General features: G+C 38.4%; 6 protein-coding genes and 3 pseudogenes across 6 annotated transcripts; 4 read left to right on the forward strand and 5 right to left on the reverse strand.

Annotated features, from left to right (window-relative positions):
- The window catches only part of LOC137724707 (G-type lectin S-receptor-like serine/threonine-protein kinase SD1-1), a 10,183-nt pseudogene extending 9,064 nt beyond the window's left edge, over window positions 1-1,119 (reverse strand).
- A 5,834-nt stretch (window positions 1,120-6,953) lies between these two features.
- Window positions 6,954-7,634, forward strand: LOC137724708 (pentatricopeptide repeat-containing protein At4g25270, chloroplastic-like). Its single transcript, XM_068463427.1, has one exon. It carries the CDS (start codon window positions 6,954-6,956, stop codon window positions 7,632-7,634), a length of 681 nt encoding a protein of 226 aa, XP_068319528.1.
- Window positions 7,635-17,479: 9,845 nt separating this feature from the next.
- LOC137724709 (G-type lectin S-receptor-like serine/threonine-protein kinase SD1-1) lies at window positions 17,480-19,892 on the reverse strand (annotated as a pseudogene).
- Window positions 19,893-23,762: 3,870 nt separating this feature from the next.
- Window positions 23,763-24,724, forward strand: LOC137724710 (putative pentatricopeptide repeat-containing protein At3g23330). Its single transcript, XM_068463428.1, has 2 exons — window positions 23,763-24,113; window positions 24,218-24,724. The coding sequence occupies exons 1-2, from the start codon at window positions 23,763-23,765 to the stop codon at window positions 24,722-24,724; spliced, it is 858 nt and encodes a 285-aa protein (XP_068319529.1).
- Window positions 24,725-24,813: 89 nt separating this feature from the next.
- LOC137726471 (G-type lectin S-receptor-like serine/threonine-protein kinase SD1-1) lies at window positions 24,814-26,769 on the reverse strand. Its single transcript, XM_068465407.1, has 4 exons — window positions 26,475-26,769; window positions 26,160-26,397; window positions 25,916-26,066; window positions 24,814-25,739 (listed from the first exon to the last, which is right to left on the reverse strand). Exons 1-4 carry the CDS (start codon window positions 26,620-26,622, stop codon window positions 25,443-25,445), a joined length of 834 nt encoding a protein of 277 aa, XP_068321508.1. The 5' UTR covers window positions 26,623-26,769; the 3' UTR covers window positions 24,814-25,442.
- A 9,498-nt stretch (window positions 26,770-36,267) lies between these two features.
- LOC137727063 (receptor-like protein EIX2) lies at window positions 36,268-44,383 on the forward strand. The gene is made up of 2 exons (XM_068466002.1): window positions 36,268-37,418; window positions 42,495-44,383. Exons 1-2 carry the CDS (start codon window positions 36,332-36,334, stop codon window positions 44,333-44,335), a joined length of 2,928 nt encoding a protein of 975 aa, XP_068322103.1. The 5' UTR covers window positions 36,268-36,331; the 3' UTR covers window positions 44,336-44,383.
- Window positions 44,384-54,387: 10,004 nt separating this feature from the next.
- Window positions 54,388-55,155, reverse strand: LOC137724711 (uncharacterized). The gene has a single exon (XM_068463429.1). The coding sequence runs from the start codon at window positions 55,153-55,155 to the stop codon at window positions 54,388-54,390; it is 768 nt and encodes a 255-aa protein (XP_068319530.1).
- A 1,008-nt stretch (window positions 55,156-56,163) lies between these two features.
- Window positions 56,164-60,167, reverse strand: LOC137724418 (G-type lectin S-receptor-like serine/threonine-protein kinase At4g27290). The gene is made up of 7 exons (XM_068463160.1): window positions 58,850-60,167; window positions 58,603-58,734; window positions 57,795-57,949; window positions 57,506-57,716; window positions 57,191-57,428; window positions 56,947-57,097; window positions 56,164-56,770 (listed from the first exon to the last, which is right to left on the reverse strand). Exons 1-7 carry the CDS (start codon window positions 60,144-60,146, stop codon window positions 56,474-56,476), a joined length of 2,481 nt encoding a protein of 826 aa, XP_068319261.1. The 5' UTR covers window positions 60,147-60,167; the 3' UTR covers window positions 56,164-56,473.
- A 10,714-nt stretch (window positions 60,168-70,881) lies between these two features.
- Window positions 70,882-71,498, forward strand: part of LOC137724416 (pentatricopeptide repeat-containing protein At3g57430, chloroplastic-like) — a 2,190-nt pseudogene continuing 1,573 nt past the window's right edge.

A 71,498-nucleotide genomic window follows, 5' to 3' on the forward strand; every position in this document is an offset into this window, starting at 1 on the left:
TAATGATATACACCCAAACTCTCCAAGTCTAAGGCCCAAGGTCCATGGCTTTGGCCCAATTCAATTCAAACTATAAGTGAGTGAACTCACTTATAAAGAGTTGTTGTAAATGGTGTATGGGCGATGTGGGACTGGCAGTCCCACATAACACAGGTAACACAGGTTTCCATCAATACCCCACATTTTCTATTCAAACTCTAGCAATACCCCACATTTGAATTGAAAATAAGATACTAGCTACATTAGTAATGTACTTCCAGAGAACTTAGATATGATACGCATCGGGATAGGTGTCTTTTGGACTTGAACCTTCTCTAGTGAGTACTTATCGGTTTTACCTAATGAAGCAGTGAATTTACTATCTTGAACTGATCATTCTTAGTAGTAAAATCGAAACAATAAGTATCACACATATCACATCTGAACACACGTCAATTCATACGGTTGAGTTCATTTTGGTCCTGAACATATCCTGATTTCATGAGACCTTTAGAGAATTGTAGCCATACCAATTCTCAAAGATGCGACCCCACATCAATCTCATATAGGTAATACTAATAAAGAATATCCTGTTCTATTCATCTTAATCATAAGATATTAGCATTATTAAGAATAGTTATTCACCCTTTTCGTCTAACAGGCAACACATTGTTTTCCATCATAAGAATGAGTAAAGATTGTGTGTATCTTACTTTGAGTTTCCCTCAACTAGTTTGCCTATTGAACCTAGACCATGGGATCTCCAATTAGCTAGGTTAGGTTTCCGTCAAGTTATAACTCATTGAGTTGGCTTTAAACCCATTCCCCTCGATGTAAATGCCACTTGATCCTTGGATAGGCCTTTTGTCAAAGGATCGGCAATATTCTCCTTAGATTTAATATAATCAATGGAAATAGTTCCATTCTTGAGTAGTTGTCTAATGTTTTATGTCGTCGCCTTATATGTCTCGACTTCCCATTATATTCAGCGTTTTTGGCTCGACCTTGTGCAGCCATGCTGTCACAATGTATACATATTGCAGTCACAGGCTTGGGCCATAATGGAATATCTTCCAGAAAATGTTTAAGCCATTCAGCTTCATCAGCAGCTGTATCTAAGGCTATAAACTCTGATTCCATTGTCGAACGTGCTATACATGTTTGCTTGGATGATTTCCATGACACAGCTGCTCCACCAAGTGTAAATACATATCCACTTGTGGATTTACTGTCTGTGCTCCCTGAAATCTAATTTGCATCACTATATCCTTCTAATACTGGGGGATATTGAGTGTAATGCAAACCATAGTTTATTGTATGCTTTAAGTATCTTAATACCCTTATTAAAGCATTCCAATGATCTCTTCCAGGATTACTTGAATACCTACTTAGTCGGCTTATTGAATAAGCAAGATCAGGTCTTGTACAATTCATAATGTACATCAAGCAACCTATAACTTGGGTATACTCCAATTGAGATACGCTCTCTACTTCGTTTTTAGTAAGTTTATGAATGGGATCAAAAGGAGTTACTGCAGGTTTACAATCATAATGTCCAAACCTTTTTAGAACTTTTTCCACATAATGTGATTGAGTTAAGACATATCCATCTGAATTCCTTAGAATTCGAACTCCAAGAATCACATAAGCTAATCCCATATCTTTCATGTCAAAACTAGAATTTAGCATTTTCTTTGTGGAGTTAATCACATCTTTGTTTGTTCCCATTATAAGCATGTCATCAACATATAGACATACAATAACACAAGCATTTTTCGTTTTCTTAACATAAATGCATTTATCACTTTCATTGATTACAAATCCATTCGTAATCAATATTATGATCGAATTTTTCATGCCATTGCTTAGGCGCTTGTTTGAGTCCATATAATGACTTAATCAACTTGCAAACTTTCTTTTCTTGACCTTTGACAATGAAACCTTCAGGTTGATCCATATATATTTCTTCGTCTAATTCACCATTTAGAAATGCAGTCTTGACATCCATTTGATGTATCTCAAGATTGTACACAGACGCTATAGCTATTAATAACCTTATAGATGTTATTCTAGCTACTGGTGAATAAGTGTCAAAGTAGTCAAGTCCTTCTTTTTGACGATACCCTTTGGCAACTAAACGAGCCTTATACTTGTCTATGGTACCATCCGGTCTCAATTTCCTCTTGAAAATCCATTTGTGTCCTATTGGTTTATTTCCAGGAGGCAAATTAACCAATTCCCATGTATTATTTTGCATGATGGATTCTATTTCACTTTGAATAGCTTCTTTCCAATAAGGTGCTTCAGACGATTCTAATGCAGCCTTATAAGTTTGAGGCTCATCTTCGGTTACAAAAGTGAGGAAATCAGGACCAAAATCCTTTGCAATTTTTGCTCTTTTACTCTTTCGTGGTTCCAAATCTTGGCTTTGAACTCTCGAAGTTGAAGCATGATTATCGTCATCATTTCTTGTAGTAACCTCATGTACTCTTTTGTTCAAAACATATGACCTATCTTTATAAGGAAAAATTTCCTCAAAAAACTCAACTTCTGCAGATTCAAGTATAGTATTTATATGAATGTCTGCAATTTCAGATTATGAACCAAAAATCTATATGCCGAACTATTATTGGCATGACCAATAAATATACAGTTTTGTTAGATGATAACCAAAACTCTGCCACAAGAAGTTATCCGGGTTAGTTTTGTTTCCATCTTGCACCACAAGATTTCCAGAATCCAAGAGCTGCGATACTGGATTCCCCGCGATTCTTAAAGAATTCGATAACCACACAATGCTGTTTGAGCTATTGAGAAGGAGGACCAGAACTCCTTGCTCGGTCAGCTTCAGAAGTCCCGAAGAATCACCAAGTGGTGTTTCTCTGTTGGCTACCCACACAACCGCATCAGTAGAAAGAGTGTACCATATTCCCAAGTACCGACTTTTCGATTTACCATGTAATAACCCGTCACAGGATTTACAGAACAAAAAATTTATTTTTGTATTTTCACTAAGTTTGAGGATATTTTCCTTTAAAAAATGGTTTTTGGGTCGTGCCGGCCCAACTCTCCTAGTCTAAACCCCTAACCCTTTGTCATTTAGGCTTTTGGGCCATTTAGAACTCGGGCCTTAGGTCATCTCCAACCGAGGGCTGGCCAGAAGGCTCGTTTTAGCCCTCTAGCCCTCCAAGATATTAATATTTTAATGAACAGTACAGGGCCATATTGGCCTCTGTCTCCAACCGAGGGCCAGATGGCTCGTTTTAGCCCTGTCACAAAAAACCATCTTCAACCGAGGGTCATAGGGCCAAACATAATTTATTATTTAAAAACTACAACTTAAATGTTGTTTAAATTTCATGTTGTTAAATGTTTTTTTTTATGTTGTATAATTTTTATGTTGGTTAATGTTATTTAATGTTGTTTCATGTTACTTTATTTAATTAAATGTTGTATAATGGCTTAGGAAGTTATAGGAAAAAAATAGAATTAAAAAAAATATGAAACAAATTTTGTGAAATATAAGTTATAGGAAAAAAAGGAATTTAAAAAAAATATGAAAATTTTTTTGTAAAATAAAATAGGAAAAAAACAGAATTAAAAAAAATATGAAAAATAAAAGTTATAGGGAAAATTTCGTAAATAATAATAAAATTGTAAAAAAAAAAAATTCAAATCATTCCTGTTGGTTTTAACCGACAGGATTTCCATTTTTTCTGGCCAACCCTTTGGCCCTTTCAAATTCCATGGGGCCTTCTCAAATTCCATGAGCCATTTGGCCTAACCCTCTGTTGGAGACGGTTTTCAGACTATTTTCAGCCCTCTAGCCCTCTGGACCATTCGGTTGGAGATGGCCTTAGGCCCATGACCCCCCAAAGCCCGAACCCATTTAATTATTTATTTTTCTGGAGCCCAAAGACTCTTGGGCTAGGCTTTCAAGCCCAAACCTAGTATAACCAAGCCCTAAAACCCATTTTAAATTAGAAACCCTTAACCCATTACCCCATTATCCTAAGCCCAACCTACCTAAACCTAAACCTAAACCAAGTTCAAACCCTAAGCCCCAAACCCGGTTGGATCCTTCCAAGGATATTCCTGGAATATTATCTGGAAGAGAATATTCCCTTGTTGATTATTACGAAATTTACCTAAGACCCTTCTTAGGGTAATTCGATGTCCTGAATCCGTTTTCAACGTCCGTTTTCCCAAATTCAATTGTTATAATAGAGTTTTATTAATTGGATCCTTTATGTGCTTAGGGGCAATTATTTGTGAAGATTTCGTGTTCGCTAGTTTGCGTGGTTCTTCGGCAGCTAAGTATCTGTGAGTGGACCCCTTCTAAAAATGCATGTTTTAATAGTAGAAATGCATACATGAAAAGCATGATTTAATGATTACGTTTTACGAAACGTTTTATGAGATAACATGCTTATTGAGGCTAGTTTGAATTATTACTATTTTTCCTATAACCCGTGTTCTTTATAGAATATCTAATGGATGGCAATATAATATTTAGAACACGTTTAGAACACTTCTTTATAGTATAGATGATGAATGACTTTATACTATGAAGTTGTTTTTCAAATAAATGTATGTTCAATGGTTTTGTACTTACCTAGTAGACCCTATTCCGCTACGGGGCGAGGGATAGATTCCGTCCCGAGCAACGGTTACGGTGTTGGCATAGGGTCTGAAGATGGTTTTACTCTGGCTATTAGCACAGGGATGGGGAATTGGCATGGGGCCTGTGGTGATTTTCCTCTGGCAATTAGCACAGAGACGGGGAGCTGGCATGGGGCCTGGAGGAATATTGGACATTCACTAGTGATTACGATGTATATGCGATATGTTTTGAGACATTGCACGGCATGCTAGGTTTCAGAAAACCTATTTTTATCATGATATATGTGTTTTCGTAAAACCTGGGGATTAGTATGTTGATAACTGTTTTATTTTATATATATATATATATATATATATATATATATATATATATCAACTTGGTACACTCATATTTGTTTTGCACCCCCTTCAGGACTTAGAATCGAGGCATACAATCCCAGCGTCAAGGCATTTCCGTATTGGCATCGATCTTCTCGGTGTAGGATCCATCCTTTGTTTCATTCAATTTTATATTATTTCTTTTAGTGTTTTAGTTAGTTGTATGCTCTAAACACGTTCCTTAAATGCATATTTATTATTCTTTTATATTTATAAGTCTTATCTATCCCTTGTTTTTAGTATTTGCACTCAATAAATGGTTTTCGTCATCCTCGGATGTCGACCAACACGTGTCTATCCTAGTATTCGGAGAATATCGAGATCAGAGCGTGTCATACTAGGGCTGAAGAATCCCAGTTCATAGCTTCCACCTACTGAAACCAGAGTTTCGCCATCTCTTATATATCGACTCGGAGTGATTGTGCCCAGTACAATTGCAGCTGAGATTCTTAGAAGGGAGAATAAGAAGAAAAAGCACATAAAAAAGCTTCTCAAGGCTTTGCATGATTGCATGGTTGTTCTGAGATTGTACACTTTGTCCAAAGAAATTAATACAAAAATTATGCAGAGAAGATGAACCATTGACCCAAAGAAAAATCAAAGTAAATCAAAAGACTTGGGTTTCTTAATTAACCCAACTTTGGTTTGGAGAGAAAGTCATGGTCTATTGACAATTCAGACCCAACTAAGTTGACAGCTGATAATAACAGTGATCACTTGTCCAATGGTAGATTGCCAAAGAAATTCATATGACAAATGCCTCTCTACCAGCTGTCATGAAACAATAATTCACTTACTTAGCGGAAATTATAGAATGAATCGACCTAAAATCATATGACTATTAAATTTTTAGTCGTCGAATTTTAAAAGAGATAAACAGAAGCATAACTTTCATCTTCAAAAGAAGCAAAATGCCCATCAAGCATGTGAAATCTTATATGGAATTCAAGCATTAGCTAATAAAACCTACCTCAAATACGAAGGCAAGTATTAGCGAGAAAATCAAATCATTGGGTGAAGGGAACCAACTTTTTGTACCAAGTTTATTCATTAAATGTGTCTGTATCTGAATAAAAAAATGCGTCTGCATTTGAGAAAATAAATAAATAATATATTTGTGCACATGTCAAAAGTAAATGACCATCCATAGGGTTATGCAAATCATTATTTGATTGCATTTTGTTTTCAGTTTATCTGATGAGGTTACATATTTAAATCTCAAAGAGAAACGTGTTCAAATCTTTAAAAAGGAATGCTGGCAATCTTTGTATTTGAATTTTCATTCTGCATTATTCACTCTCTTTTTATCTTGCAATATTGCACAACGATTTTTTAACTCACTTTTTAATTCTCATGCTAGCATTATATAACATTATCTAAAAAAATATGAGATTGTATAGATTTTATGAAGAGTCCCACTTTTATAAGTATCTTTGGCATTTCTCATATGCTAAAACTCAACAAACTCTAAGATTGTTTAGTCATTTAGCAATTATTCAATAAATAAACGAACAATAATATTTATTTAATTTTAACAACGTAAACGAAAAGGCAAACTATTTTTTATTTGGCTATTACAAAGTCTTTCAAAAAAAGGAAAAGAACAAACAAATCAATATAAAATGCAATCGGGTGAAATGTCGTTCCATGCCTGAAATAAAACTAATAAACACACGGAGCGTGTCGTTTCATGCCTAGAGTCATTGTCGCTTATTACCTGTCCTGGCGTGGAGAAACGGTACTTCTCAACTGCTTTTCAAAAGCACTTAAAACTCGAAGCTTGTCCCTGCATATTACAAGATGCAAAAGCCATTTAAACAATATATGACATGCTTTCAAAACTACCCACCAACGTCCCGCCTCACCTGAGCCTGAGCCTTAGGCTCTTGAAAATCTAATGTAATTCCGGCGATTTGCAATGTGCACGCCGCCTGTTCGATCAAATTCCCGAACCAGACCTGCGTGCGTGGACCATGCTCATATCAGGCTACACGCGATATGGGTTCCTCAAGGAATCCATAAATCTTTACGCTTCGCTCAGAGCTCGGCCAGTTGTGCCCGATAATCTTCTGCTTTTGTCAGTTGCTAAGGTTTGTGCTGCTCTTGGTGATATTAGAAATGCTAAAGAGCTTCACGATGATGCAATTGGATTTGGGTTTCATTTGGATGTCTCTTTGGGCAATGCAATGGTTGCTATGTTTGGAAAATGTAAATATGTTGATGGGGCGAGACTGGTTTTCGATGCCATGGCGGTGAAAGATGTGGTGTCTTGGACCTCTTTGTGTTCTTGTTATGTTAACTGTGGGATGCCTAGACAAGGTTTGGAGGTATTTCGCGAGATGGGGTTGAATAGAGTGAGACCCAATGTAGTAACAGTTTCTTCAATCCTACCTGCTTGCTCGGAGTTGAAAGATTTGAATTTGGGAAGAGTGATTCATGGGTTTGTGGTCAGACATGGAATGGAAGAGAATGTTTTCGTTAGCAGCGCCCTTGTAAATATCTATGCTAGTTGTCTGAGCATTACACAAGCTCAGTTGGTATATGATATGATGTCTAAACGAGATGTCGTGTCCTTGAATGCACCTCTAACTGCGTATTTTTCAAACAGAGATAGCAAAAAGGGTGTAACTTTTACTGGCTATATCTATGGGTGAGCAATTGTGAACACGAAAGATTCCTTGAAACAAGAAACAAGAATAACGTGTACAAAAATAATATTTTTGTGTTTATGATTTTGGGGTTACGATCTCTCTCAAATTTGGTCCTCTGATTCTATCTCCGTAAGATGTAGATTTGTTGATCCAAGGGCCGTCGGGGCTTGATCTAAGGATGAACAGTTGATGAACGGATGAACACTTTCTTCAAGGGCCGTCGGGGCTTGATCTTGAATAATGGTTGTGTGGATTTCTTCAAGGGCTTTTGGGCTTGATCTTGAAGGTTGATGGATGAGCGGATCTTCAAGGGCTTTTGGGCTTAATCTTGAAGAACGATTGGATGTGTGGATTTGTTGAGGTTGTTGATCCAAAGGGCCGTTGGGGCTTGATCTTAAGATGAACGATGAACACTTTCTTCAAGGGCCGTCGGGGCTTGATCTTGAATAATGGTTGTGTGGATTTCTTCAAGGGCTTTTGGGCTTGATCTTGAAGGTTGATGGATGAGCGGATCTTCAAGGGCTTTTGGGCTTAATCTTGAAGAACGATTGGATGTGTGGATTTGTTTGTGCTGTTGATCCAAGGGGCCGTTGGGGCTTGATCTTAGGATGAACAGTTGATGAACGGATGAACACTTTCTTCAAGGGGCCGTCGGGGCTTGATCTTGAGTTGGTGGGAGTTCTTCAAGGGCCGTTGGGGCTTGATCTTGAAGGAGGATTTGACGAAGAACGAAGAGTGTTTTCTTGATCCTTCGGAATTCTTGGGAATTTGGATGCTTGAGAGCTTTGGAGTTTCAAAGCTTCAAGGATTTGGGGAATTCTCTTCCAATTTGGGAGTAGAGAAATGTATTTGTGAATTCCTTGATGCTTGATACCTTGATGGAGAAGCCTATTTATAGGCTTTGAGAATGAATCACCACCACAAAATATTTTTTTCCTTTCCAAGCACCATTGCCTAATTTTCCCACTTAATGCAATATTGAAATTGAAGTGGTGTAACTTATGGCCTAATTTCCCACTTAATATCATTTTAAACTTGAAGTGGTCTAACTTATGGCCTAATTTCCCACTTAATACCATTTTAAACTTGAAGTGGTCTAACTTATGGCCTAATTTCCCACTTAACACCATTTTAAACTTGAAATGTGTATGCTTTGTCATTGCCCAACATGAGAAAAACTTGCTTTGATCCGTAATGGATTGAAGTGTGCTTGCCTTGTCATTGCCCAACATGAGAAGAAAAACTTGTTTTGATCCTCAATGGATTGAAATGTACTTGCCTTGTCATTGCCCAAAATGAGAAGAAAAACTTGTTTAATCCTTCAAGGGTATTTCTTCCTATTTTGTTGAGTCACACGCCATGTGTACAATTTGTACAACACGTGGCGTATGCCATGTATGCCTTGACACGTCAAAACTTTAATGCATTGGTGAACATTTGTTTTACTGAAATTTCGATGTCTACAAATGCCCCCACTTCAAGGCGCGTCGTAGACATGTGCTTGTCACGTGTAGAAGATGCGTTTTGAAGTCCCTTAATGTAGATGTCAACCCAAGGGCCGTCGAGGCTTGATCTTGAATTGGGCTGGAAATTTCTTCAAGGGCCATTGAGGCTTGATCTTGAGTTCGACTGGAAGATTTTCTAGTTTCCTCCAATCGTTGATTTTCCACAGGCTTAGTCTTGAACTAAGCTGGAGGATTCTTTTGGTCTCCCCCGAAGGTCTGAACTTACTCCTTTTATCTGGAGTTGAATTTGATTCAAGGGTGGTGAACACTTGATTTTGAATCGGACTTGTGATTTCTTCAAGGGCCATTGAGGCTTGATCTTGAACTGGGCTGGAGGATTCTTCTGGTCTCCTCCGCTCGTTGATTTTCCTTTGTGCTACTCTTGAACTGGGCAGCAGGATTCTTTTGGTCTCCCCCGAAGGTCTGAGCTTTACTCCTTTTTTCTGTTTCTTTGTTCAATCTCTCCAATTCGTATTGAAGAGGGTTAGAGGATAGCTCAGCATATGCAGTTGTTGTTTGTCTCCACATGCTTTAATGTATCATTTTCACTTGCCTTACTTGCTCCCCTTTGCAGAAGTGGTATTTCCTTATGCAGGTTTAGCATCTTCTCTTGTAGTATTTGTCCTCTGATGCAGGAGTTGAATGCAAACCTTGCATTTGAATGGACCCTCACTTCTTGGTGGCAGCGCAAGTTTGAGTGGAGGTTCCGACATATTGCTTTCTCTGTCCTTGCCTTGGCAGGTGAGAACAAGGGCAAAGGAAAAGACAGGGAAAAAGCATGATATGAGATACCTTTGCTTTCGCCCTTGATGATATGAGATACTTTTGCTTTTGAAGAAGCAGCGAATGAATCAGCACATATATTTGTTGTGCTTGTCTCCACATGCTTCGATTTACCGTTTCCTCCTGCCTCATATGTATTCCAGGCATCTGGTATCTTCTTTGGGGAAGAAGAAAAAAATTGAGTATTTCGAGAGGCTTTGCTGGGAGTGCGCCCTCAGAGGTGAGGAAGAGTTGGGCATTTTTTTTTTTCAGGTCTGCCTTGCCATAAAAGATGAAGGTCGACATATATAGGGATTTCCCAATAGCAAATAGTGGTTATGTTCTTTTACCCTTGTCGACAAACGTCTCTTCGATTTTTTAACAAGCGTCTCTTCGATTTCTGAGCGAGCGCCTCTTCGAAAAAGTAGTCACGGGTGCGGCTCTGTCACCACGCTTGTTGGCAAAGGCGCGTAGTTGGGATGATAACATTCACGTGTTTTCAACTTTGTCAGAGATCTTTTGACAAAGTTGAACGCGTTATCTGAAAAGCCGCGAAAGCGTCGCCGAACTTCACGCAGGAAAATCCGATTTTTTGAATCGGTGGTCGTGTCGCCTTGGCTTTTTATAGAGGTATCGATCACCTCCAACATGCACACTTTGAAGATCGCCCGTTTGTGAAAATCGTCTTCGGCCCTTTTTGATTTTACTCCATCCACCTTTCTCTTTTAACCTTTTGACAATGGCTAACCCGTCTAACATTTGCTTAGATTTGAGTCTCAGCAGTGATCTGAGTGCGCCGCGTCAGGTAAATGTATGGTGCCCTTCTTTCTTATCTTCTAATGGCCCTTTGACAGGTGAATATTCTGTGATGAAGGACGCAACAACAGCTATGATAGTAGCTAGAAACTTCCTCACTCCAAAAGATAGTAGGCTGCTTTCAGAACGGTCCGATGAGTTGGCCGTTCAAGAGTCCCTAACTCTTAGTGTTCAGTGCGCAGACTCTGTGTCCAACATGGGCCAACGCCTACTTGCTCGATCCCGCCAAGTGGAATCATTGATGGCAGAGGTGGAAACTCTTAAGCAAGAGATCAAACAGCTTAAGCACGAGAATAAAAGTTTACATGTGCTTGCAAATAACTATTCAACGGGCATGAAGAAGAAGCTTGATGAGCTGCAAGAATCCAGTGGTCGAATTCAAAGTGACCGTCAAATGCTTGCTGCTTTCTTCCAGAGGCACCTTTTTCCTGGCTCATCTAGCGTTCCACCGAGTATTGAGGCCTCTTCTTTGATGCCTCCCGCTTCTGTAGTTTTCCCAAGTAGTGGGGCTTCACGTGAACAACCTTTACGAAAGCTCCATCTCTTTTTTTTTTTTTTTTTGTACGCACTTGTAATTTCTCGGAGATCAATGAACATGCTTTATTTTATTTAGTGTATTGTGCTAAATACAGATAAAACATATACATCACCAAGATGTGTTATTTCCCTTTTTTTTTTTTTTTTTTTTTTTTGATGATTTTGCCGTACACAGTTTATGCTCTTGCGGGCCAGGAGCTTTTGGTGTGTTTGCTTTAGGGGTAGTAGCGCTTCAAAAATCTGCCGTTGATGGGGCCGATCTTCAACCCGTCTTCTGCCATGATTAAGTAGGCGCCATTGGTGTAGATCTCTTGTATTACGTAGGGTCCATCCCACTTTGATGTGAACTTGCTTTTTGTCTTATGAGTTGTGATGATAAGCCTACGCAATGCCAGCACGAGATCTCCGGCTTAAAAAGACCTTGGGCGGACTTTCTTGTTGAATGCCTTGGATAACCGTGCTTGGTAGCATTCCAAGTGTTGTTGAGCTTCGAGCCTTCTCTCATCAAGCGCTTCCAACTCCTGAAGGCGCAACTTTGCATTTTCTTCATCAGTCAAGCCTTCTTGTATAGCCATCCTTAGTGAGGGAATTTGACTTTCGAGCGGTAGAACAGCTTCTACGCCATATACGAGAGAATAAGGTGTAGCTTGGGTAGGAGTCCTATGTGTAGTCCTATATGCCCAAAGTGCTTCACTTATTCTTTCATGCCAATCTCTCTTTGTTCGGCCGATTACCTTTTTCAGGAGGTTGCACATCGTCTTGTTGAATGCTTCCGCGAGGCCGTTGGCCGGAGCATGATACATGGAAGACTTGTGCTGCTTGAACTTGTATTTGTCGCAAAGCTCGTCCACGAGTCGGTTGGAGAACTGCTTTCCGTTGTCAGTGATAATGTAGCGAGGCACCCCATATCGGTGGATGATATGCTCCTTGATGAAACGAACAACAGTTTCCTTTTTTACTTCCCTTAAAGGGATGGCTTCAGCCCACTTGGAGAAGTAATCTGTTGCAGCTAGGATGTAAGTTTCCCCTGCAGATGACTTTGGCGTAATTGGTCCTACAACGTCCAATCCCCATGCGTCGAACGGCCATGAAGCAACTGTAGGGTGTAATGGTTTAGGCGGTTGATGTATGAAGTTGGCGTGGAATTGGCAGGCTTGGCACCTTTTGGCGTGTTCCAGGCAGTCCTTCACCATACTCGGCCAGTAGTAACCCATTATTTTAAGCCGGAAATGTAGCTTTGGTCCAGACTGATGTGCCCCACACACACCTGAATGTGCTTCTTCCATGGCTAGATTAACTTCTTCCTCACCTAGGCATCTCAGGAGCACTCCTTCAAGAGAGCGTCGATAGAGTGTTCCTTTGTAGTAAAGGAAGCGAGGTGCTCGTCGACGTATTTCGGAACGGTGTCTGAGATCATCTGGAAGCTTTCCGTGCTCTAAGTAGTCGATCAGCGGCTGTCTCCACTCTTCAGCATCGACTGGAAGTACTGAGATGACATTTGTATCATCTAGTGACATTTCATTAACGAGCAGAATCACCCATCTTTGGCAAACTGGCACGTCTGCAACTTCATCTTTTCCTAGTGTCATACTCGAGGCTAGATTGGCGAGAGCGTCTGCCATTTGATTTTCCTTTCTTGGCACATGTTCTAGTGTCACAGCTTCGAACTTTTGTAGCAGTTGGGTCGCTAGCCGGAAGTATGGGACGAGATCATCTTTCCTCACCTCATATTCAGTTAAGAGTTGATTGATTATGAGCTTGGAATCGCCATATACCTCAAGAGCTGTGATTTCCATGTTGATCGCCATTTGGAGCCCGATGATCAATGCTTGGTACTCAGCAACATTGTTGGAGCATAGTTCATTCAGTTGGAAGGAGTAAGGTAGTATCTGCCTTTGTGGTGACATGAATACTACTCCTGCCCCCGCTCCGTCTGCTTGTACGGATCCGTCGAAGAACATCGTCCATGTTGGGAAGATGTTGATGTAGAACACCTCCTCGTCAGGCAAGTAGTGTTTGGTGCTATTTGCAGTTTCAGCTCGTGCAGGCAAGGAGCGTTTGGTGCCGTTTGCAGTTTCAGCTCGTGCAGGCAATGAGCGTTTTGGTGCCGTTTGCAGTTTCAGCTCGTACAGGCAAGGAGCGTTTGGTGCCGTTTGCAGTTTCAGCTCGTGCAGGCAAGGAGCGTTTTGGTGCCGTTTGCAGTTTCAGCTCGTGCACGCAATGAGCGTTTGGTGTCACCTTTTAGGCTCGTGCGAACGAGGAGCTTGTGGTGTCGTTTGCAGTTTCAACTCGTGCAGACAAGGAGCTTTTGGTGCCGTTTGCAGTTTCAACTCGTGCAGACAAGGAGCTTGTGGACAAGATGGTTGCTGCTTGTCCAATTTCTTCGAAGCGATCTTCGAAAGGCATTCCTCACAATCTTCATAGCAAGGAGCCTTGATTGAGAAATTGAATAAGTCTTCGATGAAGAAGAGATCGCGCATGAACGATCTTTGTGTTGAAATTTTCTTATCTTCAACATTTTCACATTGCTTTGGAGGTTGGCGAAAGCTGCTTTCCCTCCTTTCTGATTGGTGCACTTGTGGAGAAGACATATGTTTCTCGTGCAGTTTCTTCGGAGTGACATGAGTCCATCCTTCAATTTCACTTGACTTGGAGCATACCCCCAACAGTCGAGGTGAAGACTTTGAGTCGAAAGAGCCAGAAGTGACATTTTTCTTAGGGATTTCATCTTCAGTGCCGTCCTCTTGGGTTTGTTGGCATGAAGATTTGCCAGTGTGGACGATGATGCGCCTCCTTACTTTCAGTGGTCCTTTTGTGTCGACCTCTAGGATTGCTTGACACTTCATCCTTGAAGGAATCAAGCTTCGAACGTCGCTTTTTTCTGCTAACCCATCGAACTTTTCTTCCTTTGGTGTTGTCTTCCTCTTTCCAAAAGGCTTCTCATTATCTTCAAATCTTTCTGAAGCTGATCGTCGCAGAGGAGAGATAGCTGTGTTGCTTTGTTTCTTAGGCTTTAACAACCTTTCAAAAACAGAGCTTTGGGATGTTGGCGCGTTAAGCCTCTTGAAGACAGAGGTTCGGCCTTGACTACCAATGCGATTAAGCACTGAAATTCTGGAGCTTGAATGGCTCATCCTATCGAAGACCGACGTCCGAGGGGCGGGTTTAGGCTCTTTTTGGTCTTGTTCAATGCTCACGCTGATGTATTGAGCGCTAGCTTTCTTCACTTTGCTTGAAATCTTCACGGGTGCATTTGGTGTGAAGCCAAGTCCAGCTTTGTTGTTGTCAACTCCGTAATCATGCTCCTTCAACTTCTTTTGAGTCTCGGTGAGGTCACGATCTTTGTCATTGACGGTGTTTGAAACCTTCTTTCCAAGATTTGAAGAGGAAGCAAAGTCATGCCTAGCCTTTGACATGAGTTCGTAGGCATTTGGGTTAAAGCCTTCTTCGGTCTTCTTAGTTGGAAGAGAGCTTGGTTTCATTTTGACGCCATGCTGTGCCTCCAGACGGTTGATGAGTCCGGCGGTTTGCAAGTTTTTCTCCTCTGCAGTCCGTGTGAGCTTTGCGATTGCTTCATTCATCTGAGCTAGCTGCTCCTCGATTGAAGTTACTCCAGTGGTCATGACTTGCATGGTTGTACTGCCGCTCGAATCAGCGTCGGATAGTAGGGACTCTGAGTATTTCCTCGGGCTTTCCCCTCTTGATGCCCTTAGCGAGGCTAGGGTGATCACAGGCTCGTGCCTCAGGTGCTCTTGTTCCTTTGACAGAGTTAATGCAAGGGCGGAAGCCGCGGCAAAAAGAGCTCTTGCCTTACTTCGGGTTATGGTGCCCGAAATATCACCACTTGCGGCGATGATGTTCTTGTTCTTTGCTTTGATTGCAGGAACATCTTGATCATTTCTTGATGCCATTTGCGTTTTTCGATGATTTGAGGATAGAGATGAGAGGTAGAGATGTCCCACTGGGCGTGCCAAATTTGTGAACACGAAAGATTCCTTGAAACAAGAAACAAGAATAACATGTACAAAAATAATATTTTTGTGTTTATGATTTTGGGGTTACGATCTCTCTCAAATTTGGTCCTCTGATTCTATCTCCGTAAGATGTAGATTTGTTGATCCAAGGGCCGTCGGGGCTTGATCTAAGGATGAACAGTTGATGAACGGATGAACACTTTCTTCAAGGGCCGTCGGGGCTTGATCTTGAATAATGGTTGTGTGGATTTCTTCAAGGGCTTTTGGGCTTGATCTTGAAGGTTGATGGATGAGCGGATCTTCAAGGGCTTTTGGGCTTAATCTTGAAGAACGATTGGATGTGTGGATTTGTTGAGGTTGTTGATCCAAAGGGCCGTTGGGGCTTGATCTTAGGATGAACGATGAACACTTTCTTCAAGGGCCGTCGGGGCTTGATCTTGAATAATGGTTGTGTGGATTTCTTCAAGGGCTTTTGGGCTTGATCTTGAAGGTTGATGGATGAGCGGATCTTCAAGGGCTTTTGGGCTTAATCTTGAAGAACGATTGGATGTGTGGATTTGTTTGTGTTGTTGATCCAAGGGGCCGTTGGGGCTTGATCTTAGGATGAACAGTTGATGAACGGATGAACACTTTCTTCAAGGGGCCGTCGGGGCTTGATCTTGAGTTGGTGGGAGTTCTTCAAGGGCCGTTGGGGCTTGATCTTGAAGGAGGATTTGACGAAGAACGAAGAGTGCTTTCTTGATCCTTCGGAATTCTTGGGAATTTGGATGCTTGAGAGCTTTGGAGTTTCAAAGCTTCAAGGATTTGGGGAATTCTCTTCCAATTTGGGAGTAGAGAAATGTATTTGTGAATTCCTTGATGCTTGATACCTTGATGGAGAAGCCTATTTATAGGCTTTGAGAATGAATCACCACCACAAAATATTTTTTTCCTTTCCAAGCACCATTGCCTAATTTTCCCACTTAATGCAATATTGAAATTGAAGTGGTGTAACTTATGGCCTAATTTCCCACTTAATATCATTTTAAACTTGAAGTGGTCTAACTTATGGCCTAATTTCCCACTTAATACCATTTTAAACTTGAAGTGGTCTAACTTATGGCCTAATTTCCCACTTAACACCATTTTAAACTTGAAATGTGTATGCTTTGTCATTGCCCAACATGAGAAAAACTTGCTTTGATCCGTAATGGATTGAAGTGTGCTTGCCTTGTCATTGCCCAACATGAGAAGAAAAACTTGTTTTGATCCTCAATGGATTGAAATGTACTTGCCTTGTCATTGCCCAAAATGAGAAGAAAAACTTGTTTAATCCTTCAAGGGTATTTCTTCCTATTTTGTTGAGTCCACGCCATGTGTACAATTTGTACAACACGTGGCGTATGCCATGTATGCCTTGACACGTCAAAACTTTAATGCATTGGTGAACATTTGTTTTACTGAAATTTCGATGTCTACAGCAATATCTTAAAGCCAATTGTAAGGGTTTAAGTAGAAATACTAATGATATTTCCACGATTATTAAATGGCACCCTTCAGATCAGAGTTATGTTAAGCTAAATTTTGACGGCTCAATGGCTGGGGACAAGGCTGCAGCGGGATTTGTCTTGAGGAATCATATTGGGCAGCTCATCGGCGGTGGAGCTTTTAATATTGATGGTGCCACTATTTCTAAAGTGGAGGATAGGGCTCTCAAAGAGGGCCTTCTTTATGCTCAGAGGAAGGGCTATACAAAGATTATGGTAGGAGACTCTAAGTTGGTCATTCAGTCAGTGTTGGACCGGGGTGCAAAGCCGTGGAATTTGGTTCCTATTATTGAAGATATCAAGTGGATGACAACCAAATTTGCTTGCATTGATTGGAAACATATTTTTAGAAAGGCAAACTTTGTGGTGAATGTCTTCGCTCACCAAGGCCTTCTTATTACTGATTGTCATTTTTGGGATTACCTCGTATTCCTTCATTTGCTCTTCATGCTCTTCAGTTTGATTTTGTAGGGAACGGTTGTCCTCGGGGGTTTTTCCTTTACTATATTTTTTTCTTGCTTTCGAAAAAAAAAAAAAAAAAAAAGTGTAGCTTTAATTTGTAGGATGAAAAGGGTAGATGTTAAATTGGATGGTGCTTCATGGAATGCTTTTATTGGTGGGTGCTTGAATAATGGGCAGACCGAACAGGCGTTGACAATGCTCGAATAGACAGTAGAGAGAAACTTCAGTACGGCTGCCTCACTTTAGTGCGATGCTTGTGTTTGCGGGAAGATGGTCACGTGGTCCAAATGCCTGCACTGAAGATTTTCTACCAATAGAGGATTTCCAAAGAAACTTAAATGACAAACACCTATCTCGAACCAGGCTTAGAGTGTCAATTCAGGCGACTTGATCAAATACCCAAACGAGACCTAAATGCAGGATCTACTTTCCTTCTCAATAAATTTTATATTATCATGAAATAATAAAATAAAATCAATAAATAGTAAACACAACTTTAGCTATAACTTAAATTTTCTTCAACCACCTAACAACCCCAAGTCCTTTCTTTATTCTGATTTAGGAACTGATAAACTTGTAATCATAAATATTTTTCTTGCAGAGTTACAATCGCAGGTCTCATTGTTTCCCAGCCAAGGCTTTAAGTTTCACGTCAACCTTCCAAACACGTTTTGTGATGGTAGATTGAAGGACTAACAAGCACTGCAATGATGATCTACCGAGGTTCTATCAACGTAGTGCTGAAAGTATTCTCGGAACATAGAAGCGTCCTGGATGGTGATTCAGGGACGCTTCGTTCAGTGTAGAAACCAGGCTGCTTTGGAGTCGGCAAGGCAACATCACTGCTCAACATCAGAACCACAGATGACATTCTTGGTCTATCCTCAGGTACTCTTTGCACACATAACATCCCCACATGAAGACACCTTATCACTTCAGATATGTTGCATGAATCACAAAATGTCTTATCGATCAGTTCTAGTGGTTTATCTTGAATCCATCGTATCCATGCCTTAAAACAAATTGAAACATGTATGATATGTTAGTGGGCTAATATGTAAAAGGGGCTTTGCTGCAGACCATCTACTGTTAAATGCATGTCATTAGAAGACGTGCTTCGAAGAGCACCGTCTAATTCGCTGTTCTTTTTAAAGTAAAATATCATCACCTCGTTGGTTAAACTTACATGTCCAAGAAGGTTGTGGTCGTGATCTGGATGACGAAATCCCCTGTTCTTATTCCTACTCAACATCTCGAGCAGTATGACTCCAAAGCTAAACACATTAGATTTCATCAAAAAAATTCCATCTGCTGCATATTCCGGAGACATATAACCACTGCCAAATCAATATGTAGTGACCAGTGAGAAAGAATTTCAAAAGCCGAACAACGAAAATTATAAACCATAAAACAAGTCTAAGCATGCTTACTAGGCTCCAACCACTCTATTTGTGTTGGCCTGACTTTGTTCACCGTCGAATGTTTTAGCCAGGCCGAAGTCTGAAATCTTGGGGTTCATATTATCATCTAGCAAAATATTGCTAGGTTTCAAATCTCGATGTATAATCCTTAATCTAGAATCTTGGTGAAGATAAAGAAGCCCTCGGGCAACTCCACCGATAATGTGGAAGCACTTAGGCCAGTCGAGCAATTTTTGTCCCGCCTGGTCTGAAAAAACTTTAAGCCTGTTATTTCAATGGCACATTGAATCCTAGGTAAATAAGGTTGAAAATGAAGGATCATACCAAAAATATAAAAGTCCAAGCTTTTGCTAGGCATGAATTCATATATTAGAATTTTTTTCATCTTTTTGAATGCAACAACCAAGAAGCTTAACAAGATTGCGATGCTGAAGTCTAGCTATGAGTATAACTTCAGTTCTGAACTCTCTCATTCCTTGTCCGGAATTCTTTGAAAGCCTCTTTACTGCAATTTCTTTTCCTTCTATCAGTGTACCCTGTGGACCACCATTTCGAAAAGACTTAAAAAAATTTATAGCAATATAGCTAATTTTCGTTGCGTGAATTCATGTTTACCTTGTATACGGGTCCAAAGCCACCTTCTCCTAGCTTGTTGCAGCTTGAAAAGTTGTTAGTGGCTTTAGCTATGATGGTCAAGTCGAACAGTGGTAACTCCATCTCTTCCCTGTCTTCTCCAACGTATTCTTGTCTGCAATCCTTTCTTCTGAGTCCTGAAATAGTGGAAGATTCTTCAGCATGTATAAAATGATGTGAACTGTTAGCTACACTATCGAAATTATCTATTCTACATACTGCTGCCACCAAATCTGTGTTGGGCTGAGGTAATTACTAAAAGTTAGGAGGGTAATATTGTCCGTTGGTTTGGACAAGTGTGGGCTTTGGAAGTGTATTTGCTAATAGTTTTTGTAACGTGCTAGAATGGATGTCAGAATTGTGCTAAAGTGGAAATGTATACATTATTATTGAAGAGATACGAACATAACCCTAATTTTAATGAATTTATATGTTTTCCTCTACTTTTCAGTGTTTTTAGGTGAATAGAGCTGAACATGGAAAAGTTTTTGCGACTTTTAGACATGTTGGACCTCTCAAGGTTGATGTGGTAATTAATTTATGGAGTTATATGTGCAGTGGTCAAATTGTTTTTTTGTATGTCGAATTTAATTTACTGGTTATGCCATAACTTATTACTGTTCATTTTTACTCCAAGTAGGATTTTTTCAAAGACAAGCTGCAAAAAGATTTGCTTGGCCACTTTGATCAATTAAAGTGATTAGGAATTAGGACCTTGGTTATATCCAACAGTTTACTGCCTAAATACAGAATTCATATAGAAAATGCAATCTAGAAAATTCATTCAGGTATAGTGTATAACTTGAAATGCAATATAGAAGGGTAAATCGAGTGATTCCTTCCTTGTTTGAAGTATTGACAGATGCTATTGAGTAACTGTTCACAAAAGAATTAATACAAAGTACTTTAAAAAGAGAGAACCATGTTATATTAAGAGTAGTGTAAACTAAAATCACCAGGGAAATGTATACGTTGCTGAATTTGATTATGAAATTGGTTACGTACTGTGTTTCGGGTAGATAATGCAAATACTAAAATGAATGGATAGTTAATTTGTGCTAAAAAACTATAGGATACACAAATGTTTTTGCCCAAATTAACGCCTTTTTTATACCAGATTAAGAATATAGCTTATCTCTTAATACACAAATGTTGATAATAGCTTTTGTAACGCGCTAGAATGGATGTCAAAATTGTGCTAAAGTGGAAATATATACATTATTATTGAAGAGATACGAACATAACCCTAATTTGTGCTATAATGGATGTCAAATCTGCAAAATGGTTTTTCATGACAGTCTATGTGTGATAAAGATATTGTGTGCAAAGTAATACACATGGAGTGTATGTGGGAATGTGCGAGTGAGTAAGTGGATGCAGTGTGGTTTATCATGGCGGTGTATGTGTGTATGTGTGAATGTGTGTGTGTGCATATGACACAGTATGCGCGGGTGTGCGTGTGACTGTGTGTGTGAATGTTGTGCATTGTGTCTAATCAGTTTGTGTGTGTATGCAGTGTGTGTGAGTGCAGTGTGTGTGAATATTTGATTAGCTCGCAAAGTTTGTTTGTTCCTGTGAATTTTGATTGTACTAAGCATGTCAAATTGCTAATGGATTTGCTGTGTTTGTAAATTTCAGAAATTTGGATAGTTGGAGGGGACAATTGGGCCGTTGGCTTTTTGAGGTATATTCAGTTACAATAATTTTGTTGTTGTATTGTTGAATTTTTATTACTAGAGAAATGTGATTTTGTTACCCTTATTTTTGGTTTTTCTCCTCTGTGAATTAGAGAATTGGGCCTCAAATTTTGGGGCATTCTCTAATTTTTGTGATATTTGTTGTGAATTTTGGTGCATGCTCTAATTTTTGTGATGTGAGATCCATGTAAGCGCCTCTAAACATTAATCATTTGTTTTGTTGATAGTCTCACGCCAAGACCTTATCCTAAATTAGGCATCACAACATCTAGAATTCTTTAATTCATTTATGAGAGCATTTTCGTACTATTGTGATGTCGTTATTGTTTAATACACTGTTTAATTCGAATTTTGATACAAGTTTTCATTAGAATTTAGAACCTTTGTTATGATCAATAATGTATTGTTTTTTGAGACGAAATGATGTATTGTTTTGGTCTAAGATATATTGTTATGATCATTAGAATTTCGTACACACCTATGATTTAAATACCACTGAATATTTAATATGCATTTGCAATTATTTCGTATACACTGCTTAATTCCTTTTGAGCTGGGTTGCCTGCCCCTCATTATCATTTCCAGTTCCACATGATTCGGTGTTTTCTAAATTAGTTTTGATTTTGGTTTTTTTCTTAGATCAATGTTATGTCGCACACTCATAAGGCCACCCATTCGAAAATTGATCAATTTCTCCAATTAAATTTCAATAAGGGTATCTGATTAGGATAGTTTTAAATGAGATGAGATTAGTGTGGGGTTTTATGAGAGCAAAATACAGGAATATTTTTTGTGTTTTGAGAAAATTGGAGCAATGGTTTACTGGTTTTGATTTTGGTTTATGAGGTTTACTTAGATCAATGTTATGTCACACTCACAAGCCCACGCATTTATGTTGTGTGTACATCAGTGAATGGTTTACTGGTGCAATACTATTTTAAATTTGATACTGCGTCTGGAAACCATCAATTCTATGTTGTGGACTGGGGAGGGTCAAATATCTTCAAGGTTGTTGGATTTCTGATTATTCTTAAGATTTAGAGCTGAGAGTAGTTGTTAAATTTATTAGCTTGAGTCATGAGTTATGCTGAAAGATAATGATTTAGATCTGAGATTGTACGCTTTGTCCAAAGTAATTAATACAAAAATTATGCAGAGAAGATGGACCATTGGCCCAAAGAAAATCAAAGTAAATCAAAAGACTTGGGTTTCTTAATTAACCCAACTTCGGTTTGGAGAGAAAGTTATGGTCTTTTGACAATTCAGACCCAACTAAGTTGACAGCTGATAATAACAGTGATCACGTGTCCAACGGTGGATTGCCAAAGAAATTCATATGACAAATGCCTCTCTCCCAAGTGTCACGAAACAATAATTCACTTATTATCAGTTAGCAAAAATTATAGAATGAATCGGCTAATAAAATCGCATGATCGTTAAATTTTTAGTCATCAAATTTTAAAAGAGACAAACGGAAGCATAACTTTCATCTTCAAAATAAACAAAATACCAATCAAGCATGTCAAATCTTATATGGAATTCAAGCATTAGCTAATAAAACCAACCTCAAATATGATGGCCAGTATTAGCGAGAAAATCAAATCATTGGGTGAAGGGAACCAACTTTTTGTGCCAAGTTTATTCATTAAATGTGTCTGTATTTGAATAAAAAAAATGTGTTTGTATTTGAGAAAATAAATAAATAATATATTTGTGCACATGTCAAACTTTTACGTGTCAAAAGTAAATGACCATCCATAGGGTTATGCAAATCATCATTTGATTGCATTTTGTTTTCAGTTTATTTTGGGAGGTTACGTGTTCAAATCTCAAAGAGAAACGTGTTCAAATCTTTAAAAAGAAATGTGTTCAAATCTTTGTATTTGAATTTTCATTCTACATTATTCACTCTATTTTCATCCTGTAATGTTGCACAATGATTTTTTAAGTCACTTTTTAATTCTCATGCCAACATTATATAACATTGTTTAAAAAATATGAGCTTGCATAGATTCTATGAAGAGTCTTACTTTTAAAAGTATTTTTGGCATTTCTCCTATACTAAAACTTAACCAACTCTAATATCATTTAATCATTTAACAATTATCTAATAAATAAACGAACTATAATATTTATTATACATTGAAATTTTAACAACATAAACGAAAAAGAAAACTATTTTTTATTTGGCTATTACAAAGTCTTACAAAAATGGAAATGAACAAACAAATCAATATAAAATGCAATCGGGTGGAATGTCGTTCCATGCCTGAAATAAAGCAAATAAACACACGAAGCGTGTCGTTTCATGCCTAGACAGAGTCATTGTCGCTTATTGCCTGGCGCGAAGAAACGGTACTTCTCAACTGCTTTTCAAAAGCACTTGCAAACTCGAAGCTTCTCCCTGCATATTACAAGATGCAAAAGCCATTAAAACAATAATATCACATGCTTTCAAAGCTACCCACCAACGTCCCGCCTCACCTGACCCTTAGGTTCTTGAAAATATGCAGTAATTCCGGCGTTTTACAACGTGCACGCCACCTGTTCGATCAAATTCCCGAACCAGACCTGTGTGCGTGGACCGTGCTCATATCAGGCTACACGCGACATGGGTTCTCAAGGAATCCATAAATCTTTACGCTTCGCTTAGAGCTCGGCGAATTGTGCCCGATAATCTTCTCCTTCTCTGAGTTGCTAAGGCGTGTGCTGCTCTTGGTGATGTTAGAAATGCTAAAGAGCTTCACGATGATTCAATTCGATTTGGGTTTCATTCGAATGTCTCTTTGGGCAATGCAATGGTCGATATGTTTGGAAAATGTAAATATGTTGATTGGGCGAGACGGGTTTTTGATGCCATGTCAGTGAAAGATGCGGTGTCTTGGACCTCTTTGTGTTCTTGTTATGTTAACTGCGGGATGCCTAGACAAGGTTTGGAGGCATTTCGCGAGATGGGGTTGAATGGAGTGAGACCCAATGTAGTATCAGTTTCTTCAATCCTATCTGCTTGCTCGGAGTTGAAAGATTTGAATTTGGGAAGAGTGATTCATGAGTTTGTGGTCAGACATGGAATGGAAGAGAATGTTTTCGTTAGCAGCGCCCTTGTAAATATCTATGCTAGTTGTCTGAACATTAAACAAGCTCAGTTGGTATTTGATAGATTGTCTAAACGAGATGTCGTGTCCTGGAATGTACTTCTAACTGTGTATTTTTCGAACAGAGATTGCGAAAAGGGTGTAACTTTATTTTATAGGATGAGAAGGAAGTTGTTAAGTTGGATGGTGCTTCATGGAATGTTGTTATTGGTGGGTGCTTGAATAATGGGCAGATGGTACAGGCGCTGAAAATGGTCGGACAGATGCAAAAATCAGGAATTAAGCCCAATCAGATCACAATTACTAGTTTGATACCAGTTTGCAAAGATTTGGTGAGCTTGAGGGCAAGCAAAGAGGTGCACAGTTACATCTTTAGGAATTGTTTAATGGAGGACTTGGCTACCACAACAGCTTTGGTTTTTGTGTACGCGAAATGTGGTGAGTTGGAACTTTCTCAGAGGGTCTTTGATATGATGCCAAGAAGGGATACAGTTTCTTGGAATACGATGATCATTGCAAACTCGATGCATGGGAATGGAGAAGAAGCCTTGTTGCTATTCAGAAAAATCTTAGACTCCGGGGTGAAGCCCAATTCTGTTACTTTCACTGGTGTTTTGAGCGGTTGTAGCCATTCTCGGCTGGTTGGTGAAGGCATCATGGTTTGATTCAATGAGGAGGGATCACTCAATAGAACCCGATGCAGATCATTACTCATGCATGGTTGATGTGCTTCCAAAAAAAAAAAAAAAAGTGTAGCTTTAATTTGTAGGATGAGAAGAGTAGATGTTAAATTGGATGGTGCTTCATGGAATGCTTTTATTGGTGGGTGCTTGAATAATGGGCAGACCGAACAGGCGTTGACAATGCTTGAATCGACAGTAGAGAGAAACTTCAGTACGGCTGCCTCACTTTAGTGTGATGTTTGTGTTTGCGGGAAGATGGTCACGTGGTCCAAATGCCTGCACTGAAGATTTTCTACCAATAGAGGATTGCCAAAGAAACTTAAATGACAAACACCTATCTCGAACCAGGCTTAGTGTGTTAATTGCGGCGACTTGATCAAATACCCAAACCAGACCTAAGTGCAGGATCTACTTTCCTTCTCAATAAATTTTATCTTATCATGAAATAATAAAATAAAATCAATAAATAGTAAACACAACTTTAGCTATAACTTAAATTTTCTTCAACCACCTAACAACCCCAGGTCCTCTCTTTATTCTGATTTAGGAACTGATAAACTTGTAATCATAAATATTTTTCTTGCAGAGTTACAATCGCAGGTCTCATTGTTTCCCAGCCAAGGCTATAAGCTTCACGTCAACCCTCCGAACATGTTTTGTGATGGTAGATTGAAGTACTAACAAGCACCGCAATGATGATCTACCGAGGTTCTATCAACGTAATGCTGAAAGTATTCTCTGAACATAGAATCGTCCTTGATGGTGATTCAGGGACGCTTCGTTCAGTGTAGAAACCAGGCTGCTTTGGAGGCGGCAAGGCAACATCACTGCTCAACATCAGAACCACAGATGACATGCTTGGTCTATCCTCAGGTACTCTTTGCACACATAACAGCCCCACATGAAGACACCTTATCACTTCAGATATGTTGCATGCATCACAAAACGTCTTATGGATCACTTCTAGTGGTTTATCTTGAATCCATCGTATCCATGCCTTAAAACAAATTGAAACATGTATGATATGTTAGTGGGCTAATATGTAAAAGGGGCTTTGCTGCAGACCATCTATACTGTTAAATGCATGTCATTAGAAGACGTGCTTCGAAGAGCACCGTCTAATTCGCTGTTCTTTTTAAAGTAAAATATCATCACCTCGTTGGTTAAACTTACATGTCCAAGAAGGTTGTGGTCGTGATCTGGATGATGAAATCCCCTGTTCTTATTCCTACTCAACATCTCGAGCAGTATGACTCCAAAGCTAAACACATCAGATTTCATCGAAAAAATTCCATCTGCTGCATATTCCGGAGACATATAACCACTGCCAGATCAATATGTAGTGACCAGTGAGAAAGAATTTCAAAAGCAGAACAACGAAAATTTTAAGCCACAAAACAAGTCTAAGCATGCTTACTAGGTTCCAACCACTCTATTTGTGTTGGCCTGACTTTGTTCACCGCCAAATGTTTTAGCCAGGCCGAAATCTGAAATCTTGGGGTTCATATTATCATCTAGCAAAATATTGCTAGGTTTCAAATCTCGATGTATAATCCTTAATCTAGAGTCTTGGTGAAGATAAAGAAGCCCTCGGGCAACTCCACCGATAATGTGGAAGCACTTAGGCCAGTCGAGCAATTTTTGTCCCTCCTGGTCTGAAAAAACTTTAAGCCTGTTATTTCAATGGCACATTGAATCCTAGGTAAATAAGGTTGAAAATGAAGGATCATACCAAAAATATAAAAGTCCAAGCTTTTGCTAGGCATGAATTCATATATTAGAATTTTTTCATCTTTTTGAATGCAACAACCAAGAAGCTTAACAAGATTGCGATGCTGAAGTCTGGCTATGAGTATAACTTCAGTTCTGAACTCTCTCATTCCTTGTCCGGAATTCTTTGAAAGCCTCTTTACTGCAATTTCTTTTCCTTCTATCAGTGTACCCTGTGGACCACCATTTCGAAAAGACTTAAAAAAAATTATAGCAATATAGCTAATTTTCGTTGCATGAATTCATGTTACCTTGTACACGGGTCCAAAGCCACCTTCTCCCAGCTTGTTGCAGCTTGAAAAGTTGTTAGTAGCTTTAGCTATGGTGGTCAAGTCAAACAGTGGTAACTCCATCTCTTCCCTGTCTTCTCCAACGTATTCTTGTCTGCAATCCTTTCTTCTGAGTCCTGAAATAGTGGAAGATTCTTCAGCATGTATAAAATGATGTGAACTGTTAGCTACACTATCGAAATTATCTATTCTACATACTGCTGCCACCAAATCTGTGTTGGGCAGAGGTAATTACTAAAAGTTAGGAGGGTAATATTGTCTGTAGGTTTGGATGCCCTGGGCCCGATTTGGGCCTATTTTGGGTTGCTGGTTTTGGGACAAGTGTGGCTTTGGAAGTGTATTTGATAATAGTTTTTGTAACGTGCTAGAATGGATGTCAAAATTGTGCTAAAGTGGAAATGTATACATTATTATTGAAGAGATACGAACATAACCCTAATTTGTGCTATAATGGATGTCAAATCTGCAGAATGGTTTTCATGACAGTGTATGTGTGATAAGGATATTGTGTGCAAAGCAATACACATGGAGTGTATGTGGGAATGTGCGAGTGTGTAAGTGGATGCAGTGTGGTTTATCATGGCGGTGTATGTGTGAATGTGTGTGCCTACATATGACACAGTATGCGCGGGTGTGCGTGTGAGTGTGTATGTGACTCTGTGTGTGAATGTTGTGCATTGTGTCTAATCAGTTTGTGTGTGTATGCAGTGTGTGTGAGTACAATGTGTGTGAATATTTAATTAGCTCGCAAAGTTTGTTTGTTCCTGTGAATTTTGATTGTACTAAGCATGTCAAATTGCTAATGGATTTGCTGTGTTTGTGAATTTCAGAAATTTGGATAGTTGGACGGAACAATTGGGCCGTTGGCTTTTTGAGGTATATTCAGTTACAGTAATTTTGTTACTGTATTGTTGAATTTTTATTACTAGAGAAATGTTATTTTGTTATCCTTATTTTTGGTTTTTCTTCTCTATGAAATAGAGAATTGGGCCTCAAATTTTGGGGCATTCTCTAATTTTTGTGATATTTGTTGTGGATTTTGATGCATGCTCTAATTTTTATGATGTGAGATCCATGTAAGCGTCTCTAAACATTGATCATTTGTTTTGTTGATTAGTCTCACCCCAAGACCTTATCCTAAGTTAGGCATCACAACATCTAGAATTCTTTAATTCATTTATGAGAGCATTTTCGTACTGTTGTGCTGCCGTTATTGTTTAATACACTGCTTAATTCGAATTTTGATACGAGTTTTCATTAGAATTTAGAACCTTTGTTATGATCAATAATGTATTGTTTTTTGAAACGAAATGATGTATTATTTTGGTCTAAGATATATTGTTATGATCATTAGAATTTCGTATACACCTGTGATTCAAATACCACTGAATATTTAATATGCATTTGCAATTATTTCGTATACACTGCTTAATTCCTTTTGAGCTGGGTTGCCTGCCCCTCATTATCATTTCCAGTTCCACATGATTTGGTGTTTTCTAAATTAGTTTTGATTTTGGTTTTTTTCTTAGATCAATGTTATGTCGCACACTCATAAGGCCACCCATTCGAAAATTGATCAATTTCTCCAAATAAATTTCAATCAGGCTATCTGATTAGGATAGTTTTAAATGAGATGAGATTAGTGTGGGGTTTTATGAGAGCAAAATACAGGAATATTTTTTGTGTTTTGAGAAAATTGGAGCAATGGTTTACTGTTTTTGATTTTGGTTTATGAGGTTTACTTAGATCAATGTTATGTCACACTCACAAGCCCACGCATTTACGTTGTGTGTACATCAGTCAATGGTTTGCTGGTGCAATACTATTTTAAATTTGATACTGCGTCTGGAAACCATCAATTCTATGTTGTGGACTGGGGAGGGTCAAATATCTTCAAGGTTGTTGGATTTCTGATTATTCTTAAGAGTTGTTAAATTTATTAGCTTGAGTCATGAGTTATGCTGAAAGATAATGCTTTAGTGCTGATAGGGATTTAAACTTAGATTCGAACTTGCATTAGTTACTGGATCACCCAACACGTCAAAACCATCTTTCAATATCACGTGGTGGTTAACACTTTGTGGATAGCTTCTTCTCTCTATATGCTCAACTTGGAATCAACATTTTGGGTATGTAGTATTCTGAAATGCATTCCTTCAACCCCATTGTTTGTTTGGAAGATTGTCATGTCACTGTCTCTCTGCATGTTATGATCTTTAATATTGGTAGTGTTGTATTGCAAGATTTCTCATATTATTGTGCTGCAACTTCAGGTACAAAAAGGTCCTCATGATGTGGATGCAGAGAATATTAAAATGAGCATGTTTAGCTGCCAAAATCCAAAAAGACAATCACAGGGATTATGAAGGGAGAGAAAGAGGATGGAGAGGACGAGTAAGTAGTTGTTTTGGAATAAGTGGCAGTTGTAGAACTTAGAAATGAATTTGCAGACCGCAATTATATTTATACTTAAGTGTAGTTTTTGACTTTCATTTTTTCAGTTTGTTCTGTTAATGGTTAAGAAGACATGAATCACATGCATAAATATTGCATATCGTATATATACGTGGAACTTTTGATATGTTTTATATGGTTTAAAAACCCGCAGCATCGTGCGAGCACCATCGCTAGTTAAATACTAACTACCTTATCTAATGCATTTTTAATGTGTCCGAAAATAGTTACCTTCATTTCTGAGTTTCTTCTGCCGTATACACAATATCATTCCAACTGGCAATCCCATGAGAAAAACTTCAGAGCTGAGGAGAATTGCTAGTAGCTGTCTCTTGTTGAAATTGCTCTTTTTCTTAGCATGATCTGAAATATCTGTATTAAAACAAACTTTTCATGTGATCTCGTAGTGTTGCGGTAACTGTGATTTTAACACTAACTTATTTAAACCCTACTTTGCATACTGCAGATAAAGGTCGAAGACGTACCTCGTTCTGAAGCTGCCACCCGTATATAGAGGTCTTGACCACCGCCGGGAGGGAATTCTCTTATGTCGGTGAGGTTATCAAACCAAAGCACGCAGCCACTTCCTCCCTCCCTGATGTCTAGATTTGCACACGCAGTACATGAGCAGTTTCCCAAACATAATCCCTTGCATTCCTTAAGGCTCGTGCTTTTATCAAACCACGAGGTTGATGTGTCTGGCAATTTAATCCCACTACTTTATGAAGCCATCTCCATCGCTGCAGGCCAACGGAGTCCTTCGAACACATCCATCAGACCAATATCCCAAATTCCAATCTTTCGAAGATTTTGGTACAAATCCCTGCAAGCTTGCACATATCGGAGAGTTATTATTGATACTGCAACTAGAAAATGGACCACACAAGGCATAACTCTCACTTACTAATTAAGTTTGGGACTACAGACAAAATAGTCAAAAGGGTAGAAAGATGGCCAATTGTCTTCCAAGTAAACCTCTGCACGATGAAGGAAAGAAAGGAATTTAAAGCTAAAAAGAAGACTTTTCAGTGAAAATTTGACAATTTGTAGCAAAAATTCTGAGTTTATAATATTTTAAACTAATCATGTTTTCAGTTCTACTTATTTTAGTCTAAGTTTGTTTCACGTGCTCTTAATCACAAGAATATAAAGCATTTTAAAGACATTACTCAAGTAAGTTTGACGTGCATAAGTATTCATATGGTAAGTCTGTGTTAAATTGACTGTATAGTTTTGGACTTTGCACATTAATTAGTTTGATACTTTAATTAAGATTTCATTTATCTTATGGCGCGTTTACGTACCAATAATCGAAATCGAAATCAAAACAAGGAATTGAATTCCGATCACAGAGTATTGAAGCGTTTACTAAAACAAGGGAAATCAAAAAAGTGGTGGGACCCCACAAAATAAGGAATCCAACTCCCCAAATTGGAGGAATTGGATTCCTTAGATGGGTGAGGTATTTGGATTCCGAAAGAAGGAGGGAACCAGGAATGTACTTTTTCTACCTATTATGACCCTCACATTAGTTCTAAAATTTCAAGTCTGCCACTCATCCCAACAAGAACAAGTCCACCGCTCCTTGCACACCCTGCCTTCATGTGTCTACTCCTCACTTTCCAGTTTCCACCTCCCTGTGCGACCGGGCTTCACTTCCCAACCTACCAGCTCAAGAACCCCAGCCACGTCTTCCCAAAACAGGATTCAAAAATCAACCACCCAAATCCAGAAAATAAACAATTCAAATCCAAATCCAAACCCACAAACCCGTGGAAGCAATCACTCAAAAAACCCAGAAATCATGAAATACTTCGCAGGTGGAAGAGGTGGCTATGAGGTAGGCTGCGTGGGGAAGATGTTGGTGACGGCCAGGAGAGAAAAGGTACGCAGACTTGCCGAGAGGGAAGGAGTGTTCAAGTATATGGATGATAAACAAATTGCCCAGAGGGGAGGAGGAATTGGATTGATGTGAAATTAAACAAATTAAAATGTTATTACAAATAAATATACGGAAGACATAAAACATAAAAGAACAAGCGAATTTTAGTAATAATAGTATTTTTTATTTCGATTCAAGTGAATTAATAAATAACTTATATGAACTCAGTTTCACTCATATTCTAATTCCAAAACATTTAAGTAAACAATTTCAATTGGAATCTGATTCTGACTCCTTCTCATTCCAACTCCTCCTCAATCTAATTTATCACCAATCTAATTTCTCCTATTTTGATTATGGTTATATAAACGAGCCATTAATTATAATCCAATGTCTTTTTAATTAGCCGTAGACCCCTAGCCTACTAGTTGATCTGTACATTTACTGTTGTGCTTGCTTTCTTACAACTTAATAGTTTTGCACCTTTAGCATATTGATAAATTCCAAATGTTTTGTTTTTATTTTGAACAATATTTGGCTATTTAAAAATGAGTAAGAATTCTTACTCAAAATCGTCTCTGCAAAAAATCAATTAAAACTAAGGTCGTTTAGTCATCAAATTATTTAAAAACAAATGAAACGTATTGGTAAAAGCATTACGAACTGTCTATGTATTTGTTACAATAGATTGACTAAACGATGTTAGTTTTAATTTATTTTTTGCAGAGATGATCTTTACAATGTGATTCATAATATGAATGGTTCTGATCACAAACACAAAACTCTGTGTTTAAAACACTAAGAATTTTCAGTAGGAGTTCATACTCATCTTTGAGTAGCAAAATATTGTTCTTTTATTTTTAATATCTATTTAGAGTTTTAAGTCGTGTTGAAGTTTCCTACTGCAGCTTATATATAGATGAGATTACATTAGGGTTTTGCTTGCTGTTGCCGCAAGTTATTCATATAGGGGTCGATGTTAAAAAGGAGTTGTGGTTGCTACCATTGAGTTTTCGTGGAAGTGAAAATGATGCTGCTGCGTGTATCAGAATGAGTTTTTTATTGGATTGCTGCCGCATTTTCATTGTTTAAGTCATATATATATAATAGCCTACAACAACTACATGCATTATATAGATCCATTACTTTGCTACATGTTTTGAAATTCATATATATATTCTTATATATTGTTGTATGCTCTGAAGGTATATATTGTAGTTTGCATTTGAGGCAGCACTGCACAAAAAGCTAAAGAAAATTGAGATTTTATCATAAAATTAATTGGTAAAATGGGGAATAGTTCAACTACTTATAAGCACATGCAAGGTCCTTCTTCCCATTAATGTGGAACTCATTCTAAACATGCCCCTGTAGCGAATTTTTAAGCCTAGTATATAAACCACACAAACAAGTGACGTGGAGCACGTGTGACCGTTGGGCTTCACACGTGAGACAATCTGCTTTGATAAGCACATGTAAGGTCACTCCTCCCATTAATGCGAGATTCATTTTCAACAAAAACATCGTCATTCATATAACAGCAGAAAGTTTGTGTTTTTCATGTCAGTCAGTTGCATGTGTTTTCTCAAGAGAAAAATTATTTTTTTCATGAGGTTTATGGTAGAAAAATCAGTTTTTATCCAAGTATTTTTGAAAGAGAAATTTAGTTTTGTTCACTGATTTTCATTGCACTTTAATTAAAATCAATTATGAAAATGTGCTTTGTCGTAAGTGGTTGATTTCAAAAATAATTTTATTTCATACATTGTGCATGATTGAGTTAGTATCTTGCAATGTTTGAGGAGACAGTGATTGACGGTCATGTTAGTATTGTGCAATTTCCACTTGAAGGTTGAAGAGAGATCAAGTAGTAAAGCGTGGAGACAAAACTATCTACTAGTATGCGTTTCTAGTTAATGGGTTTTGTAAGTCTTTATGTACTTCTTTCTCTTAGTGTTTGCCCTAATTTGGGAGCCCGAGGATTTTCCTAATGGTGGGTTTTGTCTCATTAAATTCTACATTCTATGTGCACATTTTATTTTTCATTTTAATTGCATATGTGTAGAATAATTTAGTAAGTATCGTGAATGCGAAAATCAAATTTAACATTGATTTTTCAAGTAAGAACCTATTCACTCCCTCTAGACTAAACTAGTGCCATCCTAACTTTTTTTTGGTCGAATTACCCATCCTAACTTTCATTTCAAGGCTAGTAAAACAAGTCTTTTGCACAAGAGAAACAGCCCAGCTTTTGTGTATTCAAGAGGATGACAGAGAGATGTCTAAATCAAGGTAAAAGAAAAAGGATAATACTAGATAAATTAAATTTGTAGATTAAATTTTTAAATTGAATATTGTGTCATCAATAAGAAATAATCACATTAATCAACACTTAAGTGGTGATCCTATGATCAATTTTCATGTCATTTTTTGTTTACAAAATTCACTCTCCTTAGCATTACCTAAAGAAAAATAATTGTAGCCACATAAGTCAATGAAAAGATTCAGAAAGGGTAATGCTAGATGGATTAAATTTAATAACAAAATAATGTATCATTATTAAGAAATAAGCACGTTAATCAATACTTATGTAATAATCTAATTATCGACATCCTACCAGTTCGTCATGATTAGATCGGTGTTCAGTGTATGTGTTGAAGACCTATCATTTAATTTACCTATTTAATCTTCCTTGTATTAGGCATTTAAAAATCAAGGTAGGCCTATCTTTTTTTTTTTATTGTTTTTTGTTTTTTTTTGTCAAAGTTAGGCCCACCTTTGGTGCAGACGAAAGAGGGCCACGGACGCACGTGGTACGACTTCGAGGCCGAATTTCACAAACGCACACAAGATCAAATCAAGGAAGACCAAGAAAAATCAAAAGCGCATAAACCTAAGTCCAAGGCTGCAATCACGGTGCAAATTTCTCAAAGTCCAAATCTCCTCATTCACTGCCAGCCACGGACGCAAGTAAAAGTCCAAGGAGACCAAAAATCAAACAGAATGGAGTGACAAACAAAAAATAGAAAGAAAAAAAAACATTTGTTGGCAGTGACAGAGCAAGAAATTTCTTGTAGTAGGGGCAATCTGAAAAATAATTAAGAAAATCGTATATAGTATTGCTTATACATAATATGATAATGAGGATAATTTCAAATGACGATGTACCACAATTCTAATGTTACAAAAATTTTAATGTAGCAGTGGAAAGTGGCAAATTAATGAGAAAAATATTAACACATTAGAAGCTGGAGAGGGTTTTTTTGGTTTGAATGACAGAATAAAAGTACGTTTGCTCATATAGTATTTGATATGGAGTAGTAGTACGGAGATATGCTTGATATTAGATACATATAAGTTTTTTTTTCAAAGGTAATGCGTATATATATAATCTACAACTTAACTAACATATTATTTGAGTGGGGACATCTGCCCCTAGTGGGCTTTTATTGGCTTCGTCTATGTCTGTTGGTCGCCAAATCATGAGGCTAATTGACAAATCCAAGTATACCAATTACCAGATAATTGGCATAAAATTCAAGCAAAGTTCGATGGAAATTTTCTTCAAATTAGCTTTGTGAGGCTAAACCTACTCTCTGCCCCCACAATATCCGTTTGTTCAAAAATAAAAAAAAATAAAAATTTGTCCACACAGAGTTGTATCATTCGAAAATAATTGATACAAGAATATCATTTTGTAGTCTTCTCTTGACACCCATAATACCCATCAAACTCCAAATTCCAAATTTGCAAATGATACAAAACACACAAATCAAATCCAAATCAAATTCCAAATTCTTATGTGAACTATGCCGGTTTGATTTTTACAACAATGAATAGCTTTTATACAATTTTATTTATTTATTTATTTTATTATTTTTTTAAAAGGGGACAACTAGTGATAAATCACGGTTATCCACCATTTTCGAGAACCGAGAAGACTCACATAGATTTTTCAACCTCCCCCCAGCTTGAAGCTTCGAACCCAGTATACAATTCTATTTATCGTCTCAGTATTTATATGTAGAATTTCAGCACATATATTAAGTGGTGCAAGACTTAAACACACTTGACATAATGTTGAAACCATAAATAATACTAGCAATTGCTCACATCCTATGCATGTGTTGAGCAGTTGAGGAGAGTTTTCCAAGGAAAAAAAGGGTGCGGAGAAAGTGGGGTTGTGATAATTTGACATAAATACCCCCTTATTATTAAATAGTTTTATTTAGTATAATGAGGACAGAATTGGAAAATTAACATTAAATATGATGATAATAGTCTACCGCCTAATCGATGCTGGTGTGAATTCAAGACTCTTAATTCGAAGTCTCTGTCGCATAACGGAATTCACCACAAATGGCATTTAGTGTGACCAAACCATTACCAGTTGTGTTGACTATAATTAATTCAAAGTCACTAATTACTTATGATGGAGATTTTGGGTGTGAACGCACTTGGTTCTTTTGTCCCCAGTTAGGATTCAGGAAGTGTTTCATTCACCACAAAAATAAAAATAAATAACAAATTAATGTTGTTGTTTTGGTCAAAAAAGAAAAAAAAAGTTGTATTTATTTGAGCTAGTATGCGAAACAAACGGTATAAAACACACTTGATTAGGAGGACATGAAATCAAATACCTAAAAAAAACTAAAAAATAAGCACGGACAAATAAGCTATCTAAATTGATAGTTCCACAAGTAAAAGTAGATTGAAAGAAATGTTTATGCACAACATACATGATCAATGTTAGGGTGTAAGCCGGTAACTATTGTGCAAATTGTATTTGAGCTTCCTCCTTTGTAATTATTTTGTGATGGTAATAAAAATGCCTTTCTCAAAAAACAAAAAAAAAAAACAAAAAAAAAAAAAATTTGAAAATTCACATTGTTCAAGCTCCTTCACACAAAAATGTAGTTGGGACTTGGGAGTCGGCGTTATTGCTTTGGTTACCAAAGTCAAGAACGTGCATTAATTAATTAATAATACTATTATTGTACGTATAAAAATCCTATCGTGTTACGACACGTGGCTTGAATACCAGATATTTTGGCTAAATTTCTCCTATATATTATGCGAAGAGTTCTCTTGTTGTTCACATACCTGATTTATCCAATGGATACCTTGCATGCAAAAAGCTTTTTATTAAAGCCTATTTACCTCAATGTTTCCCTCTGTTTTCACCTTTTGTTTATGGCATCCTTTTATCTACCCGCTGTTATACTCTGCTCCGGTGGTATCGGAACTCCGACCACTGGTGTTGTGAAATCATTATGCATTGAGGAAGAACGCAGAGCGCTTGTGAGCTTTAAAAACGAGCTTGTTGATCATTCGGGTAGGCTTTCTTCTTGGTTGGGTCATGATTGCTGTCGATGGGAAGGAATTTCATGCAACAACAGCACTGGTCGTGTCGTCAAGATGAACCTCCGCAATCCATATCCGTATCCATTTTCATATTCTGATGAACGGTGGGACGTGTCGGCTCATGAACAGTCTTGCTTGGGAGGTAAGATAAATGCTTCTTTATTATCCTTGAAATATTTGAATTACCTTGACCTGAGCATGAATAATTTCCACGGCAGTATTCCCATTCCAAACTTCTTTGGGCAGCTTAACAGTTTGCAATATCTCAATCTTTCCTCTTCATCGTTCGGGGGAGAGATTCCCTATTCTCTTGGTAACCTGTCAACCCTGAATTTTCTTGATCTCGGATTGAATTACAATTTATCTTCCAGAAACTTGAGTTGGCTTTCTCACCTCTCTTCCCTAAAATACCTTAATCTCGAAGGCATTGACCTTAGCAGCACAAGAGTCAGTTGGGCGTATGATATTAACATGCTTCCTTCATTGTTAGAGTTACACTTGTCGTCGTGCCAAATCAAAAGCATTCCACTCTCACTGCAAAAGATTAATTTCACATCCCTTTTGATCCTTGATTTGTCAGATAATAAGATTAATTCTGCATTTCCCAGTTGGCTTTTTAATTTTACTAGCCTCAAAGAGCTTAATCTAGCCAGAAACAATTTAACCAGTCCTTTTCCGAGTGAATTTGCAAACTTGAAATCTCTGGAAAGCCTTGATTTATCTGCAACAAGCCTAAAAGGTCAAATTCCCGAAGTCATTGGAAATTTGTGCAAGCTAAAGTTCTTAAGCCTTCGCGCCAACGATTTTGATGGAGGGGGGATTGAAGAGTTTTGGAGGAGTTTCTCTAATTGTTCAAATAATTCATTAGAGTCACTAGACTTGTCATTCTGCGGGCTGGAAAGCCAACTCCCGGCCTCCTTAGTGTTAGTGTGAATCTGATTTTGCTGGGTTTGTTTTAGAATGCTGAACAGAAGCAAGAAAGCAAGCAAGCAGAAGAAGCTGAACCGAAAAAGTTTTTCTTTTCTTTTGTTCTCTCTACAAAAGTATTGCAGAGGAATAATCTTTGTACAGCACACACAATGCGCACTCACACTGCTTTACATTTAATTGATGGCCTTAGCTTTAGGACCACACAAAACACTACTTTTAATCTTAGTCACTCATCACCTAATTACATGGATCAAATACCACATGGCACTCATGGCCTTACATCATTTAACCTTACACTTGGCAGATATGCTCAAGTGAATACACACATTAAAACTCATCTTATTTCTAATACTTAATAAGCTAGAGACTTATAATTCAACACTCCCCTTTAAGTCTTGAGCTGATTTCAATCCTAGCATGCTCCTGAGATAATTAAACCGATCTTTAGGCAGAGGTTTTGTGAAGATATCAGCAAGTTGTTCATTAGTTGGACAGTACACCAGATCAATGATGCCATCCTTCAGTGCATCCTTGATGAAATGATATCTTCTGTTAATGTGTTTGGTCTTCTGATGGAACACAGAGTTCTTGGTGATTGCAATTGCTGAGGTGTTGTCACAGTGCACTGGAGTGGCTTCGGTTTGAAATTCTCCAAAGTCTTCAAGAACAAATCTCAACCAAATGGCTTGAGTAGTTGCTTCTGAAGCACTGATGTACTCTGCTTCTGCAGTGGAAAGAGCAACACAATTTTGCTTCACAGATGCCCAAGAGAATACTCCACTGCCAAAAGAGAAAGCATAACCAGAAGTACTTTTACTGTCCTCAATTGATCCACTCCAGTCACTGTCACAGAACCCAATTAACATTGAGTTCTTGCCCTTCACATATTCCAGACCATAATCAAGTGTACCCTTAATGTATCTTAATACTCTTTTAGCAGTTCCAACATGCTTACTGGTAGGGCAGTGCATAAATCTGGCTAACAGACTGGATGCATACATAATATCAGGCCTGGTTGCAGTGAGATATAAGAGACTTCCCACCAAACTTCTGTATAATTCTTCACTTGCAGCACCACTTCCATCATCCATGGTTAACTTCTCAGTTGCAACCAATGGAGTAAGCACAGGTTTGCACTCTTTTAGACCAAATTTGTCTAACAAAGAGCTTGCATATTTCTTTTGGTGGATGAAAATGCTTGAAGTGGTCTGAATTATTCCCATTCCAAGAAAATGATGTAGAAGACCCAAATCAGTCATCTCATACTTTCGTTTCATGTCTTCCTTGAATTCTTCAAGCATTCGTTTGTTGCTCCCAGTATAGATTATGTCATCCACATAGATCGACACAATCAAAATGCCTTCCTCTTCTGTCTTGATGTACAGTGTTGGTTCACTTAAACTTCTTGTGAAACCACATTGTGAGAAATAGGTATCTATTTCTCCATACCAGGCCCGTGGTGCCTGTTTTAGGCCATACAAGGCTTTGTGAAGTTTATATACCCTGTCTTCCTCCCCTTTAGCTACAAAACCATCAGGCTGCTCCACATAAACCTCCTCCTCTAGAACACCATTCAAAAAAGCCGATTTGACATCAAGTTGATAGAGTTTCCAACTCTTTTGTGCAGCCAATGCTATAAGGGTTCTGATTGTATCTAAACGGGCAACAGGAGCAAAGGTCTCGTTGTAATCTATTCCTGGTTTCTGGGCATATCCCTTTGCAACAAGCCTTGCCTTGTTCTTTTGCACAGTTCCATCCAGGTTGAGCTTTGTTTTAAACACCCATTTTACTCCAATTATAGGCTTGTTACTTGGCCTATCCACTAACTCCCAGGTTGCATTCTTTTCAATCATGGAGAGCTCATCCTTCATAGCATTCATCCAAGATTCATCCTTAGCTGCATCTTCATATTTCTCTGGTTCTATAATGCACAGATTACATTTAGCAAGTACATCATCCAGCCTTCTCCATTTTAATGGAGTATGATCAAATGCCTGAGTGTCACTCACACCTGCACTTGACTGTGAGTTGATCTGTGTATCATCAATACCACTTGCAGCTTCTTCCAATATACCAGGTGATAAACCACTTGAAACTTGAGTGTCATTTTCTGTATTCTCACTTCTTGATGTATCAACAGAGTCAAACTCATAAGTAGGCAGTGACATATATTTTTCTGTGCTTCTTTCCCATTCCCAAGCTGAGTTTTCATCGAACACAACATCTCTTGACAAAATCAGTCTCTTAGAGATTGGATCAAATACTCTATAGCCTTTCTCACATTTTGCATATCCAACAAAGACTCCTTTTATACTCTTGGGTTCTAGCTTGTGTCTTAGCTCAGATGGAGTATGGACATAACACACTGAGCCAAAAACCTTCAAGTGAGCAATACCTGGTTTCCTTTTGCTGTAAGCTTCAAATGGTGTTATACTATCCAGTGATTTGGTAGGACATCTGTTTAACAGATAGACAGCAATATGCACAGCTTCTGCCCACATATAGTAAGGCATTCCTTTGTCATGAAGCATAGACTTGGCCATTTCAATAACCGTTCTGTTTTTTCTTTCAACCACTCCATTTTGCTGTGGAGTGTAAGAGAGAGACAGTTGCCTTTAGATTCCCTCTGTGTCACAGTATTGCTTGAATTCATTTGATAAGAACTCCCCTCCTCTATCACTCCTTACACATTTTACCTTCATTCCACTTTGCAACTCAGTCATGGCCTTGAATTTCTGAAAACAAATAAAAGCTTCAGATTTGAATCTAAGAAAATACACCCATGTCATCCTGGTTGCATCATCTACAAGCAACATGAAGTACTTGTTTCCTCCAGTAGACTCAATTCTCATCGGTCCACATAAATCTACATGAACCAATTCAAGTGGAGCACCAGCTCTTTGTGCTTGACCACTAGGAAACCTTTCTCTGTGTTGCTTACCATATTGGCAGCCTTCACACACTTTGTCATACTCATCTAGATATGGTAATCCATGAACCATGTCATTTTTCTTCAATTTCTTGATTCCACCAAAGTGTAGGTGGCCTAATCTTCTGTGCCAAGTCAGAGAACAATGAGCAAAACTGGTCTTCAACACAAGTTGCTTCTCAGGCCTTAGAGATAGAGGATAGCACCTGTTTTCTTTCATTTTTACACAGATAATTTGACATTTCAGAGAAGGACCATCAAAAACAGTACACATATGTCCACCAAACACAAGATAATATCCGTGCTCATCCATTTGTCCTACACTTAATAGATTCTCTTTCAAACCAGGTAGGTACATGACTTCTCGAATGTATTTTCTTCCTCTGTTAGTCTCAATTTCCAGTGATCCCATTCCTGCCACATTAACTAACCCTCCTGTTGGCATTTGAACTTTCCCTGCAACATTTGTATTCACATCAACAAGAAGATCAACATTTCCTGTCATATGATTACTGCAGCCACTATCTATGTACCAATCTCCATTAACCTTAGTCTCAGCAACTGCACAATTTGCATAAAACAAGTTCCCTGTTACTTCCATTTGACTTGCACAATTTGCCTTTTGAACAGACTTTCCAACAGTACACTCTCTGGCCCAATGACCAAATCTATCACAGTTATGGCACTTGGATTTCCCCTTATACCTACATTCACCATAATGAAACTTTGAACACACCTTACATTGAGGTTTTACACTCTCTTGACCCATACCCTGTGAGGAAGTACTATTCTGTGCAACATTTGTGTATGATTTTTGCTGAAACTTTGGTTTTGACTCCCATTTCTTGCCCTTTTGATTCCAATTTCTCTGTGGTTTAAAAGTACTAGACTGAGCATAACTTCGATTCTGCCCTTTTGAACTAACAGTAAGAGAAGAAAATGCTCTCTCAGTTGCATCTGAGGAATGCAAATCAAACCTCTGCTCTTGACTCTTCAATATAGCTAATACCTCTTGCAGTTCAACAGATTCTAAACATTTGGTATTTTCTATCACTAAGCATATAGGATCATATATCTTAGTGAGACTGATTAATACCTTCTGTACTAGTCTCTCATTTGACATAGTTTCACCAAACGTTTTCATTTGATTTATCAGATCATTTAACCGAGTAAGATACCCAGTCAAGGATTCATCATCACGCATTCTAGTGTATTCGAATTCTCTTCTAAGATTCTGGAGTTTCACAGATCTTACCTGATCCCCACCGTGATATCGCCATATAACAGATCCCATGCCATTTTTGCTGAGTCTGCGTTTGCGATTCGAGGGAAAATCTGGTCAGAGACTGCGTTTTGAATGATTCCGAGAGCTTTTGCATCTTTCATGAAGATTGCAGCCATTTTCTCATCATCGTCAGCATCAACATCTGTATCTTCATCAGTCTTAGCTTTCTTCTTCTTCGAATCAGAAACTGGAATCCCTTTTTCCACCAGGTTCCACAGTCCATATGACTTGAAAATGGTAACCATTTTGATTCTCCAGAACTCGTAGTTCTCACCGGAGAAGATCGGGGTCCTCACTTCAGCACTCCCAGATCCAGCCATCGTGAGCTTGTGTGAATCCAGAAAACACGTAGTTCTTAGATCACAGACAAACTCCGGCAAACTTCACCGAGTCCAGAAACGGTGATGTTTGAGCTCACAGAAACACGCCCAGATCTAATCGAAACAAGGCTCTGATACCATGTTAGTGTGAATCTGATTTTGCTGGGTTTGTTTTAGAATGCTGAACAGAAGCAAGAAAGCAAGCAAGCAGAAGAAGCTGAACCGAAAAAGTTTTTCTTTTCTTTTGTTCTCTCTACAAAAGTATTGCAGAGGAATAATCTTTGTACAGCACACACAATGCGCACTCACACTGCTTTACATTTAATTGATGGCCTTAGCTTTAGGACCACACAAAACACTACTTTTAATCTTAGTCACTCATCACCTAATTACATGGATCAAATACCACATGGCACTCATGGCCTTACATCATTTAACCTTACACTTGGCAGATATGCTCAAGTGAATACACACATTAAAACTCATCTTATTTCTAATACTTAATAAGCTAGAGACTTATAATTCAACACTTAGGAATGTTAAAAAGTTTGCAAAATCTCGACCTTTGTGGAAACCATTTGTGGGGGTCGATTCCAGATTCCATCGGAAACTTGTCCTCCTTGAAAACATTGGACTTCTCTTATAATTATATGAATGGCTCCATTCCAGAAAGCATCGGACAACTCACTGAGCTGGTTTCCCTACATCTGTACCTCAATATATGGGAAGGCATTCTTACTGAATCCCACTTCATAAATCTTACTAGTTTACAAGATTTTCAAGTAGGAGATACACAAGGACCAATGTCCCTCAGTTTTGAAGTAACTTATGATTGGGTCCCTCCTTTCAAGCTCCACACAATTGAGATCATAAACTGTCGGGTGGGTCCTGGTTTTGGGGTATGGCTTCGATCTCAAACTGAACTAGTGAATGTTAATCTTCGCGGTAATGAAATCTCAGAAAATTCCATACCAGAGGAATGGTTGTCGAAGATATCTACCCAAGTCATTTATCTAATTTTAGCTCACAACCAATTCTCTGGAAACCTTCCTACCCATTTAAAATTTCCAAATTCAATGGTTATTGATTTGAGTCGTAATAATTTGGTCGGCCCACTTCCACTTTGGTCCACTAATGTCTCTCTTCTATATCTTCAAAGCAATTCATTCTCCGGACCAATTCCCTCGAATATTGATCAGTTAATGCCCAATTTGGAAGGTCTATATCTCTTTGAGAATCATTTGAATGGCGCTATTCCTAACTCTGTTTGCAACATCCAAAGCTTGGAAGTTTTGGCCCTAAAAAGCAATCAGTTTTCTGGAGAATTCCCTCGTGCATGGCGTGCGGGGAGCAATCTACTGTTTTTAGACGCGAGTCACAACAATCTCTCTGGTAATATTCCCACTTCATTGGGAGTATTAAGTTTATTAGAGATTTTGAAGCTCAACAGCAACAATTTTGAAGGTAAAATTCCTGATTCCTTACAAAATTGTTCTAGTTTAAGGAGCATTGATCTTGGAGACAACATATTATCCGGGAAAATACCTTTATGGATTGGTGGATCAAACGTAGCCATGTTGTATATGCTACAGTTGCGATCCAACCTATTTACTGGACATATTCCTCATAACTTGTGCAATCTTAGCCATCTTCACATCCTCGACCTTAGTCATAACAACTTTTCGGGGATGATCCCCAACTGTGTGAATAATTTGGCTTCTCTGGTTCGTGAGGATAATTTAGACGGTCTCCATTATGGTTTTTATGAGCAAGCCACATTGACACTAAAAGGGGGTCAACATGTGTATAACACGACTCTCATATTGGTAAAGAGCATTGATCTTTCATCGAATGTGTTAGAAGGTGAGATTCCTGAAGAGATATGTAGCCTTGTTTTATTGGGTACACTGAACTTGTCCATGAATCAATTGACCGGAAAGATACCCTCCAAGATCGGAAACATGCATTTAATTGAAACTCTTGATCTCTCGCACAACCACCTTTCGGGACAGATGCCTCGAAGCTTGTCATCTTTAAGCTTTTTAAGCCACTTGAACTTGTCTTACAACAACTTGTCTGGAAGAATTCCTACAGGAAACCAACTTCAAACGTTGAATGATTTATCCATTTACATGGGTAATCCATTGCTATGTGGTGTTCCTCTTTCAACTCAATGCCCTGGAGATGAATTGAAGGATGCAAAAGACAAGAATGAAAATGGAAATTATAAGTTCTGGTTCTATGTCAGCGTGATACTTGGCTTTATCGTAGGCTTTTGGGGTGTTTGTGGTACATTGGTCTTAAAAACATCGTGGAGGTATGCCTATTTTCGATTCTTTGATGACATCAAAGATAAAGTGATGGGGTAGCAATTCTCTGCATCTTTGTTGATTTTGTTTCCAGAAAGGTAAGATTTATGTCCCCCCTTTTTTTATGTATTTTTTGTTATCTTTTTTCTTGTATTGTAAGGGGTTAGGTTTATGTCTCCATGACTAGTTGTACCTTTTTTTTTATATTAATAAAAATTTCTCTCGTATCATTGAGGTTTTCTTAAAAAAAAAAAAAAAAAAAAATGGTGATGGGGTAGCAATTGCATTGAAAGTGGCATTTTTTTCAAAAGGATATTTTATGATGTTCGATGGTACTATATTTATGTGATGTTTTTACCCTTCTATTTTGTATTATGGTGCTTGCACTCTATGACATAAAGAAATAAAAAATAATTCCATCTTTCAACAGATGTTCTTACGGGCAAATCATGTATTCTGTTTTTCTCACATGTAAACTTGAAATATACATGACGGTTGTCCATTCAATGTTGCACTTTATCAAAATAATACTTGTTCATAATGTAGATAAGTGCACCTTTACATTCTTCCCTTTTAAACTTGTACTAGAGAAACCAAATACAACCACTTGTACTTGCATCAAACAACGGTTCTCTATGTATCTTCGAGCAATTATGTTGACCGACATTCATTCACCGGTGGGACGATAGGAGCGCGTGCCCTTTACTATCTGGTTACCATGCCTTGTGTTAGCTTGAATTGGTCCTCACTTCCTTAAGTCTCTACAATCCAATGCATTTAGAAAAGAAAAAAAAAAGACTTTCAGCAAGAGCAAGAATATGCTCGGTCCATTACGGTTTCCACAAAAAGTCACTAACTTCTGAAAGTGCTTTTGCTATTTATGATATACATTCTCACAGAGATGTCCGATGGGCATATGCTCCTCCAAAAGGGCATCTATCTACATTAATGTAGTTTTAACTGGATTAGTTCCTTGCTTTCAAAAAGTGCATTTTGCTACTAATATTAAACATTTCAGACAGCCGAGCAGATTGGCAAACGTTCCTCCCAGAAGAGTATATAATTCAGTTTTGAGTCCTAAACCAAAAGATAATATATTATTTTGCCACTGAATTTGTTTGTCCAATCCACAAGTTTCAAAAGGAAATGGACAATGAACTTAGTATCAGCAACGCTAGCTCAAAATCTATGAGGAAAATTAGAAATATTAGGATATAGGTCTAATCAAGACACATCAACCAAAAAGTCAGATTCAGAGAAACAAAAACCCTCAAAAGGAACCAAATCAAAGTAATTCAAATATTAGATCAACCATGGAAAGTGATTAAAACTAAACTCGAAAATTGAACTCAGATAAAGCTATAACTCAAACCATGGGTGGCTATGTTAAACCCCACCCCCATTTTATTTTAAAATGATTTTTTAGTTCTTAATTCGTGAGCCCAAGGGGCCCACCCCTTTATTTGTGTCCCCCACCCGGGGTGACCCTCTTCTTTCTCTCCTTCCCTCATTCTTCTCTCAACTCTCTCTGCACTCTCTCCTTCTACCCGAGCACCACACACACGCATGCAGACCACCCACCCTTTTGTAGCCTCGATGAACCCATCACCCTCGAGACTCCCTCGTCAGGATCTTCAACACGTCGAAGTCTCTCTCTTCCTTCTGCCACGACAAGCATCGAGAGGGTGCAATGGCGAACTCCGTCAAACTCCACCAATTGCGAGTAGGTGAGGCTCAGAATCATCTTACCCTATCTTAATTTGGATGTTGGTACGAATTTCTGAGTATGTATACCTGTTTTGGTGAAGGTTGGACTTGAAATCAGTTCGGGTGTGTTAAACCAAGATTCCGGCGGGTACCCGTGGCTTTCAGGCCATTTTCCGGCCAACTCCGGCCACGATGACGGGAACCAAGGGTATATTTCGATTCCTTACCTTCGGGGCTTCAATTTGGTATATTGAATGACATGTTTTGGTTGAGTTTTGAGCTCCATCGGAGCTTGGGAATTCTCCGACCGAAATCCAGCTTCTCCTTCCTTGGAATCCGGTAACCCACCAAACCCAAGACCTTTGGGCCTTTCCAGTCCAAGTCCCATAACCCTATTCAAATTTGTCTAACCCATTTATTTAAGTTAAGCCCAATAACCTTTTAGAGACCTAACCCATACTCTGGGTCATATTAAACTTGGGCCTGAGCCCTTTTATTTTTAGTTAGGCCTGCTGGCCGAATGTGTGTGTGTGCATGTCGTGCATGCGTATGCATGCTGTGCATGTGTTTGTGTTTGTGAAGTGTGTGTGGGTGTGTGTATGTGTGCACGTGTGAGTGTGTGCACGTGTGTGTGTGTGTGTTTGTGTGGGTTTGGGTTTAAGCCCAAACCACCCCTTTTCACCCTAACCCTTTTTAACCAAAAACCTTAGGACCCGAAAACCCAAAATCTCTCCAAGGCCAATTTCGATGTTTCGAATCCGTTTTTGGTGTCCATTTCCTGGAATTCTATTGTTTGGACATAGTTTGATAAATTGTACATTTTTGTGCTTAGGTGAACTTGCTAGTGGGGATTTCCTTAATCCTTTTCCGCACAACTTTGCTGCTACGAAGTATCTGTGAGTGGACTCCTTCTAAAATTACATGATTTCATAGTTTAATTGTATAAATGAATAGCATACCTTACGAGTTTTATGAACTGATTTTATGTTAAGCATGTTTATGGAATATGTTGTTTATCGTCTCGTTTTTGGTGAGGAATTAATTATTAGCCTACATTGAGCTATAGTTTGATATATCGTATTTTCTATAAAAATCATGAACTGGTAGACTATCTGATGGATGACGATAGGATGCTATAACATGTTTTAGAAACCCCTCTTTATAGTATAGACGATGGATGACCTTATACTATGAAGCGGTTATTTTTTAGAGGCGTAACTATTTGTGCGTACCTAGTGGACACTATGCCGCCTGGGGCGAGGATCTGGTGTTGGCAGTTAGGCCGAGAGAAATATTCCCTAGCTACGGGCTGAGGGACACGGAGCAGGCATTGGGCCGTGAGTTGGTAATCTATGGCTACGGGCGCAGAGACCACGATGCTGGCATAGGGTCGGGAGTTATATTTATTCAGTGACCTTACTAGCAGCACACTGTGCTTACGAGACGATCTGTAAGACGATTGATATTTTGATTTACGTGATGTTTTTCCGCGATATGTCTTTTGAGATGTTTTTGGCATGCTAGGGTTTTCAGTAAACCTATCACTTATTATGCTAGTAGTTTTCTTTATATAAACTGTGGGGGTTAGTATCTTGATAATTGTTTTATTATTATTGTATATATGAACCTGGTCCACTCACCTTTGTTTTGCGTCCTCATTCAGGTCTTAGAATCGAGGCATACAATCCCGGCGTCAAGGCACTTCAGCATTGGCATCTTCGAGCCCTCTCGGTGTAGGACCCACTCCTTTATTCATTCAATTTTATATTATTTCTTTTAGTGTTCTAATTAGCTGTATGTTCTGAACACGTTCCTAAGTTGTTAATTCATTGTATTTCAATTCATAACCCTTATTTATTTCTCATTCTTAGCTTTTGTATCAATTAATGGCTTTCGTCAGCCTCGAGTGTCGGCCAGCATGTGTCTATCCTAGTATTTGAGCAATATCAGGTCGGGACGTGTCAGGCTGCGTTTGAATGAATGAGAAAATAGAGAAAAGGAAGGTACCTTAAAATAGATCTCTCTTTCCCTCTTCCAGAAAAAACTTAATTGTTCTTCTGAATCCTGAACTTTCATCTCCCACATAGATCACTTTATTCTATTTTATTTTACACAGAAACCCCCCACAGACTTCAACACAAGTGAACATGGCCGTGCTCATTTCTCAGAGGTTGTATAAATAGCTTCTCCAATATCATGAGATTATATATGAGAAGCTCATCATATTTTCTATGTGCATGATATTAGGTTAAATTGAAATTATATATAATAAAAACATTTTAACCGAGCAAACCATTACATGAACCCAAATATTTTGAGGCAGCACAATTTCAAGTAACCAAAGGCAACCATGAACCAAGGAATCAAAATAGAAAAGCAACACGAACAGAGGCAACTCCAGATTCTTATATGTATTCATCTTTGATCAGAGGATTGTGTTTGGAGGGTATGCTGGATGAGGCCATGGAGATTTTCAAGGTAATGGAAGAAAACAGCCTTAGACCTGATACGGACAATTTCAATGCTCTTATACTCGGTTTCTGCAAGTCTCGAAGAACAGACTTGTCCTTCCAGGTTTTTGAGATGATGATCAAGAAAAGGCGTATGCCTAACGAAATGACCTACACCATTCTCGTGGAAGGGATTGCGCATGAAGGAGAACTGGAACTGGCAACCAGAGTCTTAAAAGAGTTGCACCTGAGACTCGTAGTGAGTCCGAATACAGTGGAAAGACTGGTTATGCAGTACAACTTTGAGGATTTACCAGGATAGAAACGAGGGAAAACAAAAAGATTATGGCCAAGTTGTTTCTAGGGCCAAGAAGTTTTGGAAACTCAGTTCCGGTAGGCTGTTCAATCATTTGGTGTAGATCGATAGATGAGGGAAGAAAGGAAAACGAATAGGAGATGCATTCCTTATGACCATTGACATATATATTCAGGCTTTGGAACTGGGCAGCGTTGAACAAGTTCAAAACAAAGAAGTTTTGCTCTAGACTCTTTACTTTATTTACTTGAAGCTAATTATTTTATGAAGGGCTTTAATTCTAGAGAGAACTTGCATTCTTCAGTTTTGTTCTATAAATTAAGTCTAACAGCTATTCTGAGATCTGTTTCAAACTACGTGTGGGCACCACTTGAAGAACAAAACTCAGAGATCTGTTTCAAAATTTTACTAGTTTAATTTCTTTGCTTCGTAAATAAGCATGATTATGTTTTTTTGCGAAGATAGGGTATCGGGGTTTTCAAAGGCCTAGGAGACGAGGCGTTCGAACCTAAGCACTGCACAACTGCACTGGAGATGTCAACCAAGTCCCTGTTCATGTCTGTCCAGCATATTAATTCAGACTATTAAGTATAGAATCATGTCACAATATCGCCCAAGCAGTCGATATTCTTGACGAGCTTGACCTAAGTTTTGAGATCAACTCAGATCAATCAGATACATGACGAACCTCAACCCTTCCCTCTAAACTGATATCTACAACTTGTAAGCAACCAAACTGAACTAGGTTTTCACAAGTCTACAATTTCGGAAAAATCCTTGGCGGCCTTGTCAATAGAACGTACGCCGGATAAAGAAAGCCATCGATTTCTTCTGTGAAAAGCCATTTAAACAAAAAATAATGTATTTGTACACATGTCAAAGTTTTATGTGTCAAAAGTAAATAACATCCACGGTGAATTGTCGAAATTCAAACCATAAGGTTATGCAAACGATCATTTGATAGCATCTTGTTTTTAGTTTATTTGGAGAGGTCACATGTTCAAATTTTAAAGAGGAATGCTAGCAATTTTCATATTTGAAAATTTTTATTTACATTTCGTCTCTCTTATTCATCTTGTAATGGGACATAAAACCATAAATTTTTTAAGTCACTCTTTAAACGTCAAATCTACTAAAAATCAACTAACACGGAATTCATTTCCTCATTTAACACTCATAATAGATGAACTATGTTATTTTTAAGTACTGAAATTTTAACAATGTTAACATTTTTTTTTTTAAAGGGGAACAACGGATGACAAACTACAGTTATTCACTCATTTCAAACCCGGAGAGGTTATCGGGAATTTCACTCTGCCCGAGACTAGAGTCAAGCAGACTTACCATCTCAGAGCATCAAACTCATAACCTCTCCACATTTTTTTTGTATATTGGAAACCCGCAGTCCGTGCCGTTATTACTAGGGCATTTGCTGTGCTGTGGTTAACAAAATTAATTGGACAATCAAACTATTTTTTATTTAATTAATTTTTTATAAAGATGATGTTCAGATAAATAAACTAAAAAATAAATTATTCGAATCATGATGCAAATATTGCAGGACGAAAAAGGAAGGCATCCCAATCTCAAGTTCATTAAGCTTTAGCCATTACAAAGTCTTAAAAAATAATAATAATAATAATAATAACAAAAATAAAATGCAACGAGGTGGAATGTCGTCCGCTATTACCTGTCCTGGCGCCAAGAAATTGTACTTCTCAACTGCTTTTCAAAAGCACTTCCAAAACTCGAAGCTTGTCCCTGCATATTACAAGATGCAAAAGCCATTTAAACAATATATGACATGCTTTCAAAACTACCCACCGACGTCCCGCCTCACCTGAGCCTGAGCCTGAGCCTTAGGTTCATGAAAATCTACAGTAATTCCGGCGATTTGCAATGTGCACGCCGCCTGTTCGATCAAATTCCCGAACCAGACCTGCTTCGACCATGCTCATATCAGGCCTACATATTGAATTTTGTGAATGGTATATTCATCATAAGACAATCAGGTACAAGAGATAGCAATATATATGTGCTAGAGGGAAGAAAACAAGACTACCTATCCCTCCTTGATTTACGTCTAAAGCTAACAAAAAAGAACAAATAAGACACATCCCTTGAATTAAGGGAATTGACAAGACAAATAAGACAAATTGAGGAAATTGACAACAAGAGACACATCCCTTGAATTAAGGGAATTGACAACACTATCTATCACCCTAAAATCCTTTGTACGGTGAACATGCAACCTAACCTAACCTTAGTTGCCATTCACCTAACCTAACCCTAGTTGCCATTCTTTCTTCCAATACTCCCCCTCAAGCTGGATCAAAGGGATTAATTGATCCAAGCTTGAACAAAAGACGTTGAAAATCAGCAGAGGGTAATCCTTTTGTGAAAATATCCGCAAGTTGATCATGACTGCGCGTGTAGTGAGTGTCGATCACCTTGGACTGAACTTGATTTCTGACGTAGTGACAATCAACTTCAATATGTTTAGTTCGCTCATGGAATACAGGATTCGATGCAATGTGCATCGCGGCCTGATTATCACAGTGTAGGGACATGGGTTGTTGATGAGGAAAACCTAAAGTCAACAGAAGGCTTTTGAGCCAAATAAGTTCACAAGCAGTGGACGCCATAGCACGATACTCTGCCTCTGCACTAGAGCGTGCAACAACACTTTGTTTCTTGCTTTTCCAGGTAACTAGGTTGCCTCCCACAAACGTACAAAACCCAGTGGTAGACTTACGATCGAGAGAATTGTCTGCCCAGTCAGCATCGGTATAGCCTGAGATCTGAGTGTGACTATTGTTGCGCATAAGAATTCCTCTACCAATGGAACCCTTAAGATAACGTAGCACACAATGAACAATCTTCAAATGATCCATGCTTGGAGAGTGCATAAACTGGCTAACAATGCTGACAGCATATGATATATCAGGACGTGTGATAATCAGATAAATGAGTTTGCCAACCATTCTTTGATAGTAACTTAAATTGGGAACTGGATCACCGTGAGTTTTTAGCTTCAAGTTGCTATCCAAGGGGGTACGAGCAGGCTTGCAATCTGTCATTTTTGCTTCGTGAAGAAGATCCATGACATACTTGCGTTGGTTGAGGAAGAAACCCTTGTGAGAGTGTGCCATCTCGATGCCCAGAAAGTATTTGAGAGTGCCAAGATCCTTGATAGCAAACTTGTAGTTGAGATACTGTTTAAGAGCATTAATCTCTGACATATTATCACCTGTCACAATTAGATCATCAACATAAATGAGCACAACTAGTTTACCCACTAAGCTGGAACGAACAAATAGGGAAGAATCCGCAATACTTCGACAAAAACCAACCCTTTCCAGAACATGACTAAGCTTGGCTTACCATGCACGTGGACTTTGCTTGAGACCATAAATGGATTTATGGAGTTTGCACACCATTTCTGGATTGTTTGATTGAGGATGACCTGGGGGTAGCTTCATGTAAACCTCTTCTTCAAGTTCACCATGCAGGAAAGCATTTTTAACATCCATTTGAAAGAGAGGCCATGCATTGTTAATTGCAACCGACAACAATACTCTAACAGTGTTCATTTTTGCCACCGAAGCAAATGTCTCTTTATAATTGACGCCATAGGTTTGTGTAAAACCTCGAGCAACCAAGCGAGCCTTATTCCTTTCGATTGTGCCATCTGAATGAAACTTAGTTTTGTACACCCAACGACTCCCCACTGCCTTCTTTCCTTTTGGAAGTTTCACTATAGTCCATGTGTTATTTTCATGGAGGGCTTGAAGCTCCTCTGCCATAGCATTTCTCCACTCACTGTGAAGATTGGCTTCTTGAAAACTTTGAGGTTCTCGAGCTTCATTAATGGCACTTAGGAATGTAGCAAAAGAAGATGAGACTTTGCTATAATCAATAACATCAGTCACGGGATACCTGGCAGTGTAGGTCACATAATCATGCAACTTGGATGGAAGTTTCCTCTCTCGTGCAGGATTGCGACGAACTGTAGGAGATTGAACTACAGGTATTTGAACAACATCATGGTTGGAAGGATCACTGGAGGGTGCAGTGTGAATCTCCGATGAGGAAAGGTTTTCATCTTCAAGATGTTCCACCGAGTGAAGGTTAACATCATCTGGCACATGATCACTAGGAGTGCATGTTGCATCTTCTCCGTTTGGATATGGAAAAGGAAATAAGTCCATCAAATGCTCCCCCTGTCTAGAGTAATCCAGTGATTGTGAGAAGTAAGGAACATGCTCTTCAAATTTAACATCCTTTGAAACAACCATTTTTCTAGTTGTTGAATTATAGCACTTGTAACCTTTTTGGGTAGATGAATAACCTAGAAAGACACATTTGGCAGCCCTTGGGTCTAGCTTGTCACGATTTTGAGTTTGAATGTGAACAAAGCATGTACACCCAAAGACTCTCAAATGGGAAAAGTTGATCTTTCTATTTTTCAAGACCTCATAAGGTGATTTAAAATTCAACACTTTACTAGGCAATCTATTGATGAGATATGCCGCAGTAAGGACTCCTTGAGACCAAAACTTCTTAGGCACATTCATGTGAAACATAAGAGCTCTAGTCTTATCAAGTAGATCTCTATTCTTCCTCTCGGCCACCCCATTTTGTTGAGGTGTTCCAACACAGCTTGTTTGGTGTAATATACCATGCGTGCTCAAGTAGTGTGACATGTTATGAGACATATATTCTGTGCCGTTATCTGATCGTAAAATATGAATTTTTGAAGCAAATTGGGTGGCCACAAGTCTATGAAAATCTTGAAAAACTTCCATCACTTCACTTTTAAATTTCAAAAGATACAACCAAGTAATCCTTGTGAAATCATCCACAAAAGTTACAAAATATTTGTATCCATCAAAAGACTCTATAGTTGGTCCCCAAACATCGGAATGCACGATTTCAAAAGGGTTACTAGCCCTAGACAAAGAGGAAGTAAATGGTAATCTAGTAAACTTAGAAAAATGACAAACATCACAAGGACTTGTAACTTTGCACATATTTGGGAACAAGGTGGATAGAACTTTTTCAGAAGGATGTGCTAGACGTTGGTGCCAAAGTTGTTGTTCTTGAGCTAAGCTTGAAGTGACTTGAAAAACCTTGGGAACTTGAATATGCTTGGAAAGATAGTAGAGACCATTTAAGAAAAATCCTTCACCAATCGTTTTCTTGGTGACTACATCCTGAAAGATCACATTTTTGGGAGAGAAAATGGCAAGACAATTTAATGAGTTTGTGATCTTGCTAACAGATAAAAGTTGAAAAGGGAATGAGGGAACATAAAGAGCCTCAGACTCGACATCACTTGAGATCAAATGTATTTTTCCTTTTCCCACAACCATAGCATTTTTTCCATTGGCAACTGACACTTGAGATGGAATAGAAAATTTTTCAAATTTATGCAAGTTTGTAGACTTGTTAGTCATATGATCAGTGGCTCCAGAATCTATAATCCAATAATCATGCACATTACCAATGTTGAGAGCAGTTGAGAAGGAGTGTAAGATACCTGGGATGTCCCTTTGTACCACGCCTTCATTTCCAGCCAGGAAGCCAGCAAACTGTCCTAGTAGTGCAGTTTGATTGTTGTCACACTGATTTAGTGGTCATTCACTATCTCCAAGACCTTGTTTCTTGTGAAGAAACATAGCAAACTCGTTGATCAGTGCAGCTGGATTAGTGGTGAACTTTAGTGCTCCATCAGAAGAAGTTGTGGCAACATGATTTGCCTTGTAAGAAGGGTTGTACGAGCCTTTCGAGACACCTTTGTTATCCCTAGGAAACTTTGGTTTTAACTCTGGATGAAGAATCCAGCATCGGTCTCTTGAGTGCCCACCAGCATCACAATGGCTACATTTTAAGCCAGTTTTCTTTCCTTTGTAGCCTCTCTCCTCACCAAGTTTTTGGTTAGAGAAGTAAGCCCTAGCTTCTGGTATATTTGCCTTCATGTCCAAGGTCATGACTTTCCTTCGAACCTCTTCTCTTTGAATTGTGGCACACACACTTGAAAAAGAAGGCAGGTCGGGATTCATGAGGATATGGCTTCGAAGATCTTCGAATTCAGGGCTCAGGCTTGCTAGGAGTTGGAATATTTTGTCTTCCTCGGCTCTTTTAGTTAGCACAGCAGCGTCGATGGTGTGTGGTCGATACACATTCAGCTCGTTCCACATAGTGGTCAGCTTTCCAAGATGTTGCACAAATGGCTTCCCTTTCTGTTGCAAACCAGCAATGTCCTTCTTTAACTGAAACACTCTAGCCGCATTGTTCTGATTTCCATACATTTCCTTGAGATTTTTCCAAAGAGTCATGGAGGATTCAGCATAGCTAAAAATTTCTGCAATCTTACGATCCATGGAATTGAGTAGCCACGACATTACACAAGCTCAGTTGGTATTTGATATGATATCTAAACGAGATGTCGTGTCCTTGAATACACCTCTAGTATTTTTCAAACAAAGATAGCAAAAAGGGTGTAACTTTTACTGGCTATATCTATGGGTGAGCAATATCTTAAAGCCAATTGAAAGGGTTTAAGTAGAAATACTGATGATATTTCCACGATTATTAAATGGCACCTTCCAGATCAGAGTTATGTTAAGCTAAATTTTGACGGCTCAGGTGCTGGGGACAAGGCTGCGGCGGGATTTGTCTTAAGGAATCATATTGGGCAGCTCATCGGCGGTGGAGCTTTTAATATTGATGGTGCCACTATTTCTAAAGTGGAGGCTAGGGCTCTCAAAGAGGACCTTCTTTATGCTCAGAGGAAGGACTATACAAAGATTATGGTGGGAGACTCTAAGTTGGTCATTTAGTCAGTGTTGGACAGGAGTGCAAAGCCGTGGAATCTGGTTCCTATTATTGAAGATATCAAGTGGATGGCGACCAAATTTGCTTGCATTGATTGGAAACATATTTTTAGAGAGGCTAACTTTGTGGTGGATGCCTTCGCTCACCAAGGCCTTCTTATTACTGATTGTCATATTTGGGATCATCCCGTATTCCTTCATTTGCTCTTCATGCTCTTCAGTTTGATTTTGTAGGGAACGGTTGTTCTCGGGGGTTTTCCTGTACTATATTTTTTTCTTGCTTCCAAAAAAAAAAAAGATGGTGCTTCATGGAATGCTTTTATTGGTGGGTGCTTGAATAATGGGCAGACCGAACAGGCGTTGACAATGCTCGAATAGACAGTAGAGAGAAACTTCAGTACGGCTGCCTCACTTTAGCGCGATGTTTGTGTTTGCGGGAAGATGGTCACGTGGTCCAAATGCCTGCACTGAAGATTTTCTACCAATAGAGGATTGCCAAAGAAACTTAAATGACAAACACCTATCTCGAACCAGGCTTAGAGTGTCAATTGAGGCGACTTGATCAAATACCCAAACGAGACCTAAGTGCAGGATCTACTTTCCTTCTCAATAAATTTTATATTATCATGAAATAATAAAATAAAATCAATAAATAGTAAACACAACTTCAGCTATAACTTAAATTTTCTTCAACCACCTAACAACCCCAAGTCCTCTCTTTATTCTGATTTAGGAACTGATAAACTTGTAATCATAAATATTTTTCTTGCAGAGTTACAATCGCAGGTCTCATTGTTTCCCAGCCAAGGCTATAAGCTTCACGTCAACCCTCCGAACATGTTTTGTGATGGTAGATTGAAGTACTAACAAGCACCGCAATGATGATCTACCGAGGTTCTATCAACGTAGTGCTGAAAGTATTCTCTGAACATAGAATCGCCCTTGATGGTGATTCAGGGACGCTTCGTTCAGTGTAGAAACCAGGCTGCTTTGGAGGCGGCAAGGCAACATCACTGCTCAACATCAGAACCACAGATGACATGCTTGGTCTATCCTCAGGTACTCTTTGCACACATAACAGCCCCACATGAAGACACCTTATCACTTCAGATATGTTGCATGAATCACAAAACGTCTTATCGATCACTTCTAGTGGTTTATCTTGAATCCATCGTATCCATGCCTTAAAACAAATTGAAACATGTATGATATGTTAGTGGGCTAATATGTAAAAGGGGCTTTGCTGCAGACCATCTATACTGTTAAATGCATGTCATTAGAAGACGTGCTTCGAAGAGCACCGTCTAATTCGCTGTTCTTTTTAAAGTAAAATATCATCACCTCGTTGGTTAAACTTACATGTCCAAGAAGGTTGTGGTCGTGATCTGGATGACAAAATCCCCTGTTCTTATTCCTACTCAACATCTCGAGCAGTATGACTCCAAAGCTAAACACATCAGATTTCATCGAAAAAATTCCATCTGCTGCATATTCCGGAGACATATAACCACTGCCAGATCAATATGTAGTGACCAGTGAGAAAGAATTTCAAAAGCAGAACAACGAAAATTTTAAACCACAAAACAAGTCTAAGCATGCTTACTAGGTTCCAACCACTCTATTTGTGTTGGCCTGAGTTTGTTCACCGCCAAATGTTTTAGCCAGGCCAAAGTCTGAAATCTTGGGGTTCATATTATCATCTAGCAAAATATTGCTAGGTTTCAAATCTCGATGTATAATCCTTAATCTAGAGTCTTGGTGAAGATAAAGAAGCCCTCGGGCAACTCCACCGATAATGTGGAAGCACTTAGGCCAGTCGAGCAATTTTTGTCCCTCCTGGTCTGAAAAAACTTTAAGCCTGTTATTTCAATGGCACATTGAATCCTAGGTAAATAAGGTTGAAAATGAAGGATCATACCAAAAATATAAAAGTCCAAGCTTTTGCTAGGCATGAATTCATATATTAGAATTTTTTCATCTTTTTGAATGCAACAACCAAGAAGCTTAACAAGATTGCGATGCTGAAGTCTGGCTATGAGTATAACTTCAGTTCTGAACTCTCTCATTCCTTGACCGGAATTCTTTGAAAGCCTCTTTACTGCAATTTCTTTTCCTTCTATCAGTGTACCCTGTGGACCACCATTTCGAAAAGACTTAAAAAAATTTATAGCAATATAGCTAATTTTCGTTGCATGAATTCATGTTACCTTGTACACGGGTCCAAAGCCACCTTCTCCCAGCTTGTTGCAGCTTGAAAAGTTGTTAGTAGCTTTAGCTATGGTGGTCAAGTCGAACAGTGGTAACTCCATCTCTTCCCTGTCTTCTCCAACGTATTCTTGTCTGCAATCCTTTCTTCTGAGTCCTGAAATAGTGGAAGATTCTTCAGCATGTATAAAATGATGTGAACTGTTAGCTACACTATCGAAATTATCTTTTCTACATACTGCTGCCACCAAATCTGTGTTGGGCAGAGGTAATTACTAAAAGTTAGGAGGGTAATTGTCTGTAGGTTTGGATGCCCTGGGCCCGATTTGGGCCTATTTTGGGTTGCTGGTTTTGGGACAAGTGTGGGCTTTGGAAGTGTATTTGATAATAGTTTTTGTAACGTGCTAGAATGGATGTCAAAATTGTGCTAAAGTGGAAATGTATACATTATTATTGAAGAGATACGAACATAACCCTAATTTTAATGAATTTATATGTTTTCCTCTGCTTTTCAGTGTTTTTAGGTGATTAGAGCTGAACATGGAAAAGTTTTTGCGACTTTTAGACATGTTGGAGGTTGATGTGGTTTTTGACTTAAGTGTAGTTTTTGACTTTCATTTTTTCAGTTTGTTCTGTTAATGGTTAAGAAGACATGAATCACATGCATAAATATTGCATATCGTATATATACGTGGAACTTTTGATATGTTTTATATGGTTTAAAAACCCGCAGCATCGTGCGAGCACCATCGCTATTTAAATACTAACTACCTTATCTAATGCATTTTTAATGTGTCCGAAAATAGTTACCTTCATTTCTGAGTTTCTTCTTCCGTATACACAATATCATTCCAACTAGCAATCCCATGAGAAAAACTGCCGAGATGAGGAGAATTGCTAGTAGCGCTCTCTTGTTGAAATTGCTCTTTTTCTTAACATGATCTGAAATATCTGTATTAAAACAAACTTTTCATGTGATCTCGTAGTGGTGCAGTAACTGTGATTTTAACACTAACTTATTTAAACCCTACTTTGCATATAGAGGTCGAAGACGTACCTCGTTCTGAAGCTGCCACCCGTATATACAGGTCTTGACCACCGCCGGGAGGGAATTCTCTTATGTCGGTGAGGTTATCAAACCAAAGCACGCAGCCACTTCCTCCCTCCCTGATGTCTAGATTTGCACACGCAGTACATGAGCCGTTTCCCAAACATAATCCCTTGCATTCCTTAAGGCTCGTGCTTTTATCAAACCACGAGGTTGATGTGTCTGGCAATTTAATCCCACTGTACTTTATGAAGCCATCTCCATCGCTGTTGGCCAACGGAGTCCTTCGAACACATCCATCGGACCAATATCCCAAATTCCAATCTTTCGAAGATTTTGGTACAAATCCCTTCAAGCATGCACATATCGGAGAGTTATTATTGATACTGCAGCTAGAAAATGGACCACACAAGGCATAACTTTCACACCGATCTGCTAGGAATGTAGCGAGAAGTTCCCAACTCTGTTTTTGGTACACCCATGCGAACCGCTCTGCGACCCCTGATGGGTTCAAGACAATTCTCGGGAACACTGACATGCTTCGGAGGCTGTACTCAAAATAGACCTCGTCCTTGTTCAACACAAATCCATAAGCAGATATTGGATTTGGTTCTCTGACACCATATCCTAGTCCTGTCAAATAAACGCCATTCCATGACCCTGGTCTAGCCTGTATCTTAGCTCCTTTCATAAGAAGAACTTGTGGTAAGCCACGATAATCCATTCGTATCAGAAACTCTCCTGGAGCAGGATCTTCTGTGCTCTTCCAAGATGAGAGATACCTATCTAAACCAGTAACTGAGTCCCAACCAATCTTCATTTTCGGTAGTTGTGTGTGACAAGGATAATCAAAACTCTGCCACAAGAAGTCATCCGGGTTAGTTTCGTTTTCATCTTGCACCACAAGATTTCCAGAATCCAAGAGTCGCGACACTGGATTCCCCGCGATTCTTGAAGAATTTGATAACCACACAATGTTGTTTGAGCTATTGAGGAGGACCAGAACTCCTTGCTCGGTGAGCTTCAGAAGTCCCGAAGAATCACCAAGTGGTGTTTCTCTGTTGGCTACCCACACAACTGCATCAGTAGAAAGAGTGTACCATATTCCCAAGTACCGGCTTTTCGATTGACCAGGGCTGAAGAATCCCAGTTCATAGCTTCCACCTACTGAAACCAGAGTTTCACCATCTCTTATATATCGACTCGGAGTGATTGTGCCCGATGCAGTTGCAGCTGAGATTCTTAGAAGGGAGAATAAGAAGAACAAGCACATAAAAAAGCTTCTCAAGGCTTTGCATGATTGCATGGTTGTTCTGAGATCGTACACTTTGTCCAAAGTAATTAATACAAAAATTATGCAGAGAAGATGGACCATTGCCCCAAAGAAAAATCAAACTAAATCAAAAGACTTGGGTTTCTTAATTAACCCAACTTTGGTTTGGAGAGAAAGTTATGGTCTTTTGACAATTCAGACCCAACTAAGTTGACAGCTGATAATAACAGTGATCACTTGTCCAATGGTGGATTGCCAAAGAAATTCATATGACAAATGCCTCTCTCCCAAGTATCATGGAACAATAATTCACTTATTATCGGTTAGCGAAAATTATAGAATGAATCGGCTCATAAAATCGCATGATCGTTAAATTTTTAGTTGTCAAATTTTAAAAGAGACAAACAAAAGCATAACTTCCATCTTCAAAAGAAACAAAATACCAATCAAGCATGTCAAATCTTATATGGAATTCAAGCATTAGTTAATAAAACCAACCTCAAATATGATGGCAAGTATTAGCGAGAAAATCAAATCATTGGGTGAAGGGAACTAACTTTTTGTGCCAAGTTTATTCATTAAATGTTTCTGTATTTGAATAAAAAAATGTGCTTGTATTTGAGAAAATAAATAAATAATATATTTGTGCACATGTCAAACTTTTACGTGTCAAAAGTAAATGACCATCCATAGGGTTATGCAAATCATCATTTGATTGCATTTTGTTTTCAGTTTATTTGGGGAGGTTACGTGTTCAAATCTTTGTATTTGAATTTTCATTCTACATTATTCACTCTATTTTCATCTTGTAATGTTGCACAATGATTTTTTAAGTCACTTTTTAATTCTCATGCCAACATTATATAACATTATTTAAAAAATATGAGGTTGCATAGATTCTATGAAGGGTCTTACTTTTAAAAGTATTTTTGGCATTTCTCATATACTAAAACTCAACAAACTCTAAGATCATTTAATCATTTAACAATTATCTAATAAATAAACGAACTATAATATTTATTACTGAAAATATGAGTACACTCCTTGGAATTCAATTTTCTTTAACTAAAACCCATCATGGTAAATTTCTCTAATAAAAACCCAATAATTAGGCTCCAACTAAGCATTATCCATAATTAAGTTTGACTTTGTAAAATTTGTATTTTTGGATGTCTAAATTACCCCTAATAACACTTACTTAGGGTCTCTCACTTATTATCTACATTTATTTTAGATTATTTCATTCAATTAAATATTTTCAAATACCTCATGGGGATTTGGAAAAAAATTTACATGTCATGGTTCCTATGTATTTAATAACAAAAATTTACATGATACCAATATTCCTTATATAGTTGTTTTCACATGATGCAAACAAGTAAATTAGTATATCCTACAAATATAAAAAAGTTATTTTATTCAAAATTATCAATATTTTAAATATAACATAGGTAAATTATTTTGCACATATATAATAACAATATAAGTTCCTAGTATGTAATGATACATGCAAAATAATTTACCTACAAAATAAATAAATATTTTTTATTCAAAATTAATTAAATACCAATATTTTGCAATTATATATATATATATATATATATATAAAACAATTTACCTACGTGCAAAATAATTTACCTACAAAATAAAAGAATGTCAATTGATTGCACACTCTATATAATAATAACAAAATATGGCTAGTATATATGTATTATCACATGAAAAATAATTTACCTACAAAATAAATAAACATTTTTAGCCAATTGATTCAAAATTAATTAATTACATATTATTTTACATAAAAATATAGATAAATTATTTGCACGCATATATATAATTTTAACAAAATGTGCCTAATACATATATGCAAAATAATTTACCTACAATGATTGTCAAACAAATAAAAGAAATGAAACATATGATGGTAAGAGAAGTATACAGTAGATAATTTTATAATAATAAGGCACTGATTTCCCAATTATGGTGGATACTTCAATTCATTAACATAATTAGAGTGTTGTGGCACAATTGTAAATAGTTTGAAAATAATAGGTATTTATTTGTTTACATGGTAGTCTACTTCAAATTTGGGTTTTATTTGGATGTTTAAAATGAGATGGGTTTTTTTCAAGGAAATAAGTATTGCATGGGCTTTTATCTAATGAACCCAAAAATCAAAGTAAATTAAAAGACTTGGTTTTCTTAATTGACCCAACAACTTTGACTATTAACAATTTTAGACTCAACTAAGTTGACTGCTGACTATAAAATTGATTGCATCTCCAACGGTGGATTGCCAAATAAATTCATATGACAAGTACCTCTCTCCCAGCTGTCAAGAAACAATAATTCACTTAGGTAAATTACAAAAGAGCTCCATAAAGGGATCGAATTATAATTTCATACCTCATATTTTAAACAATACAATCTAATACATCAACTTATGTAAGATCTTTATTAAATTTTCTGTTAATTTAACTGTTAAATGATAACGTGCCATGAACGGGCCACTTATCTCCAACTTGAATAAAAAATTAATATTTTTTTATTTTCTATTTAACAATTAAATTAATTATAACAAAATCATTAATTAATTATTTAACAATTAAATTAATTATAAAAAATCATTAATTATTAATAAATTACTAATTTTTTATTTAACAATTAAATTAATTCTAAAAAAATCATTAATTAAACTCTCTTCTTCCTTACTCACGCACTCTCTCTGCTGCAGCTCTCGTTGCTCAGCCTCGCCTGCCAAGACGTCACTGACGCCCCAAGAAAAACTCAGCATCTAAACAAGCCTGGAGATCTATGGGTCTCGATACAGGGCAAGATTTACAACGTCTTCGATTGGGCCAACCACCATCCCGGCGGCGAGCTCCCGTTGCTCAGCCTCGCTGGCCAAGACGTCACAGACGCCCCAGGAAAAACTCAGCACCCACAACCAACTTGGAGATCTATGGATCTGGGTACAAGGCAAGATCTGCAACGTCTCCGATGGGGCCAACCGCCATCCGGCAGCGAGCTCCCGTAGCTCAGCCTCGGCGGCCAAGACGTCACGGACGCGTTCGTCGCCTACCACCCGGCTCCGCCTGGCAGCACCTAGACCAGTTCTTCACCGGATTCCATCTCGAAAACTATTTTGTTTCCGAAGTTTCCAAAGATTACAGGAAGCTCGTCAACGAGTTTACGAAAATAGGGCTTTTCAAAAACAGGGGACACGGCGTCCATTTCTCTCTGTTTTTTGTGGCAATGTTGTTTACTCCGAACGTCTACGGCGTCTTGTGCTCCGCATCGGCTGGGTTCCGGCGGATTCATGGGTGGGAGCAGAGAGAGTGAGAGAGTGAGGAAGAAGAGTTTTTTTTAATTAATTTTAAATGTTAAATTAAAAATTTAAAAATTAATTAATTTTTTATTCTAGTTAGAGAATGAGGAGCCCCACTCCTCTCATGTCATTATTTAACAGCCAAATTAACAGAAAATTTAACAGATGTTTGATATTGTAACGAATTCATAATTTGAGGTATGAGATTGTAATGTTTAAAACATGAGGTATGAAATTGTGGTTTCGAACAATAGTTGACGTAACTTTTTGTAATTTACCTATTTACTTATTATCAGTTAGCGAAAATTATGGAATGAATTGGCTCATAAAATCTCATGACTGTTAAATTCTTAGTCGTCAAATTTTAAAGGGAAAATATCCAGAAGGAGGACAATTTCTTAATCTTGGGATAGAAATAGAACATTTCGAATATGCACACAACATGTACACTTCATGCACAACAATCGGACAGAAATAAGATTTTTCCTACACCTTGAAATAACTTAATTTCCCTTGTATATATTTCCTCCAATTTTCTGATTTCTCTCTCTACTCTCTATCCCCCTTCCTCTCTCTCTTCTCTCACATTCTCCATCACGCACTCTCTTTCCCCTTCTCATTGTGCACACACAGTGCACTGTTATCCCGACCAACACTATGACATCTCAGCCCGAGCCCCACCACATCACAGGCTCAACTCCACCGTGGCACGATATTGTCCGCTTTGGGTCCCTACCACACCCTCACGATTTTGTTTCTGAGAACTCATACGATAACTTCTCGGTGGGTCACCCATCATGGGATTGCTCTCGTGCTACTCGCTTAACTTTGGAGTTCCTATGGAACCCGAAGCCAGTGAGCTCCCAAAAAGCCTCGTGCTAGGTAGAGATGGGAATTATCACATATAAGGCTTACAGGATCCATTCCCCTGGGCGATGTGGGATGTCACAATCCACCCCCCTAAGGGGTCCGACGCCTTCATCGGCACACTTCCGGTCAGGGATTGGCTCTGATACTAAATTGTCACATCCCGGCCCGGGCCCCCACTGACACGCCCCGACCCCGAGGTCCTAGGGACATCGAGATGGTCACGTGCTGGCCGACACCCGAAGGGTGACGAAACCATTTAATTTAAACAAAACTGAGAAAATAAACTAAAGTACGCAATAAAGGCTAACCACACAAATAAAAGTTCAACTTCTAAATATTGAAATTAGGTAAACACACAGCACGTCCAGAGCATAAGTCTAATACAGAGTATAAGCAGAACTAAGAATAAAGAAGTGCTATTACAATAGGTGGCGAAGCGGAGCGAATATGACACAAATCACTGGTAGGGGAACGCCTCGTAGCTCAAGTCGTAATCCTCGTTCCTAGGTCCTGAAGGGGGCGCAAAACAAAGGTGAGTGGACCAAGTTTATATATACAGTAATAGTAAAACAGTTGTCAACATACTAACCCCCAGGTTTTATGAAAACACAAGTATAATGAGAAACATAGGTTTTCCGAAATCTAGCATGTCGTGCAATGTCTCAAATCATAAATCGCATAAAATAGTAATCACTAGTGAATGTCCGATATAACACTTCAGGCCCCATGCCGGCTCCCCGTCTCTAAGCAGACAGCCAGAGGAAAATGCACTTCAGGCCCCTTGCCGGCTCCCCGTCTCTGAGCAGACAGTCAGAGGAAAACACACTCCAGGCCCTATGCCAACACCAAACCGTCGCTCGGGACGGACCGGATCTAACCCTATGTCCCGTAGCGGAAAGGACCACTAGGTAAGTACAAAACCGGTGAACATACATATATTGAAAATCAACTTCATAGTATAAAGTCATCCATCATCTATACTATAAAGAAGTGTTCTAAACATGTTCTAAATATCATATCGTCATCCATCAGATATTCTATAAGAACATGGGTTATAGGAAAAATAGTAATAATTCAAACTAGCCTTAGTAAGCATGTTATCTCAAAACGTTTCATAAAACATAATCGTAAAGTCATGCTTTTCTGTGTATGCAATTCTACCATTAAAACATGCATTTTTAGAAGGGGTCCACTCACCGTACACCAAGGGTGCAAGCCGTACCAAACAGGAATAACGGAATCACCACTAAGAATCGCACATAAACACATAATTGAGTACTTTCAGTCAAACTCTACTCAAACGATTGAATTTGAGAAAACGGACATCGGAAACGGGTTTAGAACATCGAAATTAGCCTAGGAGGGTCCCCGCACGAAAACTCAAAAAGTCAACGGTCAAAATCAACGTCAAAGTCAAAAGTCAACGTTGACCGTTGACCCAGTCAACGATCAACGGGTCAAAGTCAACATGTCATAGTCAACGGTCAACTGGTCAACGGGTCACGGGTCACGGGTCAGGCTTTTGGGTTTTGGGTTAGGGTTTTGGGTTAGGTTTTTAAGTGGGTTGGGTTGGGTAAAAACAGAAAATGGGTTTGGGTTTTTGAACCTCACGGCCCAAAGGCCCACAACAGAAAGGGTGATGGGTTTTGGGCTAACAGGCCCTAAGGCCTAATTAAAAAGGGGGAATGGGTTTGGGCTGCAACCAAAGCCCTAAGGCCTTATGGGTTTTTAAAATGAAACAAAAATAAAAATAAAAAAAGAAACGGTTGGGCTTTTGGGCTAAAAATCCGAAACGGCCTAAGGCCCGTGGGGAAAAAGATGGCCCGAAGGCCTGGGTGCCTAGAGAAGAACACCGGAGCTTCCATAGCTCCGGCCAACGCCATACCTACAACCTAGACCCCGACCTAGGTACCAAAATGAAGCACTAGCCGAGAGGAGTAGTTTTATACTTGGGTTCGCCGTGAAACGGCTTGTGGTGGCCGGAAAAGCCCTCGGAACCCACCCAACTCGCCGGAAATTTGGGTGCTTTCACCCGTGCCAAAAACACTCCAAAACCTTGGAAATCAAGAACCCAAACTCAAAAACCACATCTAGGCAAAGTCTAACATAAGAAAAGAAGAAGAAAAAGGGCTTACCCAACCGGAAAAACAAACAAAACTCGCCGGAGGTGTTCGTTTCCTCCTGGCGCCGTGAGCAAGGGAGAGAGAGATAGAGAAGCAATTGAACGGCAATGATGGTGACTCTCCCTGAGTTGGTGCGACTGTGGGTGTGTGTGTGTGTGTGTTGTCACGGTTAGAAGAAGAAGAAGAGGAATGAGAGAGTTTTCGAAAGAAAAGAAAAATGTGCAGACAAACAAAAGAAAAGAAGGAAAAGAAGAAAGAAGGAAATGAGGGTCACAGCAGGGGGGACAAAAGAGAAAAAGGTAAGGGAGTTGGGGTGCTGCCACGTGGTAGCCTAGGGATAGGTTAATAATTTAAATTTCAGATCTTGATTGTGTGACAAAATGAGGACTAAAGTGATAATTCTAAAAATTTTTAGGGAGAATTACAGAATTATCCTTATAAGCAGGGGCGGGTGTAACACCCTGATGCGAGAATTATACGCACACAAATTAAACCCTCTTTTTATCAATTGTAGTAAGTATGTAAGTAGGGATCGTTCTGGACCGGGGATTAGGAGGGATTGTTAATCAATTGGATTTGACTCAAAAACGTAAAAACACAATATAAAACACTATACTAGACTCAAAGAATGCAAAACTAAACAACGTCAAATAAAGTTTAAAACGTTAAACTAAACTCAAAGAATGCAAAACTAAACAAACGTAAAATACTAAAACAAATCAAATGACTAAGACTTAACAAAATATGGGGGGGGGGGGAGTTTTGATTTGACGAAATTAACTAAAATGCACAAATTGTAATTAAAGGCAAAACGTAAATATAAATGTGATGAAAATATGGATGATGGAATAGCCAAGGAGTTCTTCTCCACACATGTTACACTTGCATACAAGATTGATTCTCAGTTGGTCTTTCGATAAATTATGAAACTCAACACTCCGAGTTAATTAGGTCCGCTTAAATTAACCATCAAGTTTTCCTTAAGTTAATGAATTGGATGGGTTTGCGCAACGCAATTCACAACATTCTCCAAAAGTCCTTTACGTGAATAGCACAATAAAGATACAATCAAAGATCATTAAGCATTATGAAAACTATAAGTATTGACGAGGCATTCGTTACTATGATGAGCATGAAACTCGTGCCAAGAATTCATTTAACGCGATTGTTTATAAGCAACCTCCACTACTTGTGAATATAAGTTCGAAACGATTAGGTGAAACTCACTTATATTCTAGCGTCATATTCATGCATGAAAATTAAGTGCGCATTCTTAATAAACATACATAAATAAGTTATCAATCAAACGGTTAAACAAATTGAATCCACAACTTATGAAATTCCAACGAAAGTAAATCAATTCATATTGCAAATATAAACATAGTTTCGAATCACCCCCTAGCTAAAGGGGGTTTTAGTTCCTCATAACTTTGAAATCAAAGAAACACCTAAACATTCCAACAACTCAAACTTGAATTGTATGAACGTTTAGGCACTCTTCTCTTCCATTTCTCATACGTACAAAACAAAGAGAATTAAAATGAAACATTGAAATCAAAGAAACACCTAAACATTCCAACAACTCAAACTTGAATTGTATGAACGTTTAGGCACTCTTCTCTTCCTCGTTGTTGTAGCACAAGGTCTAAGGTGAGCTTTGGGAATTATGTGAAGTGTTTTGGAGGGATGGGAAGTGGTTGGATAGTGGCTGCAATGGAGGAGAAAAACTGCACAGAAATGGAAGGATATGCACGGCAAGGGTTGGTGTTTGTGTTGTGTGTTGTGTTGTGAATGGAATGAATGAATTGTGGCTGCAATGCATGCTTATTTATAGGTAAATGAGAGGGAACATGACAGCTAGGAATAGGTGGAAATGTGGCTGCAAGTTTGGTGAATGATTATGAGTGAATGCATGTGAATGTGGCTAGGTTGGAAAGCTGAAATTGTATGTGAGAGTGCACGGCAAAGGGTGTAGGTTTTGTGGCTGCATGTTTGGGTTTGTTTAAAGGGTGCATGTGGGTGAATGTTAGGTTGAAATAATGATGGAAAAACAGCTAGGAAAAGAGGGAATGCATGTGGAAGTGTGGCTGCAAGTTTGGTGTTGGAAATGCATGTGTTTTAGGTTGTGAAAGCATGTGAATTAGGTGGAAAGAGGTGGGTGTGCATGTGAGTTGAAATGCATGTGTTTAAATGGTTGAAATGTGTAGATGATTATGAGTATGATAAGTGATAAGTGTATGGTTATGATAAGTGATAAATGAATGATATGTTAAGTGATAAGTGAATGATATGATAAGTGATAAATGAATGATATGTTAAGTGATAAATGAATGATATGTGGTGATGATAAGTTGGTCTTCAATTTCGTCCATTCCTTTTGCTCCAAACATAAGCTATCCATTCCAAGTCCGATTTTGCTCCAAAATGCTCCAAAATGCATCTTTTTGCTTCCTTAGCCATATGAACCTAAAAACACACAAAAGAAGCATAAAGGACTAAAATAACTAAAGAAACATAACGTAAATGTACGAGAACAAGCCATTTAAGTCGCATGAATATGCTCCTATCACACCCACCACATCCCGGGCTCGTGTCCACTGTAGCACGATATTGTCCGCTTTGGGCCGCTTCTAACCCACACGGTTTTGTTTCTGGGAACTCATACGAGAATTTCCCAATGGGTCACCCATCATGGGATTGCTCTCGCGCGCTACTCGCTTAACTTTGGAGTTCCTACGGAACTCGAAGCCAGTGAGCTCCCAAAAGGCCTTGTACTAGGTAGAGATGAGAATATACATGTAAGGCTTACAGGATCCATTCCCCCTGGGCGATGTGGGATGTCACAAACACCGTCCAAATTAAAAGCCATCACCAATTTCATCTTGTCCTCACGAGTCCAAAACACCTAGCCTTGTCACGAATTTCATCCCCTATCGTTGGGATAGAAACTCAAGCAGACCGCAAGTTCTCCAGCCATTTTCCGGCAACACGATAAACAACCGAGGCTCTAGACCACCACCATTGGACTCGCATTAATGGTGGGAATAAAGCCCAATCATTAAATGATGGTGTTTTGTGGATGAATTTTTCAGGATTTGCTCACTGTATGCACATGACATATGCTCACAGATCTAAGCCAACTTAAAAACCAAAAGCTCACAACTCTCTTTTCAAAATTAAAAAAAAAAAGACTTCATCACTTGTTATGTCGCCACCATATACACTATATGCACCCTACATGCACATCATATGTACAATACATGCACAGAACTGGAGAGCAATGAGTTGTTTTTCGCATTAATAAGAAACTTTAACAGCAACCTATTGGTATAGTGGATACAATTAAAACATAATTGTAACGTATATAAGGTTACAATGGCATTTGAAAAGTCTTGTTACGTATATCAATCATCGCTTAACTGTGCATGTGGAAAACATGATACTCATTGTAGTTATTTCATGAACACGCGTTATCCTTAACGTCCTCTAAGTTTTTTCTTAATTTTGTTTTTCACCGAGGCCAACTAGGTTGCGGTCATACTTGCTAAATTCCGGAGCACAACATACGTGCATCATAACTAGTAAACATTCCCGCTTCTCATATTAAGATGTGGTCATGCACACCATATGCACACCACATGCACATTACGGAAAAAAATTCACAAATTTCTGCAATTGGACACTTGAACCAGAAATTATTCCATCCCCGTTTTTTAGCACTTCAAAACTTGAAATTTATTCAACCACCCATATGCCCCAACATAAAACACAAACCCTAATTTAACTTCTAAGTATTAAATTATTCCACAACCTACCTCAAATATGATGGTAAGTATTAGCAAGAAAATCAAATATGATGGTTATGTGTTTAAATCTCAAAGAGAAATGTGTTCATATCTTTAAAAAGGAATGCTAGCAATCTTCTTATTTGAATTTTTATCCTACATTACTAACTCTTTTTTTTTTATCCTACAATGTTGCACAATGATTAGAAGCGTAAATTATTTAACTTAAAGGTCTAATCTGTTAAAAAAATGGAGACTCTCTCAAGTGGGACTCTACATCGACTCTCTGCGAATATTATAAAAGATTGTGACAAAAATATGCAGTAGCAGAGAGTCCCACTTTTGCGAGTGTCTTCTTAGCATTTATTATTTGCTAAAAATCAACAAAATCTAAGATCGTTTAGTCATTTAAAAATTATCCAATATATAAACAAACTATAATATTTATTAAACTTTGAAATTTTAACAACGTAACAAAAAAAATCAAACTATTTTTTATTTGGCTATTACAAAAGAAAAAAGAACAAACAAAACAAAATAAAATGCAATCGGGTGGAATGCCGTTCCATGCCTACAATAAAGCTAATAAACACACGGAGCTTGTCATTCATGCCTAGACAGAGTCATTGTCGCTTATTAGCTGTCCTGGCGCGAAGAAACGGTACTTCTCAACTGCTTTTCAAAAGCACTTGCAAACTTGAAGCTTCTCCCTGCAGATGACAAGATGCAAAAGCCATTAAAACAATAATATCACATGCTTTCAAAGCTACCCACCAACGTCCCGCCTCACCTGAGCCTTAGGTTCTTGAAATCTACTGTAATTCCGGTGATTTACAACGTGCACGCCGCCTGTTCGATCAAATTCCCGAACTAGACCTGCTTGCGTGGCAGTGAAATGGGTTATTGATGCCATGGCAGTGAAAGATGTGGTGTCTTGGACCTCTTTGTGTTCTTGTTATGTTAACTGCGAGATGCCTAGACAAGGTTTGGAGGTATTTTGTGAGATGGGGTTGAATGGAGTGAGACCCATTGTAGTAACAGTTTCTTCAATCCTACCCGCTTGCTTGGCGTTGAAAGATTTGAATTTGGGAAGTCTGGTTCATGGGTTTGTGGTCAGACATGGAATGGAAGAGACAGTTAGCAGCGCCCTTGTAAATATCTATGCTAGTTGTCTGAGCGTTAAACAAGCTCAGTTGGTATTTGATATGATGTCTAAACAAGAAGTCGTATCCTGGAATGTACTTCTAGCTGCGTATTTTTCGAACAGAGATTGCGAAAA

The sequence above is a fragment of the Pyrus communis genome, chromosome 2 (genome assembly GCF_963583255.1).
Source record: "Pyrus communis chromosome 2, drPyrComm1.1, whole genome shotgun sequence".
Lineage (NCBI taxonomy): Eukaryota > Viridiplantae > Streptophyta > Magnoliopsida > Rosales > Rosaceae > Pyrus > Pyrus communis.

Excerpts from the sequence above, each read along its gene's own strand:
- LOC137726471 (XM_068465407.1), bottom strand. The coding sequence starts at position 26,622 with ATGAGAGAGTTCAGAACTGAAGTTATACTCATAGCCAGACTTCAGCAT. Across the intron at positions 26,067-26,159 it reads AATAGAGTGGTTGGAACCTA|TGGTTATATGTCTCCGGAAT; the intron begins GTAAGCATGCTT and ends TTGATCTGGCAG. Across the intron at positions 25,740-25,915 it reads ACCACAACCTTCTTGGACAT|GCATGGATACGATGGATTCA; the intron begins GTAAGTTTAACC and ends ATTTGTTTTAAG.
- LOC137724711 (XM_068463429.1), bottom strand. The coding sequence starts at position 55,155 with ATGTCGTGGCTACTCAATTCCATGGATCGTAAGATTGCAGAAATTTTT.
- LOC137724710 (XM_068463428.1), top strand. The coding sequence starts at position 23,763 with ATGGTCGATATGTTTGGAAAATGTAAATATGTTGATTGGGCGAGACGG. Across the intron at positions 24,114-24,217 it reads ACATTAAACAAGCTCAGTTG|GATGAGAAGGAAGTTGTTAA; the intron begins GTATTTGATAGA and ends TTTATTTTATAG.
- LOC137724418 (XM_068463160.1), bottom strand. The coding sequence starts at position 60,146 with ATGCAATCATGCAAAGCCTTGAGAAGCTTTTTTATGTGCTTGTTCTTC. Across the intron at positions 57,950-58,602 it reads GAAGAAACTCAGAAATGAAG|GACTCAGAAGAAAGGATTGC; the intron begins GTAACTATTTTC and ends CCACTATTTCAG. Across the intron at positions 57,429-57,505 it reads CTTGGACTTTTATATTTTTG|ACCAGGAGGGACAAAAATTG; the intron begins GTATGATCCTTC and ends AAGTTTTTTCAG.
- LOC137727063 (XM_068466002.1), top strand. The coding sequence starts at position 36,332 with ATGGCATCCTTTTATCTACCCGCTGTTATACTCTGCTCCGGTGGTATC. Across the intron at positions 37,419-42,494 it reads GGAAAGCCAACTCCCGGCCT|ACTTAGGAATGTTAAAAAGT; the intron begins CCTTAGTGTTAG and ends TTATAATTCAAC.
- LOC137724708 (XM_068463427.1), top strand. The coding sequence starts at position 6,954 with ATGCTCATATCAGGCTACACGCGATATGGGTTCCTCAAGGAATCCATA.